At 55.3% G+C, this 70,409-nt stretch overlaps 1 protein-coding gene and 1 long non-coding RNA gene across 3 annotated transcripts; one reads left to right on the top strand and one right to left on the bottom strand.

The window, feature by feature from the left end:
• Positions 1-21,037: 21,037 nt before the first annotated feature.
• Positions 21,038-26,298, bottom strand: MEX3B (mex-3 RNA binding family member B). The gene is made up of 2 exons (XM_004763650.3): positions 24,699-26,298; positions 21,038-23,870 (listed from the first exon to the last, which is right to left on the bottom strand). The coding sequence occupies exons 1-2, from the start codon at positions 24,982-24,984 to the stop codon at positions 22,420-22,422; spliced, it is 1,737 nt and encodes a 578-aa protein (XP_004763707.2). The 5' UTR covers positions 24,985-26,298; the 3' UTR covers positions 21,038-22,419.
• A 437-nt stretch (positions 26,299-26,735) lies between these two features.
• Positions 26,736-35,104, top strand: LOC101684172. 2 transcript variants are annotated; one of them, XR_200285.3, is made up of 4 exons: positions 26,736-27,168; positions 27,571-27,633; positions 30,522-30,679; positions 31,232-35,104. It is a non-coding gene; the product is annotated as an uncharacterized LOC101684172 (long non-coding RNA). The 2 variants fall into 2 exon arrangements; XR_001181316.2 differs by having other exon boundaries at positions 26,736-27,633.
• The last annotated feature ends 35,305 nt before the right edge of the window (positions 35,105-70,409 follow it).

Genomic DNA, 70,409 nt, shown 5'->3' on the forward strand with positions numbered 1-70,409 from the left:
GACTGATACCTGAGCACTAGGGATCGCATTTTTGTTAGGGCTCATAGAGAATGAGTTATAAAATACCTGTTTCCCCTCCTCCATCCCGCGCAAGGCCAGCTCTCTGGATCTGCAAAAGGTCCCAAAACTTCTCTCTAAATGCATCCCCCTGCCGGCTTGCAGGCAGACCTCCTCCCTGCGGGCAGACAGACTGCACTGTGTGGGAGAAGCCAGAGGCCGGCCCCATCATCAAAAACCAGCACTTTCGGAGCAGGAGGCGTCTTCCTGGGACGGCAGCAGGGAGCACGGACGAGAAATAAAGCCAAGTCCAGGGTGACCGCGTCAGTGCCAAGGCAGTGGGGGAAGCAAAGGAGAAGGTCGTGGGATTGAGGGGGCAGCTTGGGGAGGGGGAAAGGGAGGTAAGAGCGAAGGGGAAAGCAGCCACGTGGAGAGAAGCGTTCGAGGAGCGAAGCCGGCCAGGGTGGAGGAGCGCAAGTTCCCCTCCACGCCTGTGTCGGAGCACAGGCTACAGTGCAGGAACAGGGGCTTGGGGAGCTGAATGGACGCTCAGCAACCTGCTTCTGGCTCCCCGTACTCCTTGACACAGAGAGCATCATGCCGTTTTCACCCACCCATCCGTGTCCTGCCCAGAGTAAGACCCATCATTCCGGAATGCGCATTTAACTGAGCAGCTACTATGGGCCACGCCCTGGGCCTGTGTTCTTATTTCATTGCATCCTCATAAGCAGTGTGTTAGGACAGATTATTTACCCTCTTGAGATGGATGGGAACAAGAACCCCGAGGCCGATGAAATCATTTTCTTCATGACCCAATACACAGTCGCATTGGTGCTTCTGGAAGGTCCTTGTCCTTAACAAGAATAAAACAAAAAGACTCGCACGGTGCTCTCACACTGCAGGCCGCCTAACAAATCTTATCTCATTTGTTTTATAAACACTTACCTAGTGAAACGAGCCGGTCGTTTATTCGTGCCCCAGTCAGAAAAATGAACAGACGGGGTGGAAAATTAACTAAAAGTCACAGAGCCCGGGAAGAGCGCCAGAGCTGTGGCCACAGCCGGCCCTCCCGAGTCCCTGACCGACGAGTCTCCAAGCCCCTTTCAGGCTGCGGGGAAGAGCTGGGTCTACTCACCAGTGGAAGGGAGGGTGATTCTCCAAGGAGCAGAGGAGCCACAGTGAATGGGGGCAAACATGCATTTTCCCTTTAATTTTGTATTAGGTCATGTCGCCCTGACTGATGGAACAGATAAACTCCCACATCTCAGCAGAGTAACAAACAGAAAATTATTGCTTGTATATAAAAAATAATTTATATATAATTTTTATATTTGTTTAACATACATCTCTAAGAGACATATATATGTGTGTAAAGATGTGGAGCATACATCGTATGGAGACAATTGTTTTGACAGAGGCCAGCTCTCGGGGAGGAGAAAAGAATGCTCTGGCTAAGGGCTGCTCAGACAATCTCGGTTTCCAACGCAGCCTCTGCCCATCGCAGAAATGCCAGCTCCCACCCCTGTACTTCTGGGCCTTGGAAGTACATCTCCTGCTCGATCTTCAGGGACACCCAGGCATCTCCCTGTCTTTCCTCTGCTCCCATGCAAGCCGTCTCTGGCGTGCCGGAGTTCAAAGTCGCCAGCAGACAGCTGACCGCAGGGGGGCTTCCTCATGCTCGCTCCTCCCAGCCTCCTTTGAAACCAGTGCCTTCCGACATGGTCAGTCTCCCAAAGCCACTTCCCACTCCACTCCCAAGGCCAGGGTCCCTGACAAGGAAAGTTCCAGAGCTGCCTGGGGCATCTGGCAACAATGGCCAGGGTGTTCTTTACCTACCTGCTAGGCAGGCGCCAACCCAAGGGGGTTCATGTCCCTACTCTTTCCTCTAGGTTCCAGCGGGTTCCCTTGCCCCAGCACGCAGCCAACCTCCCCTCTCCCCTGTTCCTTCAGGCACAGCGAGTTTCTTTCTAAACACCTCAGAACTGGTCCAGCCAGCCATCATCCCAATGAAAAGGACAGCCACAGACAGGATCCGCGTCATATCCGAAGCCAGCCAAACCCACAAAATGTGCCCAGTCATCAATAGCCTTTCCTCCCCCAGAAGCGCCTTGGGGTTCCCTGAGGGGTGGTCCATGGCTGACCCCATCGGAGCGGAGTCCCGGGACTGATAAGGTCATCTGAGGAGGCTTCTCCTTTGTCGCTGTCTCCCGGCTTTTGCAGTGACAAGCTGAGCCCATTCATGTGTCTCTGGTACTGGTCTGTAATCTCCTCCCGCTCCGGGGCTCACCTTTGCCTCAGTGCCCACAGGATGATCAGAATTGCAGCTGAAAGCCAAGGACCATGGCCATCAGCCTCCCTCCCAGTCCCTGGTTCCCCGTGTCTGGCACCTGCGGCCTTGGGAAGCCAGAGAGAGAGCCCGGATGGAGCCCAGCAGGAACCTCATGTGCAAAGAGGCATTCACCCTCTAGCTAATTACCTAATTCATCCGATCAGTCTACAAACATATGCTGATGTCTTCTCTCTGCCAGTTCCCTTGCGGGGCGATGGGGACCGCAGGATTCACCCTGTCTCCTCCCGGGCCTCATCCCAGGGGATTTTCCTACGAGGAGTCTCTCGGTCCATCCCCGCACCGTGTCTTCGAGCCGAGAGTCTGGAGGCCCCTTCACAGTGCACTGGGCACCAGTCAGAGACTGAAATGCGGGTGGATCTTCCCCCCAGAGGTATGGGCGGGCGAAGGAGATACAAAACAATCCCCTTCGAGCCAGATGGCCTTGGACTGTGTAAATTCAAATTTCTTCATGAATCACGGGCTCTCCCCAACCCTTTTGCATGGATCTGGAGCCCGGTCCGCGCCCCGCTTGGGGGCTGCAAGGCGGGAAGGGGAGCACGGTGGTCCTGAGACGAAGGCAGGAAAACCCGCATGTCCTGCCCAGAAAAATGTCTCCGTGGCCGGGTGGCAATTCTTGGTCTTCGTAGTGCAGGGAACTGGGTCAAAGGTCAGTCACGCGCGCGCACAGCTGATGGGCCTGAAGCCTCTCCCACCTGCTGCCGTGACCCACAGAAATCTCTCTTCCCCATAACAGTGAGGTTCACGCCAGGCGCTGAGTCCTATTCTCCAGATAAGGCTGTGTCCCACCTCTCTTCTCCTGGGCGCGGGTGTCCCTCTAAGGTCAGCTATTCTGAGCCTCCTGCCAGGCACCTGCTCCTGGGGCCAGTCCCGCTGGGCCATCGGGAGTGGGGGAGGGGGCCAGATTCGAAGGTCTCCAGTGAGAAGCCTCGAGAACGGCCCACTTCACTGGCTTCCCTTGCGGAGGCGAAGAGCCTGACCCTCAGTCTCAGCCCCGGGCCGGAGCCCCCTGCCTTCCTTGCGCGCCCCCTGCTCTCCTGCATCCTGTCCAGCTGTTTTTCCAGCCTGTGCAGCTGCTGTCTCCTCACCCCACTGCTCTCGCAGGACTGGATATGTTGCTCTCTTTGCCTTCTCTTCCCTCGTGGCAGCAGGCCAAGCAACAGAAGCCACCGAGAGTAACCAGCCCCATCCAGCCGGGGCCACCACCCAGGGCCTGTCCTCCTCCGCTACCCGGGGACAAGCTCTGTCGGGGCAGATCCAGTCTCATCTTCAAGGGTCCTCCTGGACCTGCCCTGGGGGGGCGGATCTCGTGTTAATGTTGCCTACTGGAAAGCAAATTCTGATCTGTCTTGCAGAAGCTCAAGGGCTTGGATGGCGACAGGGGGTCTGCAGGAGGGGAAAACATGCTCTCCGCTTCCCAGTCAAGTGCCTCCTCCTTCAGGTTCCCCGCCAGCTTCTCCAGTGTCCCACAGGTCCGGCCGCCCACCGGCCCACACTAGACCCAGTGGGATTCGTCGTTTGAAGGATCCAGCCAAGAATATCTTTCCTCTTCTACTAATGAAAACCATGGAGTCTCTGGACCCCTGCCTTATCCATAACTTAAGGAAGTCTTAGCAGGGAGCCATTTTTACTACACACACGTACACAGACGCCATCACCGCCACCACCAAGGAACATGTGGCAATGTCTGGGAACATTCTTGGTCGTCACATGGTGGTGGAGAGAGGCTCCTGGCATCTGGTGGGCGGAGGCCAAGCCCACCCCTAAGCCCCCCACAGGGCACAGGACGGGGACGACCCCCTGGACAAAGATAGCCTGTCCCAAGATGTCAACAGCGGCTGGTCTGAGAATCCTGGCCCTAAGGGTTTGGTATTAAGGGATCCTGAAAGTTCTCTCCAGCCTAGCAGGCTCCGAAACCCTGACAACTTTGTCCCATTCCTGTCCCAGAGATGTGCCCTTCCCGGTTTCAAGTTCTGAGTCCTAAGTGCCCGTGGTGAGTATCCAGGCAAGCGTGTAGTTTCAAATAGACTAACAACAGTAATGCCTAATGAAAAAACTTGTACTGACCCAAAGAAGAGGTAACTCGTTTGTGTACACTGCGGCATGTTTGGTCTATTTTGTATCTTTAGAATACTTGCCTGCTTATTTTATTTTATTTCATTATTATTTTTTTAGTCTCTCCAATTTCATTAGAGGACATGTTGGGGACATTTTTTTCTCCCAAACATTTCTTTGTTCAAGATTGGGTGAAGACGGGGGCGCCTGGGTGGCTCAGTGGGTTGAGCCGCTGCCTTCGGCTCAGGTCATGATCTCAGGATCCTGGGATCGAGTCCCGCATCGGGTTCTCTGCTCAGCAGGGAGCCTGCTTCCCTCTCTCTCTCTGCCTGCCTCTCCGTCTACTTGTGATTTCTCTCTGTCAAATAAATAAATAAAATCTTTAAAAAAAAAAAAAAAGATTGGGTGAAGACGTCCCAGGAGACTTTGAAAACAGTCTCCACCAGACCTTCACCATGCGGTTTTATCTCAATGGAGGAACATGTGATTTTTCCTCAGTATGATGTAGCCTAAGCAGAGGAAATACTGACCTCGTGAAAGGTAAGGCATTTTACATCAGCAAATGTATTTAAGGAACGAAAATGAATCTTATCTTTCGGTGAAGGCTTCTACAAGATTTCCTGATAGAGAGGTGTTCTCCTCGACCCTGACGACGGCAAGGTGCCTTATCTACAGACTGGAAAATAAGGAAATTGCCTTTCTCTACACATTTTGACTATCTCTCTAGTCAAAATTCTTGAATTCAGGTTAACCTCCAGAGTGAAGTCAAATCATTGACATCTCCTGTGTCTGAAAACTTGGAAGTCGGAAGCCAGTTCCTCAGCCAAACGCAGGGCCCAGAGAATTCAAAGGGAAGAAGAGGTCAGGAACGTGTGCGTGTGTGGCCATGGTGGCCTCGTCCAGGGGTGTGGCTATGTCGGGAGGGCGGGGGGCAGCCGGAAGTGGGGGTCTCCGTGGGGTGGTGGGGAGAGGAAGCCGGAAGGAAGGAAGCCGGAAGGGAAAGACAACAGTGAAACAGGAGCGCTGGGGTAGGTCTTAGGCCAGAAAGACAGATGAGGGCATGGAGAAAGGGAGGAGGGACAGCCCAGCCCAGTGGGGACAAGGGGTCCAGAAAACACCTGTGGAGGACTGTGCTGCCCAAGAAATTCCACATTCTGGACTCCTGCGAAGCAAAATTTCAAATAGGAAAAGTATGAATTTCTTCCTTGAAAATTTCTTGACCCCTGAGTGTGGCATAGATGGGAAAGCCGGAAGGGCAGAGAGGCCTTAAGACGCCTTCCTCCATCTTCGAAGCCAGAGCCTGCATCCCTCCAGCCCCTCCATCCTCGGGCCTCCTTCTCAAGTCTCCGGCCCCTCCATCCTCGGGCCTCCTTCTCAAGTCTCCGGCATTCTTATTGCCCCATAAAGACCCGTGTGACTATATGGGCTCCATCCGGAAAATCTAGAATGATCCCCCCTTTCCGAGGTCCTGAACTTGGTCACACCTGCAAAGTCCCTTCTGCCCCCTGAGGATCACATAGTCAGAGTCTCCGGGGATTACGATGTAACCTTCTCCAAGGAGCCACATTTCTGCATCAGCTCCCAGCATTGAGTCCTTAGCCTGTGGGGCAGGTACAGTCACAGCGAAGAGGACCAGGTGGAACCTTCTGGAACTGTTCTCCTAGTAGCCCATCAGAAACAACCCAGGCCAATGGTGACATCTTCAATGATCTCGGAGATGTAGGGCTGGAGACCTTACCGTATCTCAGTTTAATTTACCAGGATGGGCTCTCCAAAAACCGGATGGGTCCTCGGGAGTAACTGGAGACGCCCGCAGGCTCAATTAGGTAGTAACCTCGGTTGTATTTGTCATTATTGTCATTATTGACTATGTCATTATTGCCCGGGCAGATCAATAAAACTTCAGGGACAACGTTTACTATCACTGATTTGGAAAATTCATTATTTTCTGTTCCAGCCAGAAAAGAAGATGTGAAACAGCGTGCATTCCAAGGATCCGACAGCGGGACTAATTTGCAGTTTTGCCTCGGGGCGATGTTACCTCCCCTGCTCTCTATCATAAGAAGGGTGGAGTGATCTGAAGCCCCTGGACGTCCCACGAAACACCACACAGAGCCACTACATTGACGTCCCTCGGAACACCGCATGGAGCCACTGCGTTGACGACTCTGTGCTGATCAGTCAGGATGGACGGAGCCGGCGAGCACTTCATGTGTCTCTTCATGCAAAGACTCCAGAAAAGCAGGCTAGGGAGGCAGCAGCCACCACAGGATCCCGAGGCACCATAGACAGAGCAGTGGTCCCTGGTTATGTCTCTGAGCTAGCAGACTTGCCCTGAACGGCTCTGGGGCTGTCATGATGTCAGACCACTGTAGGAAGTCTTCTAGGCTGAATCCTGTCCCCCCCAAAAATGTCACATCTCAGAATGTGACCTGATCAGAAGACAGGGGTCTTTGTAGAGGTGATCAAGTGGGTGGGCCCCTGTCCCATACGACTGGGTGTCCTTCTAAAAGGGGGTGATTCGAACACAGAGACACACAGAGAGGGAAGACAATGGGAAGAGACACGGGAGAAGACAACCAGCCGCACACCAAGGACAGACACCTGGAAAGGGTTTTTTTTTCCCTCTCAGCCCTCAGAAGGAACCAGGCCTGCCGACACTTGGATTTCTGCTTTCTTCCCTCCAGAACCCAGAGCCAGTGGATTTCTGTTGTGTAAGCCTCTCAGCGCGGGGTGCTTTGTCAACCCCAGCAAAGCGATACGAGAGGGTTTTCTGTTGTTAAATGGATGTATGTTCCCCTATAATGCAGCCAGGCAGCCTCTGGCTCTTCTCCTCCACGCACCCCACACGTGGCCTCAGCCACCAGCGGCTGTCGTCCAACATTCGGGAAAATCTCCCCACTCGCAATGACTAGCTGGTCGGTCCGCTCTAGGGATAGCCACCAAATTCTACTTAAATGTCAGGAGCCCGCAGGAACCACCAGGGAGCGTCTCGGAGTCTTAGCAAGAGGCTGAGCTTTGCTTTAGATCCTTCCTTTCACGTGGCGGCATCCGGTTCCTCACAGCTCAGCTTGCATAAGGACTGCCCATGGCCATGAACTTCTCAGAACCCGATTCCATAAGCACCACACGGGGAGGTGCTTTTGCGCTCCCTCTATCCTGGGCATCAAACCTTGCAAGACTTCCCTATTTTGAGAAGCTCCTAAGCTTGACTGATTGCCTCTGGAGGTGGGTTTGAATGATATTCTAACCATTAAGGAAGGATTAATTGGGTTGCCCTGGAAGGGACTCCATTCTGGTTTCCAAATTTAATACATGGCCAAGTTCCACCAAGAGCCTGCAAGGCCTGGCTCGCTCGGTCTCCTAGAGCGAGCTGCTTGGCAGCCCCGACCTTACTAAGCAGAGGGCGAGAGATTTAGGCAGTAAATTCAAAATCCCACCCCCTCCACTGCTTGCTCAGTCCCAAACTTCTCATAAATGCTTGAGTGACATTTAAGGTGATTCTTCCCCCTCAAAGGGAAATCTAGGCTGGAGGGTTTCATTCACTTGCATCTCGATTTCGGAGTGGGGTTGCTGGGGTCTGACTGGCACGCACTCCTTGATGCGTATTAATGAAGACTGAGCTCTTGGAATTAAACGTTTATGACAATAACACACTGATATATACATGCTCATACAAGAGAAGATCTAAAATACTGCTGCTAATAATACATGAATCTTAAAAGCTTCCTGGTAACAACTGCTGGTCTTTGATATTTAATTAACACGAAGCCAGAGCCAGCATCAGATATGCTGTTTAGCAAATCCTAACAGTAATAAAATAGTAATTCACTTATTTATTCCTAGATGTCGTTTAGATGGTTAGCAATTCTCTCTTTGTTCTCAGATAGCACATTCAGTGAGTCTGGGGGTCAGATATGCTCCCATTAGGTGTGCCTGCTTACACGTGACGGTGTGAGCGGTTTGTCCCTAAAGCACTTGGAACAGAGTCGAAATCAAGCGTCTCCATCAGGCAGCAGTTTTAGGGTACGGATCAAGTGTTCTCACCGCATTTCAACATGCTGTACTTCAGTGTTCTCCCCGTTAGCACGTGTGTCCGAGGCTTTGCCCTTCCTCGCAATTCTGACCTGTGGATTATCTGCATCTCATACATTTCCACACATAATCTTCCTTCCCATCTTTGGGTTCTCTCCCGAAGGGTTCCGTTGTTTATTCTCTGGCTCCCACAGCTTAGCCCTACTTCAGAGAACCTCTGGGGCGATTTTTAGGAGCTACGCTTCTACACTTCTTTAAAAACGCCAGCCTTTGACTGTGTAAATAAAAACAAGGTTTTTATTTTAAAAACCATCCTGATTCTCTGTAGTAAAGCTTAAAGTAGGTTGATGAATGAATGTTTCACCTGAAATGGTGTCAAATTTCTAAATTTAGTTTCAAGCAAAGAATCAATGAACGGTCAGCAATGTACATCATTCTTAATAAAGAGAATGTAGGTCCCTGTCTCCGACTGGTATCAGTATGTGTATAAATCAACAATGGAGGTTTTCAGATAATCTAACTGTATTTTCGTTGCTCAGAACAGTTTTGTACAAAGCACACTCAGAAGATGGCTGGGAAACATTTTTAAGCTACAGATCACACACACACACACACACACACACACACACACACGACTTGGAGTGAAACAAGCAAGCACATGCACATGGGGCTCTTTGGAGATCTGGGCTTTGCTTCCAAAGACACAGTTTGCGTAAAGATAGAAATGGACCTTGTGAATACATATAACCAAGATGAACCCAACGCAAATTGTTTCAAGTCTACACAAGCCACGTCCCCCTGGTACAGAGCAGTTCTTTCCTTAGTTGAAGTCATGCATGGTGGAGAAGCCCTGCCCCGGGGCTCTCCTGAGCTCTCTGGTGAGCCTGTGGGTAGAGGTGGGGAGGGTCTGATTTCTCAGCAACGTCAGCGTAGGACTCGGCCCACGCACGCACAAGAGTGTTCTTTTTCCCAGACAGGCTATTTTTCCTATCTGTCCTCCCTGGTAGGGAAGGAATTCTGTGATAAATGAAAATATATGTAAAAAGAGGGACATGGCTTAGGACAGCAGAGTTCATAGAGGCAGGAGCACTGAGGTCACCAGAAGCAGGCAAGGGACATAATAAGGAGTTTCCGTCTGGGCCGATGAAAACGCTCGGGGGAGGGATGGCCATGACCACGGCACGACAGTGTGAATGTGCTTAATGCCCCCGAACTGCATTCAAAAATGATTAAAATGGTAAGTTTGGGGGCTATGTATATTTTACCATGTTTTTTTTTGTCAAACATGTAAATAAAGGGTCATATTAGTTAAATCGCACCTAGACATTGTGCCATGCGAAGGTGTCAGTATTGGAAAGATCTGGTTGTCTGGTGGGTGCTCCTCTCCGTGGACTCAGACAGGCTGGCGCGAGGGGAAGGGGGGAGAACTGCTAGGACTTGGCGCCTGTGCACAGCGAAGGACACACCAATAGAAGTGCAGGGCGGCCTGCGGGACGGGAGAAGATATGTGCATGTGGCAGAGCCGATGGAAGGCCAGTATCCGAAATACGTAAAGAACTTACAAAACTTAACACCCAAAAAGCAAGGAATCCAATTAATAAACGGGCAGAAGACACAAACAAACACTTCTCCAAAGAAGACCTCCAGACGGCCAACAGACACATGAAGAGATGCTCAGCCTCACTCATCCTCAGGGAAAGCAAATCAAAGCCACAGTGAGATACCCCCTCGCGCCTGTCTGAAGGGCTAAAATCAACAACACAAGAAACAGCAGTGTTGGTGAGGATGCGGAGAAAGGGGCAGCCTCTCACGATATGGGTGGGAGTGTGAACTGGTGCCGCCCCGTGGAAGAGTATGGAGGGTCCTCGAGAAGTTAAAAATAGAGCTGGGTGGCTCAGTTGGTTGGACGACTGCCTTCGGCTCAGTTCATGATCCTGGAGTCCCGGAATCGAGTCCCACATCGGGCTCCCAGCTCCATGGGGAGTCTGCTTCTCCCTCTGACCTTCTCCTTGCTCATGTTCTCTCTCACTGTCTCTCTCTCAAATAAATGAATGAAACCTTAAAAAAAAAAATAGAGCTACCCTGTGGTCCCAGTAATCGCACGACTAGGTGTGCACCCCAAAATGCCAAAACACTTATGCAAAGGGACACATGCACCCCGATGTTTACAGCAGCATTATTTGTAGCCAAGATTCAGAAGCGGCCTGAGGGTCCACTGACTGACGACCGGATGCAGACGACGTGGTCTGTGCGCACAACGGAACGCTGCGCGGGCGTAGAAAACAACGCGGCTCTGCCTTTGCCCCACCACGGATGGAGCTAGACAGTAGTAAGTCAGTCCGAGAAAGACAAATGCCATTTGATTTCACGCATGTGTGGAATTTAAGAAACAAACAAGCAATGGAAAAAAGAGACAAACCAAGGAACACACAGACACTTAACTCTAGAGAACACACGGCTGGTGACCGGGGTCGGGAGGGAGGGATGGGGACACAGGTGATGGGGATGAAGGGGGCACCTGTCCACCTGTCGTGATGAGCACTGGGTGGGCCATGGATGTGTGAATCCCTACACCGCACACCTCTACCACCCCATGTGAACTCTGCTGGAATTAAAATAAAGAAGCAGAAGTTAATCATTTGAGAAGAGAAAAAGAACCGCTAGGAGAAAGAGCTGGGAAACCGCTACAAAAGAGCTCGGCATCTGTCCTCTAGGACGGAGATGGAACCCTCACGAGAGGACGGCACGAGAGGACTGGGAATGCCAAGAGGACCGCGGCAGAGAAGGAAGAGGGAGGAGGCCAAGCCCGTGGAGGGAGATGGGCACCGCCGTCGGACGCGGCCTCTGTACCGAGGGAAACGTCAGGAAGCGGTGTGCAGCCCTGACACCCCCGCGTCCCTGCGGTCCCCGCGCAACGGTCCAGGTGTGCAGCCACCTCGGCGGGTAAAGAACGCAGTAGCTGTGTACGCAGCGGGACAGTATTCAGCCTTATGAAGGAAGGACATCCTGTCATCTGCCAACAAGATGGACGGGCCCCGGGGAATGTCGTGCTAAGTGACGTGCCAGACCCAGGACGACACACACAGCATGATCTCACGCAGAGGGAGGATCCGAAATGGTCAACGTCATGGAAGCGGAAAGCAGAACAGTGATTCGAAGGGGGAGGGGGAGAGAGAGACGGGGAAGCGGGTGGTCAGAGGGTACGAAAGTTCAGTTACGTAAGACAGACGAGTTCTGGAAGTACCGTACAGCAGAGAGCCGGAGCTAACCGTACTGCCTCGTACACTCCCAACGTTGTACGAGGCTAGAATTCGTACTGTGTTCTTACTGCTGCTGCTGCTGCTGATAGTAACAGTGGAGGCAGGAGGAAACTATGGGAGGTGATGGAGAGGTTTATGGTCTTAATGGTGGTGATGGTTTCACAGGTAGACACTTATCCCCAAACTCACTGAGTTAAATGCATAAATGTATATGTAAAAATGTATACAAATGCATATGTACTGTGTTTTATATCAATCATACCTCAGTGAAGTGGTTTCCTTCTTTTTTTTAACAGAGAAGGAGAGAGTGATTGCAGATGGGGGAGGGGGATGGCGGAGGAGAGGGAGGGAGGGAGAGAGAGGGGTCTCAAGAAGGCTCCACATTGAGTGCAGAGCCTGACGCAGGGATTGAGCTCAGGACCCCGACATCAAAACCTGAGCCAAAATCAAGAGTCAGACGCTTTACCACATGAACCACCCAGGTGCTCCAGAGAAGTGGTTTCCAACAGCCTCTCTGCACTTCCCATTCATTTATGGTTCCTAATCCCTGCCTGACTCCTCCCCAACAAGGCCTGAGCCGTTTGGAAAAACACCGTGCACCACACCAGGCCCTACCACCACCCGTCTCCAGGCCTTCCAGAAAGCAAATGAATGCAAAGAGGTGTCCCCCGCTGAGCCACTGGAGCTAATGGCCAGCAGGCCCGAAGCACAGTGTTTCCTGGAAATCCAAAGCCCTCGAGCTGGGCAGCATGAAAGTGAGAAGATTCAGGGCGTTGTGGTCAGGACCTTCGCATTTCTGATGGGTTTGCAGGCAGGCAAAAGAGAAATCTGACTCAGTGCCTAAAGCGAAACTGCTGGGTGAAGTTTGGGCTATTGCGTCCGGGCAAGGACCCACTTTCCCACAGGTGGACCTGCCCAGAGGCACAAGAGGGGTCACTTCTGTGGCCCCAAAACTCTTCAAGGAAATGGTGTTGGCGGAGGCAGGTCCAGCCCTGGGGGAGGTACTGTCTCCAGGAGACGGTATTTAACTCCCTTCTTGCCCCAGATCTGCTCCGCCCAGAAGCCCCTCATCTCCTTCCCAATCCAGCTGCCGGGAACCCTCACCGCCTCCACTGGGTCCCTGATCTCTCTTTGCCGTCCTGCCTAAGACCAGCACTTTCATCCTCCGACAATGGCATGTTCCTGAAGGAGCGCTCCATGCAAAGACCCATCCCCAACCATATCCCGTGTGATGCTTCTCTGTCCCTTTCAAGCCCCCCGGAAACTCTCCCTGCCGCCAGGAGCGCATAAACCCTCTTCCAGGGGACCGTCCTTGCTCTGCCTCACCAGACCTCCACCTGGATCTTTGGGTTTTTTTGTTTTTTTTTTTTTTAAACTATAACGCATTTCCTAGGCAGAGGGGAAGGTCCAGGCAAAGGCTCAAATATGTAGAAACGCAAGACGTGTCCAGGAAACAGTCAGCAAAAGCATTTGCTGAAAACCCCATGACACTCCATTCGGTCACCCCTGGAACATCCACATTCCTCTACATTGAATGACCGTGACCCAGCCACAGAGACTTCAAGTCTCCCCATCACCCCGTTCCCTCCCCACTCCCCGGGCCCCCTCTGCCACCACACTGTCCACCCCAGCAGGCGGAACCGTACGAAATGGCCATTGTTGGGGCTCCAGAAGTTCAACATCAAGATTTCACACGACTCCGTCGAGCACGTTAGCGAGGCCCCGTCCAATTCTCTGCTCTCCTCTGGTTACCCAGATGCTCTTCGCGGCTCTCCCCCTGAGCCATCTGCCTCCGCCAGGATCAGGGCCGTGGCTCCTCACCAGCGCCCCGGCCTATCCTGGCTCAGCCCCCGGCCATCCGGCTCCTGGTTACCAGAAAGCAACATGAAAACTGTCCCCTGAAGGCCTACAAGACACACCCCCAAACTCTCAGCCAGGCCTTCTGGGCCCTCTACAGTCTGCATGTGACCTGCTTTTGCAAATGTATCTTCTACTGTTCAGCTGGGCTGGAGGTCTCCCTGGAGGGGGCCCTGCACCTCCCCCAGCCCAGCGGTTCCCAAACCTGGCTTCCCCTCAGAATTTCAGGAGCCGTTACTTCAACGGTCTGTCAATCAGTCACCCCAGCTTTACGGTCATTCCCATACGGGCTTACAACACCTAGCACTTCAAAATGTTTCTAAATTTACAGACGATTCCTCTGAGTCATTTTAGGTTCGCAGCAAAGTTTAGCAAGAAGGTACAGGGAGTTGGGGGCACCTGGCCGGCTCAGTCGGTAGAGCACACGATTCTCGATCTCTGGGTTGTGAGTTCGAGCCCCACACTGGGCATAAAGATGACTTAAAAAACAATGTCTGTAGGGGCACCTGGGGGGCTCCATCGGTTAAGCCTCTGCCTTCAGCTCAGGTCATGATCCCGGGGTCGTGGGATCGAGCCCCGCACCGGGCTCCCTGCTTGGTGGCGAGTCTGTTTTTCCCTTTCCCTGCACCGCTCTACCTGCTTGTGCACTCTGTCTCTCTCAAATAAATAAAATCTTTGAAAAATAAAGTCTTTAAGGAAGAAAAGACCTAGAGAGTTTGCACATACCCCTTCGTCACGCGCACACACAGCTTCTGTACCGTCCATATCCCCAGTCGGTGTGTGCATTTCTAACAGTCTGTGAACCGACACAGATACCTCATCAACTAGAGAAAAACAGTTTTGAGTGGGTAACACTTATTGTTTAAAAAGATGCCAGCGTTGCAAGAGGATATACAACAAAACATGAGCCTCTCCCCAGCCCGACGGCCGACCCCAGCCTCCCATGTTGGAGGAGCACTCCTTATTCGCACAACCACACTCGCACGGAGGTCTCCACAGACACGTTAATACAACGGAAGCATACTATACATATGATCATTCGTCTTAATTTTTTTTCTCTTAATAATACATATCAGAGATTGTTTAATATCAGTACAAATTAAAAGGCTTCCTTCTTTTCCGTGGCAACTTGCAGGGTGATCCGAGATTTATACTGACATCTCGAGCTCACCCCCCAACTGGGGGCGTGGGGACTTTGTTCAATGCACACTCCCAGGCCCCTCCCAAAGGTACTGATTTTCAAGGGTTGGATCCGGGAATTTTTATTTTACACCACTTTTCCAGGTTCCTCTCACGCAGGCACCTCAAGGGGCGAGGCAGTTTGCCAAGCAGGAAGTGCGGATGAATGAGCCCATCCGGAGGTCCCCCCAGAGGTGTGGCTGTGACCAGTAACCCCCAGTATCAGAGTCTTGCTTGTAGGGAGCTCCCCAGAGATCGTTTCCTTGCAGGGCCGCGCGCGCTGCTGTCCAAGTGCCTCCTGAGTTACAAAGGAACGTTACGGCAATGCCATCATGGTTTTAATGAGAAATAGGTTTTTTGACGGGGCTCAAACTCCCTGGGTGAGAGGGTGAGGTGTTTTTGGCTAGCGGTGTATTAAACGTACTCCTAACACGCAGGAGCCACTTCGGATATTTTGTAAAGGCAGTTTTCCACCGATCTGCCCCATGCGTGGTGAGGACGATCTTGGTTTCCAGAAATCTCCAGTCTCCACCTCACCACTGACCCCCCATCGGGCAAGGGGGTGCTGTTTCCCGGGCTGTAAAAGGAGGACATAATATCCGCGTTGTCTGCCTCTTTGGGCACTGCCGTGAGGCCATTTAAATAGAAGCGTTTTGAAAAGTTGAATGTCTCCCACACAAAATAAAATAATGGCCCCGCTTTTAGAGATCTAGTGTCCATCCAAAGGTTCCCATATGGAGGATTTGGTCCAGGCAACGTGGACGGATGCCACTCATGCATCCCACTTTGAATTTTTCAAATTATTTTTGACCTATGAAAATAATGGAATTATATGGTAGGAAAAAGACCTAAAGGTCATGAGGATATAAAGTGAAAAAAATCGATTTATGAAACATATGGGTTAATAGATAGTGATAGATAGCCCTTTCATTTGCTACACATTATCCTAAATGCTCCTCAGAGCGACTGTGTTAAGAGTAACAACATTACTATTAAAACCCCCACTTCATAGATGATAAAACTGAGGCCTAGAGAAGTTGAGTAATTTTGCACATTACACAGAGTGGCAGGGCCAGCGCTCTGTCATGACCCCCAAACATCCATCTTACCCTCTGAGGATGATCACTGTTCAACACTTAATTGCATATCTGTACAGTCTGTTTCAGTTCTGTTTCTGTCTAACAACTCGCCCTAAAACTTGGACACTTCCTACAAAATGCGTTTGCTGTCCCGCAGTTTCTGTGGTTCAGGAGTCAGGGTTTGGCGTCACTGGGAATCTCCAACGGGGTCTCCGCTCAGGTGTGGTCGGCGTGTCGTGGCCTGAGTGTGGTCTCATCTCCGGACGCAGCCTGGGGAGTCTTCTGCTTCCAAGCTCATTCTCATGGCTGTAGGCTGGTCCCCGTTCCGGACAGGCTCCTGGGCTGAGAACCTCAGTTCCTCATGGCTAGAGGCTCCCCCTGGGTTTCTCACCCCCTGGACCTCTCTCTCTCTCTCTCTCTCTGAGGGCTGCCTCAGGACATGGCTCTACCTGGAGTGAACCAGCCGAGAGATTGAAACCAACAGAAAAGCCACAGTCTTTTTATAACCTAACTTCAGAAGTCATATCCCATACCTTGGGCCATGATCTGGTCCCTAGAAGCAGGTCGCGAAGTCCAACCATCACCCCAGGGGTGACCATCAGGAGGTGGGGATCACTGAGGGCTGGCTCGAAGGCTGCCTATCATGATGGCCTCGGAAGCTTTTCTATGCACACAAAACTGCGTTTTCCAAAAGCCAACCTTCTGCGTTTCACCTCTACAGATATCAAGGTGGTTTTTCTGTTTATCGGAGCACGTAGAGTTCCACTAATGCACAGGTCATAGAATGAATAAACAAATCCCCTGTTCATGGGCAGGTAGGTTATTTCAAGTGAGACAGCCCCTTCTCACTCATCTTCCAAGAGTGCTCCGGGTACGTTTGTGGGCTCTGGGTCGGGTGTTGGGGGCTCAGAGATGGAAGGACAAGACCCCCGCCCCCGAGGCATACTCAGCCTAGTGGGGCAGAAAGACAAGTCAACACACGACTGTGCTGCTGTGGAAGGAGGTACAAGGTGCCCTAAAGCCCAAAAGAGGGGCTCAGCAGGTCTGATCCTTCCAGAAGGAAGGGAACCATCTGTCCTCCCAGGGAGAAGCAGAGTCACAGAGCTGCTGTTTGTCGCACCCACACCTCCCGTGACGACACAGTCGTCGGACTGTGTCGAATGGGACAGACAGTCCAGACGGACAAGGGGAGCAGCACCTCGCCTCTCAGACCAGCTCAGGCCATGCCAACATTCTAAAGGCCCTGCAAATGCCCTAGAAAAAGGAAGCCAATGCGAGAAAACAAAGACCTTCACATTCTGGAAACCAAAGAGCTGATTACAGTTTACTTCTCAGTCAGGGTTTGGGGTCTTTTTGCCACTGTCTCCATTAGTTCAGGTGACATTTTTATGGAGTTTTGTTTTTTGTTTTTTGTTTTTTGTTTTTTGTTTTTGAGAGTATTCTGTGCTCATTTTATCCTCATGAAATATATATTTTTTGGTGTACCTGGGAAGACTATGTTCCAGAATTAGCTTAATGTTCACTATCGGACTGGTCACAAAACAGCCCAGGGATCACAAGCCGTTAGGAGACACGACACAGAAAGGTCCTTGCGCGCACATGACCCGCTGTTGGTGTCCGTGGTTCCCCGCCGCAGCCTGGACGCGTGGCCTGGAGTCAGGAGAGCCGTGAGGCCCTCGTTGCATCTTTCAAATCGATCACACTTATCAATAAGCAAGAACCACCCTCCCCATGCTTGACGATTGTGGGATGAACCAGTGCTCACTTTTTCGGAAAACACCTCCTGTCAAAGCCATTTTTCTGAAGGGGTCAGGATGGGAACTTTGGATTCAGATGGGCCCAGGATGCAATCCCAGCCCAGTGTTTCTTGAGCCTTAGGTGGGTCATTTAACGTCCCAATGACTCGGTCTCCTTGTCTTTGAAATGGGTTTCCTCGTCCCAATGACTCGGTCTCCTTGTCTTTGAAATGGGTTTCCTCGTACCCACCGTTGGGCTGGGTGTGCACAGTGATGGCTGCCATCACCCAAGGGATGCCTAACTCCCCCGCCCCACTTTCCCTTTCCCGGGAAGTAGGAGGGTTTTACCCTCCTAGGGGTGGGGACAAGGTCAGGTTTTGACTGGATCTGGGCGGGAGAGGGAGGTCAACAGTAGGCAACACTCCGCATTAGAAGGACCCTTGTCCCCAAGCCCACGGGGGAATGACCTTCTGAAGGTGAGGCGGATGGAAGCCCACACAAATTTCACCTCCCCCCAGGCTCCCTTGTCCCCACGAAGCCTTAAGGACAGCTCGTACCAGCGCTGCACCGGCCTGCGGGCTCAGGACCCTCTTGAGACGGGGACAATTTGTCCACACTCCCTGGAAAGATAAGGCTTAAGAGATAAAGGCTCTGGCTGGCCTCATCTCTGAAAGTCACTGACCGTAAGGAAGCGTTTTCCCAAGAGCCAACTGGGGCCGGATAAGGGGGACCCAGGAAATCGGGAAACGGGAGGAGCCAGCGGCAGGTACCCGATCCGTTCCCAGAATGCTCCGCAACGCGATTTCAGCCTGACAAGGCAGCAAGGGCACAGGCTGCAGTGAGAAAACCCAGGTTTCATGCTCCCGGACTGCATTCTGAGTATTTTCATTTCACCGCAAACAGGCCCAGGAAAGTGTCAGTGGTACCTCCCGGAGCACGGGAGACGCCGGGAGAGAAAGTGCTGGGAACGTATCATTACTAGTCGGGTGCACCCTGCCCCTCTTCGGTGACTAGAGGAGTTCTTCATTCATTCTCCTCACCCCCCCACCCCCGGCCACAGGCATCAGCCAGGGCCTCCCCCCATATTTCTGACATCCCTGGAGCTACCCTGGGGAGATCATCCCAGAACAGGGCCGAGGGTCAGTCTTGATGCATTTAAACATCACAAGAACATCACCGATTTCAAGGCAGCGAATCAACAGCAGGGAAGTTAACATTTGTTAACATTTGTCTACATCGGGGGGTTCTCAAACCCTGGACGGCGTAATTCCTCGCTGTGCCTTGTAGGTCTTTTAAGAACATCCCTGGTCACCACCCCCTAGACACCAGAAGCACTAACCCCAGTTGTCATACTCGAAAGTGTCCCCAGAGACTGCCTAAATTGGGGAGTGCCAAATCAGCCCCCAGTTGAGAACTACCAGTGCACATCAATGAGGGCGAGGCTTGGTGGGGGGAGGGAGAGATGCCCGTTGGCCAGCATTTTGTTGCTGCAGAAAGATTGGGGGGGTATAAAAGCAGAGAGGGAAGGGGCTGCCCATTTGGCAGCAGGAATGTTGCATCTCTCACCTGCCCAGCCGGAGGGCTGTCAGCTCCACGGCCAGGCGCCACCCGGACGCTCATCATTTCGGGGGACCTAGGGAATGCGGCAGAAGGTGGGTCTTGGATTTGAAGCTAATGCCATTCAATACCACTAGCATTTTCCACATCCTGTGTGGGTGACAAGGGCCTGCCCTGCGGGGAAAGCCAACAGTTTAAAAGGAGAAAGCTCTTTCTCCTAAGAAACCAACATTTATTAATAATACATCCCCGAACTTCATGTCAACAAAGGGAACCTCTCACCGCAGAGAAATATAGGCCATCCAAGGAGATGTCAGCGGCCTCCAGTTGACTTTTTTTTTTTTTTTTTTTTGTCTTTTTCCCAAAGCAGCATATGGACCACAAAATCTCTCTCTGGGTAAGAGCCCATGAGAAACTCAAGTCAAAGCTTTTCTTCTCTGCTTGCCTTCTCTGTCATCATTCTGCTAAGGCAGAAAAGCGAAGTTACATGGCTAAAGTCGTAAGTGTAAAAAGAATCTTGGTTCTGTTCTAGGCATTTCAGAACAGCTCACAGGAAAGGTGGGATTGGACTAGGATGTCGCTGCTCGCCAGGCCTCGGCCAACCTCCAGTCCTTGAGGGAGAAGAAAGGGGGTAAACACCGCCTGGGAACGTTCCAGAGTTGGAGATGATGCCAGAAATTTCCCAAGCCGGGCCACTCCTTTTTCCCTTCCCGCCCCGAATTCCTGCCTCCTGCCTTCACGCGGCGGCATTTCAACCAAACAAATCAGGGTCTACGACGTGACGGCGCTTCTGGACAAACAAAAATTAATATGGAAGGGAAAGACACGCCACCCACCCATGTAGGTCATGGCCCACTGTTTGGCCTCACCTGCTAAATGGTACCCATGGGCGCAGATTAAAACAAAAGCCTGCCACGTTCCAGGGCAGACACGGCTCTCCGGGGGCAGCTCGGCTGGCAGAGTGAGCTGGAAACTCAGTGGCGTGCTCTGGTCATTTCTAAATACTCTCTAGAAGACAAGAGTTCAGGTCAAGTGAAAGCTGGCGGCGCTGCTGCTTGACAAAACCCAACAGCCAGGGAGCAGGTGTAGCCTGCCAGAAAGCAAACAAAAACTTGTCTCAAACAACAACAAACGGTTAACACCCTCAGCCTGTCAACACCAATTAGCCTACCCTCCCAGCGGAAGCCTCTTAAGAAGGTCCTGAAATCCAGCTAGGCCCTCTGCAAGCAGAGACAGTCACTGCGTGGCTTCCCGGAAGGAAGTGGCCCTCCGTGGAAACTGAGGCGAGCGGGCACAGCCCTGAGGCCCCCTCTACCCTGAAGGGGCCACGTGGGGTGGGATCCTAACGTTGCTGGACCCCAGGCACTTTTGCTTTCGTGGGCCTCTTCCCGCATAATATCGATATTTGAATTGATTTTTGATATCACTTTAAATACTCTAATAATTATTTTATTCTCTTAGTGTTTTAGGCAGATTTTAATGAACAGGTTCTTGTGGACCTGAAAATTAAAACATTTCCTTTGAATAATTTCATTTCCTTTGGGTTTGCTTTCTTCTAATTTTAAAAGAAATCAAACATTTTCCTGGGCCTCCCCATCAAACCCCGGCAGGTATCATGGGCCCCAGGCACCGCGCCCACTGTGTCTCAGGGAGAAGCCAGCCCTGATTCAGTAGGAAACTGCAATTTTTAAAAAATACCATTGCCCGTGGCCTATAGATCCCACTCAATACAACTCCGGCCTATCTGGAAAGCTCATTCCATTGATAAAATACTAACATCATATGCCTGGAACGTATACATTTTCACTAGTCGCTTATGAGTGATTTACACAGGAGGACTCCAAGGGGCGTAAAACAAAACCAACTCACCACACAAGATAGGTTTTCTTCAATATTTTATTTATATAGAAATACTTAAAAAATGAAGTAGCACCATTCCTTAAGTTTTACCTTTATTATGTAGAACTTTAAATGTCAGAAAAATAAAACTCTTGATACAATTTCAAATCTTGTCTCAGCAAATATAATATTAGTATTTGACCATGAGGTTAAAGGCCCTTTATCATAAAATAAAATATACTTTGTTTTTTAAACTTTGCTCAGTAAAGTACATTTAAGCTCAAGTAACATCACCTACATATACATAAACAAGTGGTAAACAAATGTATTAAAATAGAAATACTAAAACTATAGTGGCCCAACAGAATTTTTGTAGCTTGCACTGAATTCTATTTATACAAATGTTAGAAAGCATCAACAGTTCCTTGTGACATGTTTATACATTTCCGTGGTTTTTTTTTGTAATAATATAGAATAAAATATGCTTTATATCACTGAATAGAAAATATGCTGGGTGAAGCATTTCTAGATTTGTCTGAACCTATAAAATCTCCATCCCAACAGAATACTGTTCAAAACATTACACATTTTATGGTTTTGTAATTCCGTCACGATTGTGTGGTTATTAAAATAATACAGTGTTCTTTGCCATAAGGCCATACTAAAATAAAAAGATTTAACCCAGCTACAAAAAGTTCACTGAACTTAAATTAAAATACTTGTAAACATCTTTGCAATATGAAATATAATTTTTCAAGTCAAAAAAGAATAAAATACTTCAATCTGTATTAATGCAATTTCTCTTTAAAACTTTTAAACGTTTTTAATATATAAGAGATATGTTACAGTTTGTTTAACTTTTATAAAGCTGCAGTATCCTGGTTTCACAGGAACTCCTGGCCCTTCCACAACATTCAAAAAGGATCCACTGTGTTCTAGAATAAGCATCGTAGGAACCCAGCCACAAAGGGGAACACACGAAAACAGTCCACACATCCCATAAGCACTATTATTATCCTCTTCGTCATAATAATTATTGTTCGTTTTTTTTCTCCTACTTTAAGAAAATGGAAAACTTGTGGGGTTTTCTTCTTTTGGAAGCTTCCTATGAAGTACAGTGTACAAACTATCATTACTAGAGTGTCGCCGTTCCTATTATTTATAGAGCATGCATTTCAGGTGGTTCGGGGGCTTCCCGGGCTATAGTACTCTTGATGCAGATATCCTGGCAAGTTCCTTTGTTTAAAAATTAAAAATTTTAAAAAACGAGCGGATACTACAGCTTCCCAAGCTCCTCTCGGATCTCAGAGTGTGAGCGGGGGTGGGGGAGGAGGGGGTGGGGCACGGAGGCGGCGGGCGGGCGCGGGCCGGGTGGTGGCGGCGGCGGCGGCGGCGGCGGCGGCGAGGGTCCGGGGGTCTGAGGCTGGAGGGGAGGGGCCCCCCTCGGCCCCCGCGGGGTGCGCGCAGGCGCGCCGCCTTCAGGAGAAGATGCGGATGGCCTGGGTGACCGCGGTGTGGCAGACCGGGCACTCGGGCTCGCTCTTCTCGCAGATGCGGTTGGCGCACTCCATGCAGAAGAGGTTGTGGCCGCAGGGCACGAGCGCGGCGATCACTTCGCTCTCGAAGCACACGGAGCAGTCGCGGCTGCCCTTTCGCCGCAACCCCGACGACGAGGAGGAGGAGCTGGACGAGGAGCTGGACGACGACGAGGAGCCGGAGGTGTCCGACGGCGGCAGGCTGGGCAGCTGCGCGCCCAGCCCGTTGGCATAGGCGGCGTAGGTCAGGCCCCCTCCGCCCGGGTCGCTGCGCACCCGGCGCGCCAGGTGGTGCTCGCCCGCCCCCGGCGCCATGTGCAAGGGCGGGGACAGGCGCGGGCAGCTGGCGCCCGGGTGCAGCCGGCGGTGCACCAGCAGCCCCAGGTTGGCATTGGCGGGCGCGCTGGCGCCGCCCCCGGGAAAGACCACGGAGGACGACGAAGCGGACGAAGACGCGGAGGACGAGCAGGACGACGACACCGGCGCCCCAGGGCCGCCTCCGGGGGAGCGCTCGAACTGAGCCCAGAGCAACGGCGCCCCAGGCGGGGGAGCCGGAGCCGGGTCGAAGGTGGGCTGCAGCTCGGGACAGCCGTCGGGGGAAGGCACGGAAGCTTCCCCCGCCGCGTAGGTGTATCCGTTGCCGTTGTTGTTGTTGTTCCCGTTGTGGGCAAAGCTGAGCGCGGGGCTGGGGGGGCTGTAGTCCGCCAGGCGCGGGGTGGCGGCTGTGCTGCCGCCGGTCCCCCCGCCGAAGTAAGAGTCTGTGGACGCGCTGCCGAGCGAGCTGGAACTGTCGTTGCGGTAGCTAGAGAACGGCTTGCGGCCGGGGGTGGGCGTGATGCTGGGGGTGGGCTTGCTCCAGAGGCTGCCTGGGCCGGACCCGCCGGACCCGTGGTGCAGATCGAAGCCCACGTCCGTGCCGTTGGCGTGGAAGTCGTTCTCATCTGTGAGCTCGATGATGCCGCCGGTGCGCAGGGCGATGTGCGCCTCGATCTCCTCGCGAGCTCGGTCCACGTTCTCAGGCATGCCAGTCACCTCGAACACGGGCTCCTTGTCGCGGCTGGGTGTCACGATGTACGTGTGCGTCTGTTGTTGGATGCGCTTGATCGTGGCGCCCTTGGGCCCCACCACGAGCCCCACCACGCGATAGGGCACCCGCACCTGGATGGTGGTCTGTCCAGGCAGGTTGGGCGGCCCGGGCACTGCGCCGTTGAGCGCCGTGTTCTTATTCCGCGAGGCGCGGATCATGGAGAAGTGCTCCGCGGCAGAGATGATCTCCCTCCGAGCCATGGCCACATCCTCCTTCCTGCCCGTCACAACAAAGACAGGCTCCTCCCCGCGAACCGGGGTCTTGATGTAAGTATTGGTCTTCGCCCGCAGCGCTTTGATTTTACAACCTGGGAGCCAGGGTGCAGGGGAGGGAGTGGGAGAGAGAGACAGACACGCCCATTATCCCGGGGTAACCGCGGAGACCTGGGACCGCCCGCGTCCTGGGCTGCGGGGCTGCAGGACACGCTTCGGGCGGAAAGGGGGCGGCTCCCTCACTGACCCTGGGCCACGCCACGGGCTGGGAAGCGGGTTCCACCCGCGAGGCGCTCGAGGAACAGCCCATTGGCTGCCCAGTCCTCCCCCAGTGACTGCAGTCGTCCCGAGCAAACCCGAGAATCCCAGGGAAAAGTCAGCTGGGGAGATGCCGCTAGGATCCAGCGGGGCGCGCCGTCCGCCCTGAAGGCGCGGCGAAAGGGTTCAAGGAACAGGGCCGGGGCCGTGAACCCTCCCAGAACTGGGGTACTGATGAGAAGAGGGGGCAGTCCCGGGACCCATTGTTCCTCCTCTGGGCTCCATTCCGCTTTGCAGAAATCCAGAATCCTCCTCCCATCCGATGCTCACTCCTCCTCCTCCCCCTCCCAAAGGACCGATCAAAGGCCCCCTCCCCCAAGCATCTTATATTTAAATTCTATTTCCCGGGGTGGGCTGGGTGGGGGGCGCTAGGGGAGAAGGCAGTGATTTTAGCAGGATAAAGTGCATCCCGCCGTGGCAGCGGCGCGGCTCCGGGAGACAGCCTGCCTGCACTTTCTTTGTCTGGGGCGCCGGCCCATCGCGCGGCTCTTCCTCTCTTCTCCAGGCTCGCGGGCGCCCCGGATCCCGAACCCTCTCGCGCCCTCCCCGCGGGGCGGTGGCCCGAGACCCTCTCCCTTCCAGCTCCCCATCTCCACCGGACCCACCTTGCCGCCCCACGATCTCGGCGACATGCTCGGAACTGGGCACCGGCACGCACTCGGTCATGTTCACGCTCTTCTTGCGCGGCTCACTGTCGTACAGAGAGGCGCCCTCGTCACTGTCCAGCCCCAGCAGGGAGAGCTGATCGAGCGCGAGCTGCAGGGCTCTTTGGTCATCCAGGGTCTCTCCCCCGCCGCCGCCGCCGCCGCCGCCACCACCGCCGCCGCCGCCGCCTCCCCCTCCGCCGCCGCTGCCGTTGCGCTCCAGGTCTGCAAACAGGGAGCTGGGCATCGCTCGGCCGTGCGCGCCGCGCCCCCGCCGGCCCTCGGCTCGGCGGCGAGAAGCTGCGGCCACAAAGGCAGCCGGGAAGCGAGTGGTCAGGGGCGGGGAGGCCGGCCGGCTGCAGAGGGCTCCGTTGCTCCTTTCTCGGCGCCGGGAGGAGTGGGTCGCTCAGTGCGATCGGCGCCGGGCAGTGGCCGCAGGAGCCCCCGCCTGGGTCCCCACCCCAGATCTGCCGGCGGGTGGGGTGGGGGCAAAGCTCGAGCGGCAGCCGCGCGTGCCCCCCGAGTGCCCGGCTGGCTGGCCACAATGCCGAGCGAGAAGCGAGCAGGCGAGCGACAGCAGCGTTTCTTTAAGGAGCCCCTCCCCGGCTCCTCCACTCCCTCCCTCCCGCCCGCCCGCCCTCACTCAGCGCTTTTTCCTCCTCTCCTCCCCGCCTCTTGACTGAGCCTCTGCAGCCAGACGGCTCCGGAGGGGGACGAGGGAGGCGCAACGTCACCGGCGGGAGCTGACACTACAATGCTACTGACACTATCGCTGGGGGAGGCGATTGGCGCGCGCCGGGCCGGGGGCGGGCGGAGGCCGCGGTCAGGGCGAGCCGAGAGCGAGCGCCCCCCACCCCCGCGCTCGCCGCAGCCCGCCCCGTCCTCCTCCCGGCCGCGCCCCTCCCCCGCCGCCGCTAACGCCTCTCTTTGTTGTCTAATGCGGGACCGGCAGGCTCGGGACACTCGCGCGTACCTATCGGCCGAGGACAGTCTGTCCCCAGCTCTCCCCCCTCGCCTGATGGAGAAAAGAAAACGCGCCCAACTCGGATGCCCGCGGCCGGGCTCTAAGAGAGCGGTCCTGAGAAAGTCCCGTTAGCGTCCCCAAATAAACCACCCCTAGAGCCCACGGTGCCACTGGGAGAAGGGTCTATTGTCTGCCGCAAAGGGCGGCCCGAGCCCTCGGGCCCGGAAAGCGGGACTCGAGGTCCGGGTGCGCACGGGCCAAGTGGCTCCTGGCGCGGGTTGCCCACCTGCGCGGGAGCGCAGGAGACACAAAGGCAGAGGCCCGCCCGCATCGCTTCTCGCGCGCCCGCGCGCCCGCAGCTTTGTGCCCCTTGGGCAGCACTTCGTCCAACTGGCCCTCAAACTGCGGCCGGGCCAGCCAGACACCCGCCGCAGCGCGGGCCCGGCCCGCCCTGCGGCCCGCGACCTCCGGAATGTGCGGCGCGGGGGTCCTGCGCCCGCCCCGCGCGCCGACCGAGCCCCCGCGGGCGCTGACCCGTGCACGAGCGCCGCGCCGCCTCCGCGGGGACGCCGGCCATGGCTCCGGCGAGCGGTGCGGGCGTGCGCGCGCCGCCGTCCCGTCCCTCCCCGCCCCGCGGTCGGGCATGCGCGGTGCGCGCCGGGAGCGGGCGGGCCCTTTAAGGCGGGCGCGGCGGAGCGCGCGCCGGCCCCTCCCGCGGCCCCGCCCCGACGGGAGGTGTGCGCCCGCCCGCCCGCCGCTCTTTGTGCGCTTCTCGGGGTGGGGTTGGCGGCGGAGGGAGGGCGCGCCCGGACCGGCCGGCGAGAACGGCGAGCTGCGCCCCCTCCCGGATCTCCCGGAGCCGCCTCGCTGCGCGCGAGAAGAAAGGAGGCTTTGAGGGCCGGGCGGGGGCACGCCGCCTGCTCGCCGGCCGCCGCCCCGTCCCCCTGCGCTCGGGCCGGCCGCGCCGCCCCCCGGGCCGGTGCCCCCTGGGGTCCCGCGCGCGCTCCTCTCCTTTGTTGCCGGCGCTCCCAGGCTCGCCGCGTCCCCGCGCCCGGCCGGCGGGGTCGCTCCGCGAGCGGCCGGGACTGCGGTTTGCTGTGAACGCCCGCGTCCGCGCGGCGGGACGCCCGCCCGGGACAATGAGGCCATGTGGCCGCCGCCGCGGACGGGCTCACTCGGGGGACCTGACGGTGCCGCGGGGCGAGCTCGGGGCGCGCAGGCAGAGGCTCCGGGTGCTTGCTCTCTGGGTGACCCCGCGAGGAGAGCGGGCGCCCGGGCCTCGGTGTGCCCTGCGTCGATTGGCGGCATGGGGTGGGGGGGTCGTACCTGCCCCGGCCACCTCGTGGGTTCGGAGGACTGTGACAGTAGAAGCGAGGGCGCTGGGCGATCAGGCGGTCAGGCAACGCCTTCCCGCCGGAGACAGGAAGGTGTTCCTTCCCGCTCACCTGGAGCTGTCTTGGGCAAGAGGTGCTGATTATTTCCTTGGGGAAATGAGGCTTAGAAGCCACTTAGAGTGGTGATTTCCTCAGGATGTTTCTGTCCGCGTCCCTGAGCCTGGGCTGTGTGTCTTCAAAGGGAGTGATGGATGGGTCGGGGGAGGGTGCGCAGCCCTCCCAGAGCCACCACCTCCAACTCCGGTGGAGAATTCTTTGACCTGGTTTATGGACTCAAGTACCAGAAATCTGTGAACGAGGAGGGGGTGCCTTGAGGATGGAGGTTCTGGGAGGAGAGGGTCCTGGCTGGTCCAGGCGCCGCACCCGGGGCCTGTAAACACCAGAGCAGACAGAAAAAGCGCTCCAAAGGCCTCGCCATTATATCTTGCCCACACAACAGGCTCCCCATCAGGCCAGCTGAGGTTTCTTTTTTCAGATAACACAATGGATGGAAGTAAAGTTGCTGCCGGAGTCCACTGCTGGTGAGGCCTGTACATAGGTAAATGGGCCCTCCTCCTCCCCAGGGCTTGCTTGTGTGGGAAACAGGCCTGCACACAGCGTCCCCCTCCTGTCTGCAGTGCTGGGATTTCAGATGGGTTAAATCAGAAATTTGCTTAGAGGGCTGCATGCTTCAGAGTCCCTGGGGCCCTTGGGTCAGTCCCAGGAAGGTGAACATGACACCTTGCATAGGGGACAGGTGCCTTTCTCCCCTACGGGATCATGAAGGCATGTCCGGTGAAAGCACACATCATAGCGCACAAGAGGATGAGGCTGGGAATTCATGGAAAGCTGCTAACGCCCAGGTGCCCATGACATTCCTTGTAGCCTGGGTCACGCTCCGTAGACCAGAATGCTCTGGGAAGACCAATGCAAAGATGGGACCGTTTTTCTGAAGATACCCACAAGATACAGGCCCTCCAGAGATCCTGGGAGGGTGATGGTCATGGTAGCGGACCATTCCAGTCTGATGTGTGACAGCTCGGATTCCCAGTGGAGCCTTGCTTCGGTGTCCCGTCCTATGCAAAGAGGCTAGCATCCGGCTTCCCACCTGCCTCAGGGGGTTGTTTTAGCAGAGGGATAATGACAGTGCAAGCTGCCTCATTGTAAATTACCAAGTGCTGAGCAAACGTGTGGGAGACGGTGCTTCACCTGCCGCCTTTTACTTTCCCAACCTGTCTCGAGGACTGACTGGTCACGGTATTTTCTGACACTTGAATGCTATTATGAAGTAACAATCTGGAAAAATTAATTCTCAATGAATGGATTTAATAAGCCAAGATGTGACAAAACTTGCCAAGTCCAGTTCTGTTTTTATATAGATAATACAACCCAACTCCATAGTTTCTGGCTAGACTTTCCCAGGCTCCTTTAGGACCCCAGTGCTTAACTACTTTTCCTGATACAGGACATGTTCCCTAAGGACCTCCCCAATGTGGCCATACTATTTTTTTTTTTTTAATTAGCAAAAGAGAGGGGCTTGAAGAGTGTGATCTGGTAACATAATAGAGAATTTCAGTTGTTATAAGACAAAGTAGTCACTCACAACAACCGAGACTGACTGAGCCCACCTCGTACGTGTTTCCAGAGGACTCAAACTGTCCGGCACACATCTGGCTTGCTTCGGCAATCGGAGAGCTGGCGAAGGCAGCTACCATCCTCATGGGAAAACAAGCGCACTTTCAGTCAACTCCACATTACTGAGCATCTACTTATTTTATTATACACAGCCCGGAAAGCACTGATGATACAGAAATGAACATGGTGGGTGGGTGGGGAGGGGTCCTTTCCCCTGGAACCCCATTCGTATCCAAAGTCAGTTACGCAGCAGGGCAGTAGTGAGTCCGCCTGGAGTCCTAGGAAGGCTTCCCAGAGGCGGGGACGTTTGTGTTGTGCTTTCAGAAGAGAGGTGGGAGAATGGAGACCAGGGTCTCCTGTGGCGTGTGGTATCTGGCAGGAACTCGGTCGGTGCTCATTAAATGAACAAGTGAGGTAGGCTGGAGAGGCTGCAGGTGTAATTTTCTTAAGTATGGATGTGAGTAAGCCTCTCTGGGAAGCAGCTCCAATGACACCGGCCACAGCTGCCGGACTCTGAGGAGTCAGGACAGGCCATATTTATCGAGCCCTCGCTGTGCGCCAGGCAGCTTACCGAATGCTTTGCAGCGCACCATCTTGTGTGAGCCTCCAAACCCCAAAGTCGGTCTTCTCTTGGCCCCATTTACAGATGAAGGGAAGTCAAGTCACTTGCCCAAGCGAGGACAGATTGTCTTCAGGCAAGTAAATACAGCTCAAGCTTCTGGGCCTTTCCATGGCTTGCGGCAGGAGGTCAGAGCAATCTAGGTACAAGATTGCACGTTTTAATAACATTTTCAAGAGTCACATTTTTATTCTTTTCCTTGAGGACACCAACACTGATGTGATAGGCCTGAGGAATCCCAGTCGCTGTTGCGCTCAAGGTGGCACAGCTGATAAATGACACCCAAGCCTGTGATCGTAAGCACCCCAGGCTCCTTCCCCACCCCTGGGCGGTGGGATTCCCCAGCTGGAAGCTGGCGGTGTTTCCGCCCCCCCAACCACCACCACGGGGCTGTAATGATCACATGACTGAGGGCCCTGCGAAGCATCTTGATTTTTGATGTCCTGTTCAGTCTTTGTATTGTTAACATATACGTCACATGGAACACATGAAACACACACGTTTTTAAGAATATTTTACTATAGGAAATGCTCTCTTTATGTTGGATGAACAAAAAAGCAGCTGAGAGGTGCTTGTGTTACTAAACACTCAGGAAGCATTAAGAGAAGCAAATGAATTCGGCTGGAAAGCAATACATCAAAATCTTCCAGATAGTTACTTACTTAAGTCGTGGGTCCACATTTTATTTTCAAGGTTCCCGTGTTTCAAGCTCTGAACATCTTTATCCAATTAGTTTTTAAAAGTAATACATGCTTAGCTTAAAAGTTAAATAGTGCTAAAAGGGCTTAATAAAAGCACTTGATAGAAGTAGAAGGAGGAGAAAAAAAAACCTAATGCAAATCCTAGCACATATGTATATTTATTAAATCTTTTGGAATTATGAGAGTAGAGAGGAAGTTTCATAAATTTAGTAAAATGGGCCTTTAAGTCGCTTGACTTCTAAAATTCAAACATCATTTGGTTAACAACCAGTAGTAGCCAGTCTGCAGTATCAGAGAGGAAGAAGGGGGTGCCTGGGTGGCTCAGTGGGTTAAGCCTCTGCCTTCGGCTCAGGTCATGATCCCAGGGTCCTGGGATTGAGCCCCGCATCTGGCTCTCTGCTCAGCAGTGAGTCTGCTTCCCTCTCTCTCTCTCTCTCTGCCTGCCTCTCTGCCTGTTTGTGATCTCTCTCTCTCTCTCTCTCTCTCTGTCAGATAAATAAATAAGAGAGGAAGAAGAAGAGGCGATTTAGAATCGCTCACACACAAGAATTCAAGGAGCCTGGAAGCTCACTGATCTTCGGGAAGGAAGCAACTTTTTTCTTCCTACGCAGACATGAAAAAAATCAGTGGAATCGGGGCATTTTCTGCAGGTGAGTCGCCCATTTTGCCCAGACTGTCAGTGGAGCCCCATCTATGAACTGACAAAAGCCTCAGGGGGGCTAGCACCTCAGGGTCCGGGTCGTCAGCACAGGTGTTGTCCCAAACCTCCGTCTGGCAGGGAGCACGCTGAGGGGCCAGCATGTGGCTGAGCAGATGGCAGATACTCCTTGACGGTGGGTGGGGGCTTGGGACCCAAAGTCTCAACTCCCAAGGTGAAGTGCTGTAAGGGCATGGCACTGCCCCGAACGAGCCTCTGTGTCACGTGTCAGCCGCCCCCAAGTCTAGGTAGTGGGGAATAAGGAAAAGGCAGTCGCACAAGAGGGTCTAAAGGAGGGTGGTCTCACTCCCCAGGCTCCCGGCTTCCTCTCCCTGAACGGAACGGTGCCTTGTGCCACTTACAAAGGGATGGAAGTTGAGCAGGAGAAGTATTCAAAGCTCTGATCTCTCTCAACACCTTGTATGACAGCACTTACTCTGTTCCCGTAACTTTTTCTAAAAAGTAAAAAATAACTTCATCACCTACAGAATTTGTGTATTTTCAGCATCAGCCCTGAAAGTCCAGATGCTAATTAATGAAATACAGCCGGGATGTCGTCACGACCAACTCCGAACTACCCACCTGCGTGACTTCACGATCAAAATGATTTCTTCCCTATGCGCTTCAGTTAAAAAGAATAAAAATCGTGTCGACCAAGCTACTAACATGGTAGCTAATAATAGGATCACTTTTTTATGCTAATAAAACAGACCTACAATTTTATTAAACTTCTGCAGTGATCACTGTAGTGACGTGTGTGTGCATCTATACAGAGAAGACGCACAGCCTCTGACAAGCAAAGAAATACAAGCGCAAGGGTGCCTTTGAGGAGGCGCGATCACCACGCTGGGTAACTCAAACAGAGGCCAGGATGGGAATTCCCTATCTCAGAAAAAAGAAAGATGTAGTCTCCAGCAGGAAAATGTGAAGGCACACTCTTAAGTGGAAAGCGTAAGACCAAACACAAAGCAGCAGAGGAGAGTCTAAAACCGGCACCTACAGTAACAGATGCCACAGGTTGGAAGGCCAAGGATGAGGCGGTGGCGCACCCGCCCTAGGTACGGGGGGTTTTCAGGTAGGATGGCACCTTACAGAGGGTCCCGCTGTGGGCTCTGCCCCATCTGAGAGCTTCCGGCCCTGCATAGTATTTTGGAGACCTGGAGCGTGTGTGTGTCTTTGCTCTTGGTCCTCAGCTTCCTCATCTGTAAAATGTGCATCTGACGTCCTGAGTGATGCGCGGCGCTTACGTCACCTGTGCTGCCGCACAACTGGCAGGAAGGTCTCCAGAAAAGAAGACAAGGGAGCAGCCCTTGCCCTCGGCTGTGGTCAGCCGCGCCAGGCAGCCAGGAGACATGAGAACCACATACCTTGGCGTCAGAGGGGAGCTAGACCACTGGAACGATCCTACAGGTTTAGGAACAGACCCAAAGGCAGGAGTCTTGACTCTGTGGCAAAAGTAGAAATGCCAATGAACGGAGCTGGAAATCACCCCCGAGAGGAGCTGAGAGAACCAGTTGTTTCGAAACACCGTATTAAGTTGGACCTTTTCCTGCCTCATAGCATAGACTCCAGTAAGTTCCAAGGGGGTTATGGAGTTCAGCTTGAAAAATGAAATCATAAAAGAACTAAACGGAAACAGGTGGCTGTTCCTGTCATTTCAAGGAGGAGAAGGGCTTTCGGAGCATGACCCTCACAGTGGAAATCATTTAGGGAAAGCCATAAAACAGAGAAACCATGCTGCGGGACACAATCCTACACAAGAGGCCTCACCAGATGTGAGGCAGCAGTGGTGAGCTTGGGGCGTTCCTAGATAAGCCCCCGATATGTTTACTGTAAATAAAACATACTTAAATCATATTATAAAATTGCATTCGTATATCAAACCTTGGAATTCACGGACATCGATGCAAGGAAGAACCCAGAGTTGGCGTGTAGTGTCCTAAAAGTCAGAGTGAACAACGTGAGGTGAAGACCACTAGGGCTGGCTCCCGCCTACGGTGAAATGTGCCAAGCAGGTGTGTCAGTGAGGGGTGACTGAGACGGGAACTACGATGAGATGTTCTGACTAAGGCTAATTCTTTAACGATTAATTTGTAATTAGAACTTTGTACTATCTAATCAAAACACGAGTCATGATGGGGAGCGGGGCTGCGGAATCTTTCACAAGTTCATCTGGAAGATCACAGAAAGCGTGGGGCCTCCGTGCAATGGAGGGGAGGCTGAGAAGAGACGCAAGATGCTGGAGGTCTGTGCGCCGACACCCGTCCCTGGGCAGGTACGCAGCGCGCCTGTCCTGCCGGCGCTGGGCTGGGGGATGGGAAGGCCACGGTGACCCAGGGCGGGACGCGGGCAGTGCCGGGCACCGCCTGCCGTCTGGAAGGGAAGACAGCTCTTACGGAGCGGACGGGCATTTGTGTAAAATGACAACCGTCACAAAGCGCTGCGGAGGACAGGGCCATGGCGCGTGGAGTGTGTGATGGGGAAAATCTGGCAGTTCTTATTACGTAGCAGACTTGATCTCTGGCCTGAGAACACATGATTGATCAGGAATCTGTTCATGCATGAGCTGAAAAAAAAGGAGAGGAGCACTTGTCAGCCTGTAACAGCGTCCGCGCGCGGACAATACACGAGGCTTATGCGCGGCGGCCACATCTCCGTCCTCCAGCGAAAGGGGCACCATCGTTACTTCTGTTTTTGCCCAGAGGAAACCGAGCCTGAGCTAGCACGTGGCAGGCAGACCCAGGCTGTCCAAGCCGGAGCTCTCCCTCACTCTTTTTTGTTTTTTAAACACCTCTGTTGAGACATAACCGAGATAGAAAACCCCGAGCACACTGTGTACGATTTGATGGGTTTGCACACAGGTCCGCACCTGCAAGCCCATGAGCACAAGGCAGTGGGCGTATCCATCGCCCCCAGAAGTTTCCTGGTGTCCCTTTTTTTTCGTGATAAGAATGCCAACATGACATCTAGTCTCTCACGTTTCTGAGTCCACAATTCAGTGGTATTAACAACAGGTGTTCTGTGGTACGGCGGACATCGGAACTTACTCATCGTGTGTAACTGACGCTTGAGGCCAAATGAGCACCACCCCCCGCCCCACCAATGTCTCTTCCTCCCCGACCCCGTAACCAGCACTCCACTCTCTGCTTCTGGGTCTGACCACGCGACGTAGCTCCAGGTAGTGGAGCCACCGGGTACGGTGCTGCACTGACTTCCCTCCGCACGGTGTCCTCCACCTTGTGACAAGTGGCCGGAGCCCCTCCCTGCCAGAAGCCTGGCTCCCTGGCTTACGTGTGGACCACCTTTCCTCTCTCCAGTCATCTGTCTGTGGACATTAGGTTGTTTCTGCCTCTCAGCAATGGTGAACGATGCTCAGTGAACATGGGGGTACAGCCTTGTCTCCCAGATCGGGACTATGGGTTCCACCCAAAAAGGGGACGGCTGGACCCCGTGGCAGCTCCACCCTGGGGCGGGCAAGCCTACAGACTGCTTCCCAGAAGAGCCGTACCTCTCCTGTATCCAACGGCGTACAAGGCTTCCGATCTCTCCAGAGACCTGCTAATACCTTCCTCTGCTTTGTTTCGTCGCCTTTCCTGTCAGTCGCCATCCTGACGGCGCGAGGTGAGACCTCCCTGCGCTTTGGATTTGCACCTCCCTAATGAGGAGGGCTGGCGGCCATCTTTTCATGTGTCCCTTGGCCTTGTGGATTCTTCTGTGGAGAACTGTCTCTTCAAGTCATCTGTCCATTTTTTCACCTGGTCTTGGCAATGAAATCACAGCAAGAACACCAAAGGCAGAGTTGCCAAAAGCAGGAGCAAACAAGTGGGACTCATCAAACCCGAAGCCTTCCACAACATGAAAAGACCACCTACCCAGGGGGAGACGCTGTTCATTGGCCACATATCTGACTACAGATTACTGTCCAAAATATTAAGAAGTCATACAGCTCAACCCAAAAATAAATAAATAAATAAAACCAACAAAACCACACATAGTAACTCCGTTAAAAAATGGGCAAAGAACTTAAAAAACCATCTCTCCCTCCTGACCATCATGCTCCGGTGGCGGCAGGATTCTAGAATCACACACACACAAACATTTGCTCAAATACCGTGTATCTAAATACTTCCGCGTTATAAATCAAGTACCAAGTGTTGCAGAAAATACGTTCTGTCCTCCTAACGAGACACACAGACCTTCACAAGGAGCTAGAAGGCCAGGTTAGAACTCAGAACTCTCAGCCGCCACGGGGTTGGGCCCTGGACCTCGGGCACACAGGGAGCGGCGGCCTCGGGCAGGATCCCTGCCTCCCACCACGCTCGGGGCTCCATCCCACACCACCATGGGTGTCGAGCACACGTGTGTAGATGCCCCAGCCCCATCACACCCTACGCTGTGAACAGTCACTCCCTTAGACCCACCTTGGGCCTAAAGGTGCACACATTGTCAGTTGGGGGACCTAAGGGGCTGTTAGGGGAGTGGCCCACCCAGACCCTGGGAATGGGCTGGTCCCACTGTGACCTCGTGTTCTGGGGCAAGGCACAGCCAGGGGGCAGCGAGAGTGGGACTCTCAAGAGCATGGGGCCCAGGGCAGGAGCCTCTCTCATGGGACACATAAAATGAGTTGAAAAACTAGATACGTGAAGCTACGTGGGTCTCCCGGCGGCCTCTCTCCTCCTCGCTCCCCGCCGCCTGCCTTCCTCTCTCGCTTCCTCCCTCCTTTCCTCCCTGCCCTGCGCGAGCATTCAGAGAACGCCCTGGGTACCAGGCACCGCCTGGGCCCGAGGGTTCAAGGCTAATCGGGACAGATGCTCTCAGCAGCATACAAGGTAATGAGGAGACTAGCATCGATCCCACACAAGTACACGTCTAATTACAGACTGGGACAAGGGCACTGACAGATAAGCATGTGCTGATTTGTTGGCGGCCTTTGATTTAAGGTTTCCTGCTGAGACAGGGAGGAATGTAAATCTGTTTTTCCCTTAAAGCCAGGGGCCTTACATAGTTTCACAAACCTTCGGAATGGATGCATTTCAGACAGCAACCCAGAACTGGGTGTGCTCCCGACGCGCACACCAGCTCATTAGATCCACTCTACTCCTTCGTGGCTAGAGCAGAACTTTACCCCAAATGTCACAGGCATGCATTCCTGCAGGGTTACAAAGCCCAATTATAGAAAGTGGGGGTTTTCTTTGGGGCCCCCATGCCAAACTGTCACGGAGACGCAGAAGGTCGGGTGGAAGAGGGTCTCGGAGCTCTTGGAATCCCATTCTCCCTCCTGATGTCCATGTACCACGCACTCGAAGAGCTGCGACGGGCTGATGCCTGTGCTCCCAACGACGGACTCTCGATGATTCTAGAAAGGGAACCCTCATGGCAAGGGGGACGGGCAGTGGTCACCTGAAAACCAGACAGAAGCTTGGTCGGTGGAAAGCAGGAGGACTGTGCTAGCTTTTCCTTTCATGCGACTGTGACTATTCTCCATGAAGACTTAGGCTCAGAAGACGGAGAAGGATGTCACCTTTATACAGCTCTTGTAACGAGGGGCAGAATCCTGGAAGGGAGAGCCACTGTGCCACTGCACTGCTGGCTGGCTTTCTGACTGCCTGTTGATCTGTCTTTTCACCCATGGTGTTCTGGTTTCCAGTGAGGAATAAATAAATCCCCATGAAGTTTGCCTTGGGAAAGGAACCACTGTCTCTCTACCATACTTAAGGATCAGTTAGACAAATATTCCCCAAGAAGCAAAAGCAGCTTATCTTCCCCTCGCCTTCTCCCTCACCCCAGACTGAACACTGCAGCTTTTTAAAATGTTCATCTCCTACAGAGGAAAACCTTATTTTTGAAATTGGTTTTACACACACACACACACACACACACACACACACGTATGCACACACTTCCCTGCATTTACTTATCCTTTCTTGGGTCTGGGGCAGGTGCGCCAGGCTATAGGGCATCTTTGGGAACTGACATACACTGAGGTGGGCTTCCTGCCCCCCACTAGAGTGTCTTCTGTGGCCCGACAGTCTCTCTGGGTGCACGAGAGACCAAGCTGGATCCTGAATGAGCTCATCCCTCCCAAGTGGCCCCCAAGGATAGCTGTGTCCTGCCCTGGGATTCCCAGCTGGGACACATTTCCTCTAAGTTACTCACAAACTTCAAGGCATCTATAGGTTTGTGGAGGTTGTTCTGCCCGGGGCTTGGCAGAATTTGGGAAAACGTCCAATCCCAGAATCAGAGCTCAGAAAGGAATGCGGACCCGGCAGAGGAAGGGAGACTGTCTTGTCTGCAGAGCATCCCGAGCAGGGAGTGAGCGCCCGGCTCATTCCAGGCTAAGACAGAGCGGGACAGGAACCCAACTGCGAGTGAGGCTCTGGAGTGTCCTAGGACTTGGCCCCAAACCACGGGCATCGCCGGCAGCACCAGCACCCCCGCCCCCTCCGGCCCCCCCCGCCCCCCCCGTCGTCCTCGCTCCCCGCCTCCCCCATCACTGCCGGCCCCTTCGCTCTCATGACGACTCTCTTGTCCAGCTCGTGGGCTTTGTTGCCGCACGAGCTGCGGACGACCTCCCGCCGCGCCTCCATGTACCTGCCCTGGGACCCCGGGGTACCCAGGCCCCTTCACGGCCTCGCACACAGGCAGCGCTCGGGCGGGGCTGGCTGCCTCCCTCCCCCTCCCACCCCGGGCTCCAGCGGCCCGGCTCTCCGCAGCTCTGTCTCCGGAACCATCTTTCACAACGTTCTTCTCCGCACATAACCCTTCTCCTCCTGTTAGGCCCCCACAGACGCCAACCCCCAGGGAAGCCCCCAAGCCCCCCCTTCTCAGCCTCCGGCCAGGAGTGAGGCTCTCCCAGGCGCACCCTCTCCTTCAGCCCACGGTTGGCGTTCTTGGTGGTGCTCTTCGCCTCCCTGCTGAGCTGCGCGTTTGGGAAGTCCCGGTGGCACTCTTTCCTGTGTTAGGTCAGACAGGACGTCACCTCTGTGTCTCAGTGTCCACCTCCAAAGAATGGGGCCATACCCACTTATCGCAGTACGTGCATGGAGGCAGCACAGGGATTGTAGAAAACGCTACACACGGGGACGCCTGTGTAGCGCCAGTCAGTTAAGCGTCTGCCTTCGGCTCAGGTCATGATCTCGGGGTCTTGGGATCAAGCTCTGCATGGGGCTCTCTGGTCCGTGGGGAGTCCGCTTCCCCCTCCGCCTCTCCTCCTGCTTGTGCTGTCTCTGTCTCTCAAATAAAATTAAACTGAATTAAAATGCAACCGCAAACACACAGCGCAGTCCCTCACACCAAGGCTGTGGTGTCCAGGGCAGGTGCTCAGAGCGTCCGTGGGGCGCTGGAAGGCAGCCGAGGCAGCGCAGGGCTGAGGTGAGAGGGTCTGCGGTGGCGGGCGCCCGGCATCGCAGCCATGAATGGAGCCGCAGATGTGAGGGCCACAGAGAGCCGTGACTGTCCCCACTGATGGCAGGCGAGCGCGCACCACACAGACACTACTGTGCACACAGCCCTGCGACCCAGCGAGGGGGGCGCAGCATCTGCGGCCGGAGCCCCCCCACCGTCTGTGCGGCCGCCCCAGCGCGTGTCGGGGGCCTGCTCGAGGCACAGGCGCCGCTCTGTGCAGCCTCGGCCACATCTGCAGGGGCCCAGTCGCCTCCCCAGCACCAGGCCAGCTGAGCTCGAGACAGATGCAAGACACACACAGAGGGAAGGACAAGCGGCCTGGCCAGTCAGTCCCGAGGCGCTCCCGTCCTCACAGGGGCCGCTCACAGCGCCCCCCCCACTTGGCTCACCCCGCCTTCTCTGGGGGCTTCATCTGTTCCAAGCTCGGCGGCCGTCTTTTTTGTTAGCTTCTCCTGATCTCAGACTCGCAGGAAGAGTCGAAAGAACAGGCATCTGTTCTCTACCAGATCCTCTACTGTTTATCCCTTTGCTTCGCCAGTCTCTGCCTCTCTCTCCCCGTATGTTTGTGTCACACACACACACACACACACACACACACTCATTTTCCTAAACCGCCGCCAGTCAGCAAGCACACCACGGCCCTCCGGGCAGGAACCCCTCACGCCGCGTCTCCCAGGACTGGGATCCGGCCTCACACGCCCTCCTGCGGTGACCCACTGGACATGTCCCACGCAGACAATGCCTTCGTCAGGCCCACTGTCCTACTCCGAGGCCGCCCATCACGGCCAGCACCTTCTCCGTTCAGGAAGATGAAAGACTCAAAAAGGTGAAAATCTCAGAGATTGAGTAGAGTTACATGTACTTTAAAATTGCCAGCTTTTGGAGTAAATCTTCAAGCGCACACGTGCACACGCAGCCTGCCGTGGCGCGCGTTATGCCACGAGCCCGCTGTCTCAGGGAAGCCCTCCCGTGAGCCCTGCGTCTGCCCGGGGGGCCGGCGTCTGTTCTCCGAAGGGAGCCTCGGGAACGAGGCGCACAAGGCAAGGGGACTGGGCTTCATCCCTCGAGCAGAGAGCCTTCGAGCCGTCCCCTGGGCTGGGCATCTCAGGCACTAACAGGAAAGCTGACTTTGCTCCCCTCTGGTGTTACTTTGCAGGGAGGAGCTCAGACTTAGAGGTGGGATGAGCCTGGGTTCTATTTGCTGGACAAGAGAGGATTCCTGAGCCCCAAGCCTCAGTGTCTTGAGCCGTGCAGTGGGGGCACTGGCGGAAGCTGGGAACAGCTGTCCTGCATGGGCACCGTGTCCGTGCGTGGAAGCACTCAGTAGGAGCCGACCTATTGCTGTCGGGGGAAAGCAGGGAGAAATCCCCAGCCTGCTCCAACGGTCAGCGAGGGCCCAGAAGGATCCCCAAGAAGGAGGCCGCCTTTCAGGTTCAGTCAGACGTGTCTTCAGAGGAGGCATTTGAACCCAGAATGGGTAGGTGGCTTTTCCTCTGATGGGAGGGAATCTGGAGACGGCAGGAGCAGGAGGGTGTGGGGAGGGGAGGCCGTCCATACTCCCCACAGAGGACACCGTACATGCAAGGCATCGGGGACCAAGAGGTGACAGATCCCTTCCCGGTGCTGGCCTCGGAGCCAGGGGGCTGGGCCGGGAGGAGAGGAGACCGGACGGTCCCGCAGATGCATCGGCACAAGCGATTTACAGGGAGGCTCCCTCCGAACCGCTGCCCGCTGACAGAGTCCCCACACCACGTCCTCCTCTGCTCACTGGGGCACCAGCAGGTGCAGGCCAGTGGACGAGGCGGCGAGCACAGAGCTAGTGAAGCTGCGGCCTCCAGGCCAGCCCGGCCCTCCCTTTAAGAGTTCAAGGTAGCAAGACTCCGACTATAAAATTAATAATGCTCATCACTGATGATTTCGAAAACATTTTTTAAGTCTCTTTTCGCACTTGCAATTAAAAAAAACTTCCCCTCCGCGATAGCTTTGTTATCTGGCATGTCAAGTTAATTAAATCACTGGTTGGCTGAGTATTCGGTCACTGGGCGTCAGGCCCCCCCTTTCCTCCCATTACCTGTAAGTACCAGAAGCCACTGTGAGGTCAGGTCGCAGCACCCCGTCTCGCCCTAGGGGAGACACATCCTGGTGTGGAATGCTGCGTGCTGGCTTCCCTAAAGGTGGTCCATTTTGAAAGCAACGGATTTTGCTGAATGCACAACCCCGAGCTTTGAAATAAGACCCCATTTGCTGTGGTTCTTAAGTGGAAGCCGGAGGCTGTGGAGTCACCAGGAACCACCTTCTCCCCTCCCCATCTGGCTCCGGGCCAGGGGTGGGGGAGGGGGGTGCTGTGTTTGGGCCTCCGGGTTCCCAGGTGGTGTCAGTCAAGAACCTCTCTGTCAGAGGGTGTTTGTTTCCTCGCCTCAGACTCAGTGGGAAGGAACCCGGGGGGAGCTGGTTAAGCGAAGCCCCCTGGGTTCCCCTCCTCAGAGCCCCGCTCGCCCAGTGTGCCTTTCAGCAGCACCGTCCTCCGGAGCTGTTCCAACACCGCGGGCTCGCAGAAAGCAAGTGCTCGCGCCTTCTCTTCCAGGAGCAGACCTGGGAAGGGAAATGTGGCTCTCTAACCCGGCCTGACCCGTGGCTCCGGCTCCCTAACACGGCCCGGCCCATGGCTCAGGCTCCCTAACACGGCCTGACCCGTGGCTCCGGCTCTCTAACACTGCCCGGCCCATGGCTCCGGCTCTCTAACACGGCCCGGCCCGTGGCTCAGGCTCTCTAACAGGGCCCGGCCCATGGCTCCGGCTCTCTAACCCAGCCCGTCTAACCTGCCCCACCCCTTGGCTCAGGCAGCAACACAGGGAACCAGCCCTGAGCGGACATTTGGTTCGTCCACGTTACGTGTCCTGTTCACTTGGCCTCTTTAACAAAATCATGCTTCTGTTTTTCTGGCTTCAGAAACGTTCTCTTCCGCAAACGCTGGCGAAGGGGTTGTGTTTCACCGCGCAAACGGATTTCTTCTGAGAGTACTTAAGAGCCGAAGTGTAGGTTCCCCCCAAGCACAGGAAATGTGGTTCCATTTATAACAGCAGGTTTTATCGAAACTCTGGGAGCACACAGGTTACGCAAGAGAGAGAGGCAGCTGCCGCAGATGTGGCCCGAGGGCCCCCAACAGCACACCTTGGTCAGGGCAGGGGTGCGGATAATGAGCCGAGCACAGCCCTTCCTGGGGGTTCTGGCAGCACATGCTCCTCCCAACGCCTAGAACACTCGAACACGGCCAGGCCTTGCTGGTGTGTGTGTACAGTTTGCTGCCCTTTCTCCCGAAGCACCTGCCTGCTGACGTGCAGGTAGAGGGAAAGCCATCATTCTTTTCCAACCTGCGTGTTTTTATTGTGTGTTGTTGTGTGTGCTTTGTGGAACGGCACACTATTCAGTCCAGCTCAAAAACACACCCACACCCACTGCAGGAAAGCGTGTTGGAAGGACCCAGGAAGCTCTGCCCGGGCAGAGACAAGTGCAGCCTTGTCTCATGGGGACCACTGGCTGCAGGGACAGACGCTGGCTCAGTCTGTCTGTCTGTCTCTCTGGGGCCGCCAGGTCCCTGGCCTTCTCTGCATTTCTGCCTCTTTCTCTCACAGACCACCTCTCTCTGCTTCTGTCCATGGAGCTTCTCAGGCCAAATCCCCGAGGGAAGCTTTCAGAGTCTCTGAGTTTATTATAGGGACAATCTGATTGGTTCAGCGTGAGTCCCCTTAGCTACCACGGGTCCTGGGGTGGGCCCTCCATACGCATCCCCCACCGTGTCTCTGTCTTCCATAAACAGGCACATGTCCCTGCCACCTCTGACTTCTTGGTCCACATGGCAAGCATCGCCAGACAAATCCGCTGTTTTTGCCCCCCGCCCCCCCCCATCACTGACTGCTCCTTCTTCCAGCTTCAGAACCCCGATTTGCCTTTTGGAAATAACCCTCACCCCACACCGTCCACCTGGGTCAGACAAGGCTGCCATGTCCCACTCCGCCCACCTGTCTGGGCAGCACATCACTGCAGGTCAGGTTCAGGGGACAAGCATAGGAGCCAGGGAGCAGGGCCGAGGACAGTCTCATCTAGAACGTTCTGCTGGACCTGTCAGGAAAGCAGTTTCCTCCTCCTGCTAAAGCTGCCAGAGTAGGCCCGGAGCTGCCCGTGGCCACCTTGGCTCGCCCCCAGAATGAAGACAGCACAGATCAAAAGCAGAGCCGAGAAACAGGAAGAAATGATGGACAACATGGTCAGAGCAACTCAGTCGGAACGCACCTGTAGCACAAGGACCCCCAAATCTCTTTTCAGCTTAAACCAATTTTGGGTGGCGCTAAAGTCCACTATCCCGGGAGTGACCCTTGCTGGACACAGGGGGCCCAGCAGACCCTCCCGAGGGCTGGGTTCCTCGCAGGACCGCAGCGTGCTGACTCCCTCCCTCTGAACGCACTCTGTGCGGCCGGCGCACGTCCGCGACACAAGTCTGGGCTCCGCGCTGAAAGTTCTGGCACCGTGGCTCTTTTCAAGACTCAGAATTCGGGGATTATGAAAATAGGTCAGTGGTGGGAACAGGAGTTTGGAAAGAAAACGGGCAGAGCGCCAAGGACCGGTGGGACTCAACGAGCGCGAAGAGTGTTTCAAGGTCCCCCTGGGGTCAGGGTCTGCCCTGGGACAGGCACCCGTCCCTCCCCCACCACGCGAGCGGGTCAAAAGCTTCTCGAGGGTGAGCACGGCCGCCGCAGCCCCTACAGAGGACCCATGCATCTATCCTGTTGCCCGTGGTGGCGGGGGGGAGGAGGGCGACCAGTTCATCCAGCCAGTTTGCCGCGCACCCCGCCCCGGACCAGCAGGTCCCAGGGCTCCGCCACCCACCGCATGCCAACAAACCTCCCTTCCAAGTGCTGGGGTGAGGAAAGCGCTGGCGCACGCATAGATCATTCAAGGGCCCCTGCTCCTCCTAAGTCCCAGCTCTGCTACATCCTGTAATCTGACCCATCCGGCATGCCCCTGGGGGGACCCTGGGGACATGACCCCAAGCTTCTCTGGCTCAGCAACCTCTCTTGTGAATGGCCCCCTAGCAACCTGTTTAATTTGGGAAGTTGAAAAGGACCAAATTAACATCAAAGATGAACTACACAAAGATAAGCCTAAGGAAATGAGCTCCAGCCCCCCCTTTGTCAGGGCTGCGAGGGCCCAGGCAGCGTTCTTAGCCTGTTATAACCATGCAGGGTCAGGAGAGACCTAAACCATTCCTGCTGTTTGAGGACTCCAGTGTATTCTTTGATACAGGAAGAACATCTACATTAAATGTTTACATCAACCCAAATACTGTTATTGGGAACCAGCATGATCTATGACAAAAACATCATCGTAGCTGGGACGCCTGGGGGGTTCAGCTGATGAAGCTTCTGCCTTCGGCTTAGGTCACGATCCCAGAGTCCTGGGATCGAGTCCCGCACCAGGCTCCTTGCTCAGCGGGGAGCCTGCTTCTCCCTCTGCTGCTCCTCCTGCTTGTGCTCTCTGTCTCTCTCTCTCTAATAAGTAAATAAATAAAATCTTTAAAAAAGCATCCTGGTACATCAGAAGCAACGCAGGCCAGTCCTGACACACAGCACAGAAACGCGAGATGTACTTCTCCCATCCTTGTGCTGCGGTTCTGTGATGTCTCCGTAGCCTCATTTGGAGAGAAACCGAAGTCTCTATCTGAAGCTCCTCCTGAGTGGGAGGCAGGTCACTTCGCCCTCTCTCTCAGTCCCAGGCCTCCGTCCTGGTCTCAGATCCCTACTGATCCTGGATGTGGGGATGCCAGCTTCTGCAGGCCCACGCGCTCCCCCCAGCGGACTTCATCCCCCGTGGTCCGCAGGTACCGGGAGTCCTCTCAGCTCGGTGAACTCTCTCCTGCCCCACTCTGCAGGCTACAGGGATCGCTCTGGACATTTATTGACTGTCCCTGCCCCTACTGTTCCTGCTCTTCTGCCAAACCCACAGGATACACTCTTTGCTTCGAAACCGCAGAGGAGTGAGCACCGGCTAGCTAACACAGACACAGTGCAAAGGAGCCGAGCAGCTCCCGGGGACACCCCACCCCACGAAGGGGACACACACGGAAGGAGATCACATCACATAGTTCGATGGGGGGATGGAGGGCTTCTCTTCAGTTTCCTGTTCACTTACTCCCACTGTTCGTCTCCCCACCAGACTCGAAGCTCTGAGAAAGCAGACGGTGTTCGTTTTGTTCTGTCCCCTCCTCCCCAGCACACAGTAGGCGCTCAATATTTGCTGACGAGAAGACACCTGGCATGCTTTCCCGGCCTGTTACTGCACGGGACACTTCCGGTGCTGTCAAGCATCTCTCAGTACGACCGCATTATCTCTGTACACATCGGCTTCCGCGACACCGTGGCGCATCTCATTTTATTTCCTCTGTCAGTGTTTTCCCAAATTTGGCGGAAGATCAGAATCACCTGAGTGTCTTTCTGAAACACCGATACCTGGGCACCATCCCAGCCCGCCGGAATCACAGTGTCCCAGGGAGAGGGACGCACTTGGCACTGGTGGGTGAGCTCTCGTTACCATCGGGGATTGGGAAACTTCCGAATCCTAACCAGCTTACCAGGGGCTCCTCCACCTGCTTCCAGTTAGGAGGTTTCTAGCAAGTCTGCTCTTGGGTGGGTGCTGTGACTTCCCTTGTGTGCAGGGGAATAATGGGGCCACAGGTGTATAATGGGGCCAAACGCAGCGCATGGCTTCCCACCTGGCCTGCCGGCTCCGGTGGGGAGGGCACCTGCTGCCCTCGCCACCCCTGGGACTTCGCCCGTCTCATACCTGACTCTGAATCTCCTCGCTCTATTTCGCGCTGGTCTGACTCCTCCTGAGGCTGAACGTTTCCCTGTTTGTAAACTAACCACATTTTCTCTTTGGGGAATTTTCTGACCCTGCTCTTTGCCTATTTAATTTTTGGTCCCTTCATGCTTCCTAGTTAGTTTCTACGAACTCTTTATATCTGAGATAGCAACTGTGTGTCTTCCACATTTACTGCAAACACTTTTCCCCTCGATGGCGTTTGCTTCCGACTTTTGGAGTTCCTTCGAACACAGGAGGTACACGTGCAAATGGACACACACATGCCCTCACTCTCTTGGGGAAACATTTACATGTCTGTGGGCTGGGAGTCACACACATGGTGGTGGGACTTGGCAGCAGTCGTGGCACTATAGACCGGAGCCTCGATGACCACACAGGAAGAAAGTATGAAAGAGAAGAAGTAAAACGACCCAAGGTCCCTACCATGCCAAAGTCGGGACAGAGGGAGAGACAGCATGGGAGGCAGTCGGGGAGGCAGGAGTGAGGCCCATGGCCTTAGGGGGTCATGGACGGGGTTCCGGGAACAGTTCACGTCCTAGGCCGGGCGGCCTTCGCTTTTCCTTCTCGCTGTTGCGTGGTCTGCTTGGTGGGTTTCACACTGAACTGCTTGATCCGTCTGGGATGTCCGTAAAGAAGCCGCACAAGGTGCACCCCTGCGGCCTTCCTCTGGAGGCTCCGCCCACCTTCTCCAGCCTCGCAGACCAAGGGGTACAGGAGGAAAATAGAACGGAAGTTGTTTCCCCATGTGGTCTCCAGGACAGGCCCAGCTGTCTCTATCTCCCCCATCTGGATTAGAAGTTTGAGATTTACTTGGATGCTTCAAATTAAGGCTGAATTAGATGAACCTTGCCTGACCACAAGAAACTATTTTGAAATCACTTTCCATTACTTGTGATGCAAAGTTACAGCTTTGTAGTTACGGTTAAGGAAACTGAGTCAGAGTATCCCATGAGTTGCCTGGAAATGTCATGACTAAAAAGGAGGGGACTGGGGAGGAAACCCCACAGCCGGCCATTCTGCAGCACCCCAGGCCACCCAGAAGCCACAGGTGTAAGACTGAGGGACCCTGACACATCTTTCTTGCTCGAAGGGACATCTCTGATCGCGCATTGTCTCAGGGAGACACAGATCAAAGAGAGAAGTTCTGACTGGCATTTCGCTCGCTAGGGTGCTCTCACGGCTTTCTGGAATAAGAAAGGGACTCCTCCAGGGGCAGACCCTCCCCTGGGGCAAGAGTAGGGCTCCGTTCCTTCCAGCCCGGCCAGCAGCTTGTACACCATCATCTGTGCCCTGCCCTTGGGACTCAGCAAGGCTGGCCAACTTTAGCCAGTATCGGGGCGCAGTGCCCCCCAAGGTAGAGCAAAGCGGGGGCAAGAAGAGGTGCTTAGACAACAATTTGATACTTTAGAATGACAAGGCATGGCCATGGAGGTAGTCAGCCCTGATGAACTCATGTGTTCTGATTTTAGCATTTGGTATGGTTTCGTATTTTCAATTACACGGCAGTGTGAGGTGGGGTGGGCACGCGGTAGCCTTTCCAGCATTCAAAGCCTATAAACAGACTCTTTCCGCCTTGGTTAGGACTCGGGTCTGAAGAGGCCATGCTCTGCTTCCCTGCTGCGTGTGAAGGCAAGAATTTGAATTGAAGGCTTCACCTGATTATCCCAGCCCTGCCCAGGGAATCCATCCGGTGACATCATGGGAGCTGAGTAAAGCTTACCATCTGGCATGAGAAGCTGCACAAAAAGGTGACAGCTTTTGACTTCAGCGGCTGCTGAACAGCTAGTCCTGTGGTCTTCATGTCTGGGACAGCTTCAGTCTCCTCGTAAAGGACCAGGTGCTATTTTCGGCTTCTCAGGTCATAGAGTCTCTGTTACAACTACTCAGCTCTGGCTGGGGTAGTGCAAGAGCAGCCGCGGGAAATGTATACGAATGGCTGTAGTCCCAATAAAGCTTTATTTAAAGATCGGCCCCCGGCAGAGCCCACACTCCCTCTCCTGTGAGGGCGGCGAGGACTCCGGTACCCGGCACATGATAAACATCCAGGAGGCACAGTGAACAGTGCCATGAGAAGGCACAACCAGCACAGCACACAGGGTTTCCGGTGTGGGCTGGCCCTGGGAGAAGGCGCGGAGTGGAAGAGGGCTCACGGACCTCTCCAAACTGGCAGAGCAGGCAGGACTGCCTGAAGTGCTATCTCGGTTCCACGGGGCAGGCAGCAGGTCCATGGGTCTTAGCTGTTATGAGCAGAGTGTGCAAATGCACTGGGGCAGCGAGCCTGCTCTTACCCGCCATGACCCTGTCTCTCCCCAGACACAGGAAAGAGACAGCCTGGGGAGGAAAAGCTCTGCATGGGACCCACCCGTGGGCGGCTGTTATTTCTGCAGATGGTCTCCCAGGCTTCCCTGGTGTCCGCAGATGTTGACACAGCTGTGGGCTTCACTGAAGGTTCTACAACTGTACGTGACCCCATGTGGCCATACGCTTGTCATACTGGCCAGTGGAGGCGGTGCTAACAGACTGTGTCTCTGAACAGCTTCACCATCTCTGTCTTAATACATCCTCCTTTGGGGCATCGGGTTCGGTCTGTTGTTTTTGTCCGATGTCCTCTATAATGCAGACCCCATAGCTCTTTTATGCTGAACTCTCCCCCTTGATTTTCTTCAGAGAGATTCTAAGGAGAGGATCAAAGCAGAGCTGTCCTCCGACCGGGCCACAGGGGCTCCTCCAGCGCCTGGAAGGGCCAAGCCCAGGACCAGGACAGGTGAGATATGTGTCGTGGACGGAGGACAGGTGAGGGTTCGTAACCTGACTCAGCGCTCCCAGCTCCTGATGCACAGGGGAGGTGAGGCTCCAGTCCTGATCTTCCTGGGCGCCCCGGGGGTCATCAGGAGTCCCGGGCTGGGGGCTGTGACCACGCTGACAGTCTCCCGCTACGTCTGCTAGGCCGCGCTGCCTTTCCCAGCGAGCGTACTGGTTTGCAAGCAGAGCGCGTGCGGGCTTCATGGTGGCCACTCACCGCGCTCGCCCGGGCAGTCGGCCGCAGTCCCAGGGGCTCCGGTGTCGACGTGTGGGAGTGGAACGATCTGCCCACGTTGTTTTGCTCTGCGCTCTCTGATCGCCTGCATGAGCAATGATTAAAACCACCGTGCACTGAGTCCTCGCCATACGCGGGGCCCTGAGATAAAACACGCTGCCCGCACTTTCTCATTTATCCCTCCGTGCAGTCCTTGGACCTTTAGGGACACTACAGGCCGGAGGAACAAAGGAGCTTGTCCAGCCCTGCGGGTAGTAATCGGGACGGAGAGCCTGTCCACACAGCTTCTGCTCCCGGCCCAGGTCCTCCTTCCTGCCTTTGCCGGCGCAGGTTCGACCCCCATCCCCGCCGGCCACCGCTCTACTCCGGTCTCTCCAGACATACTGCCACGGACACTTCCCAGAAGCGGAACCCTTCAGTCTGCCCCTCTGTGCCCGGCTCTTCCCACATCGCCTCCCGTGCCCAGGCTGCTCCGTGCTGCAGCAGGTGGCAACATCGCGTTCCCGTCCGTGCCGGTCACCAGTGCACACTCGCACCACGCCTGCTGCCGTCCCGACGGCCCAAACTCGTCCTCCTTCCTAAGTCACGATGCTTCTGATGAGCTTCTAAGTGAGCAAGGGCAGAGAACTCTCCAGGTGAGAGCCAGCCTCCGTCTGTGAGAGGGGACCAGGTCTGCCTTCTCACCGAAACCACTGTCCGCCCTGACGTCTGCGCTCTCGGCGATGGGCGCCCCGCCAGGCTAGCAGAGGCCCGTCTGCAGTGAAGACACGTTTCCTACCCGCCTGAGCTGCTCTGTTCGCGGGCTGGTGGGTGGCACCAAAACAGAGAGAAGTGTTTTTATGGTTTTAGGAGTTGATGAAAAGCCCCAAAGGGGGCAAAAGGGATGCTTGGCTAGAGCCGGAGTGTCCGGGTTCCTACTAAAAATGAGCCCAAGACCCAGGATTCCCGAAATAACCACCGCGCGCGCATTAGGGGACACCACGTCTTAGGTGAGGCGTCTCCAAAAGCCCCTCACACACCGAGCTCCGCACAGCTGTCCGGGCCGGCCTCATGCACACCTTCCACATGCACCACACCCGTCCCCGTACTGGTCCTTGGGCCCCAAGAGACCGCACGCTCTCTGCACGGGGGCCGGCTGTGACCTCTGCTGCCCTCCAGTCCTGCCCCCGGCCAGTAGAGGTGGCTCCGAGAACGGCTCCTGAGTCACAAGTGACAGAGAGTGAGTGGGAGAGCCCAGGGAGCGAGACCACAGCTCTGCGGTGCAGGGCCACGCCGGCCAGCCCCACTGCTGCTGGCCACAAGCGGCTACTTAGGTTCACGTTCATCAACATGAAACGCAATCACAGACCCAGCGCCTGAGCAGGGCACCCAGATACACAGGGAGAGAGAGCAGCTTCTGGAGAGAGGCACAGGGCATGCCTTTGCTCCTGGATACCTTGCACTCCCTCCTTGGAGCCCTGCTGGAGATGGAAGCGCCGGAGGAGAGCCCGCGGCCGTGACGTCAGACCGTTTCCCGCCTTCCCCAGACAAGCAGCCTTTCGCTACGTCCCATTATTCTGCACTTTCCATCTGGGAGGCGAAGTCCTACGTCTCACGTGATAAATCATCTTTATTTATTTAGGGCTGGGAAGGGGCCAAAAGCAGGCGGTCAGCAAGCAGAAAGCAGTAACCACAGACGCCGGCCTGGAGAGCCCGCGCGGGGCACACGCATTCCCTGCTGACTCCTAAACATCCTCTGTCGGGCAGTGTTTGCACAGACGTTTTCAAGTGCACTGTGTTCCTGTCCCTGGGGCTCGATCTCAAGCCCATCTCATCCATTACCTGCGGACGGTCCCCTCCTTTTGCGGGGAGATGTCTGACTCCAGCCCTTCGATCCAGGGAGTGCTGTGCTCAGACCCCCCCCCCCATTCCCTTTTTGGAAACAGTAAGCAATGGTTGCTGTGTGGGACAGGGAAATCCCTGGGGCAATACCTGATTCTTCACAAAAACTTGCGCAGCCCATGGTCTCCCCGGTTGCTGCTTCTCTGAATGGAAGAGTTCACAGAAAAACCTTGGAATTCCACGGAACACAGATACCCGAGAAGCCAAGAATGGCCACGACCTTGGGCAGGACCCATATGCTTTGGCACTGGGAAGAGCACACAGCAGGGGTCGGGGAACACGTTCGGGGGCCTCTGCGGGCCTCCAGTCCTGAGGAGCAGAGATGGTGAAGAACATTGTCTTGGCTGAGATTTCTCTGGACAGAAGAAGGAGGGTTCAAAATAGGCCGTCGAGCTGAGAGTGTAGAGGTAGAGCTCACCTGATACGGATGAAATCAGGCAACAAAAAATGCATCCGGTACTGAAAAATGTATTTGTCCTAGTCAATGCCCAAGAGCTTCTGATGTCCATGACCTCATTATAAGGTAAGCGGAGTGACTGGAGTATTGGGAATAAGACTGTAAACACACAGGAAGGAGAAGGGGAGAGCGGGAGGGACTAACCGCTCTCCGCCGTTAGTGGCACCCGGACAACGCTGGACACTGGTGCTGCCCCCCCCCAAGGACCCCCCTCAGTAGGGGCTCAGAGCGTGATGCAGGCGTTACGCGCTGGGCATGCCACGTCCGGGGGAAGCGTGCCGGCAGTACCCACGTGTCTCTACAAATCGCTAAAGGGTCCCTCCTCGGAGGGAGAGCAGATAAACAGCTTTCCTTACGTGTTACTGCTCCGAACAGGGAGCTGAGCAGAGAAAAGAGACGTTCCCACTCTCTTCCCACTGTCTGCGGGACTGAGCAGGGGATGGAAGCTGCTTATCACATATCAAGCTCAAGGTACACAGCTCGGAAGTGGCAGCACTGGTGACTTAAACCTGCACCTGCCGGACACCCCAGTGCCCTGCCTCCTGGGAAGTTCCCCTGATGATACCGGAGCCCCTGACCTCTGACCTCTCTCTCAGATGTCGCCTTTCCTCTCAGGTCCCTCCCCGAGACCTCTTCTCCCCGCTGTCCATAGAACCCACACGCCACGTGGTTCCAACAATCCTCTCTCCCCACGGACGAGGCCCACCGACACCCACCGACCCACCTGCCCAGCCCCGCGCCGCCCCTTGATCCCACATGCCTCTGTGCGACCCCTTTCCCCTCTTGCTCTGGAGAACGACTGAACAAATCAACCAGTTACGGCCTGGACGCCTACTAGGCTCCGGGTGGGCTGGGGTGTTCAGAAACCACCGACAGGAACCAGAAATCACCACCTGATTGTTCAGCAGTGGACTCCAAGCACAACAGGCTAGCATGAGGGTTGGTGGGTGGGCCGTGGGGGGTGGCGGGGGCTGGCGGGGGTTGGCGGGCGTGTCGACGACGGTGCTCAGGAGGAGCCTGAGTGGCAGCGACATGGGGTGGGCATTCCGGGCACGGTCCCCTCGGGCACAGAGGTCGCGGAACTTCAGGCACGCGGCCTAAGCGGCTCAGACATGTCAACATGCGTGGGTGGCTCTGGGTGCTGATGGCAAAGGTCACCCTGTCAGCTCACAGTGAGCACAGGGGACAGAGAGGGGATGGCCAGGGGAGGGCAGTCAGCACACGGCACAGGCCCTCAGTCTTGTTCGTGGTTACGTGTGCTTATTAGAGCAAGAGCACGGACCCTCTGGGGAGGGAACCTGGACAGGAGCTGTCGATCAGAGGCAGACAGGATGCCCGCCGACCCGGCAGTCCTACTCCAGGACGGTGCCCTACAGAAGCCCGCCCTCCATCTCACTCATCCCACGGCCCAGCAGGTTGTTAATTTGTTTTTTTAATAGTGGGACCCTGGAGACCATGCTAATGCTTTTTGATAAGGAATTACTAGACAAGTTATCCAACATCCATACAATGCGCTGAGATAGACGGGACAAAAGGAATGAGTTAAACATACATGCATCAATGTGGAGAGAGAACCACGAGAGCCCGCAGTTTCTTTAGTCGTGGACTAGGCATATACGGGACCATCCATGCTGCCCGTGTGTGTCTGTGTGTGTCCGCCCAGGGAAGGGCCAGAAAGCATACGCCTGGTTGTACTCAAGGGTCGCCTCCCTAAGCCGCTGTCACTCACCTCCCTGCGCAAGAGCCCCTAGAACCCCGAGCTGTAGCTCTCGTGTTCACACCCTTTTAGAGCTCGCTCTGCAGCAAGCTGGCGTGTTTAAAATGTGGCCCAGGGTGGAAGTGAGTACGAAGGCTTCCGAGCAGCCCAAATGAAACCCCGTTCACCCATGGAAGCGGCAGCCTCTCCATCTCGCTCAGACCCGTGTGCTCTCACTCAGCACGCAATTCCAACAGCGCTAGATGTGGGGCTTCCAAACTAACAGCAGATCAGAGGTAACAAACCAGAAGCAGATAGTGGAATGTACCAGAACAACAGAAAGTGACACCTGACAGGGTGGAGGGTCCTACTGAGGAAGACAATAAGCAAGGAGGGGGTGCAAAATCTGGGCCATGACACTGGAAGGCAAATAGCTTTGCATTCCACAAGGTCTGGAGGCTTATTGCCAAGCCCATACTCTACGCCAGGCTCTGAGCTAGCATATGAGCTAGCTACTGCTTTTTGGCCACTAGCTACTGGGACTCAAAATAAAACTGGTTGAACCAAGCCGGAGAGCGTGTTTTTCTTCCACATACCAAGAAACCCAGAGGTAGGGAGTCAAAGACTGAGATGGCTCCTGATTTCCTTAGTAACCTTCACCATTCCCAGCACGTGGGTTCCAGCCTCAGAGTCACCTCATGATCGCAAGATGACTTCCGCAGTTCCAGCCATCACATCTACATTCCAGTCAACGGGGAGGGAAAAGACACACTTTGCATCTGAACCGACTTCTCTGAAGCACCGTTCATGTAAGCTTTACTTGACTTTGCTTCTATCTCACTGACGATCCCAGTGTGCAAGAAGATGGGAAGTGAAGTTTCCCACCATGGCCCCTGACAACACAGAGCTTCCGGCAGTAAGAACGAAATGAGAGGGACGTGCTGGGCAGACAAATGTCACAGCCGGCACTGGAGCCACACAGATATTCCGATACAACTCCGCCTTCGAGGAGCTCCGGCTTCAGGGAGAATCCTTTCCTTCCACAGTGGTTAAAATAATAATTATGTCTTGAGACATAAACTTTCATCTTGATAAACAGACTCCGTAATTTAGGGCAACACCTTCCCAGAAGATTCTAGACTGCAGAGAAATTTGCTGAGATTGTTTGTTTGCTTTCGTTCCATAAGAATTCCATTTCTGCCTGTGAATGCACATGGGCCCTGCTCTCGTCCGCCACCTGTATTCCTCATAACTCCGCGGCAGGAAACGGGACTGGCTTTTGCTTGTAGCAAGTGGCCACAGTGTTGCTCAGGCAGGTAGACCAGAAGGCCCTGCGCTCCTGTCTGTCCTTCCCTTTCCCCGATCCCGGGATAATCCCGGTTGCCTGCGGTTCTTCAATCCTGGCACCTCTGTCGGGAGGCAAATCTGCCTCTGCCACAAGAATCTGACCATGCATCACTGCGGCAGCGACTCCAGGCATAGGACGGTGCACTTTCAGATTTCACTCCGAGCCAATTCGATGTTTTCTTAGATACAGTGAGTACGCTAACCTGCGGTGCTTTTCTGCCTGGAGGGAGCAGGTGAGTTTGAAGCTGGTTTCTCTGATTGCTTCGCTGGCCAGGGATGGGGATTCCCCTGACTCTGTGGGGAACCGGAGAGCCAGCTCCGCCTCCTCCCTGAGCCAGGTCCGCCTCCTGGGGGGCAAGCCCTGCACTCCCCTCGCCTCCCACTTCTACCGTTCAGGGGCGCCACCTGTCCTCTCACTGCGTCGGGACCTTAGACTCAGCGACAGGTGGGAGTCTCAGGGTGGGGTGCCCTGAGAGAGAAGGTGGAGCACCACGGACGGCCTTGGGGAGCACAGAGCAGTGGGGGCTCGGGGCTCAGGAGCAGGGTCCACCCAGATGCTCAACCTCACACAACAATGTCACACAACAATGCAGGCCCGCCCGACCCCGTTGTCACTCACTCTGCAGTGAGCTGAGAGCATTGGTGCAAACCAGGCACCATGACCTGTCCCTACCCAGTCCCTGCCCCCGCGGAGTGAAGTAGGGGGACAAGGGGGACCCTCGGGGAATCCAAGGACAGGCTCCCCCAAGCAGAGCGGATGGGCACAGAAGTTTTTCTGGAGGAGGTTTACCCAAACCGAGTTCCGAGGGAGGAACGGGGCAAGCAAAGTGGGGAGCAGGGCTGGTGGGGGCCCCATGACCTGGCCCAGGGCAGGTGACAGTATGGGGGAGGCAGGACTGGCTGGGGAAGGCGACAGGCCTGGATGAAGGGGCTGCCCTCAAAGGGGCGGGATGCTTGGGCCCCCCCATGCACCCCCAGGGCCTGTAAGCAAAGAAGGGCAAGGATCTACACGGCTGGGTGGGGGTCGGCCTGAGCAGGCGTTCCTGGCGGTCAGACGGTGGGCCCGGCAGGGGCAGGGGCAGGGGCTGCCGGAGATAAATCCAGAACCGCTGAGGAGGGACGGAGCCCGAGGGAAGTGAGGGTAGAGGAGGAGGACGGTCTGCTTTGGGGACTGGGTGGCCTCTTCCAGCCTCACGCCCTGTCGGGACTGACGGGTAGTGGGAGGTCTGGCGGGTCAGGCGAGGGGCCTCCCCCTGATCGGCTCGAGGCTCCAGCCTCCAGCCTCCAGCCTCGAGCCAGGCTGTCCCTGTGATGATACGTATACAGTTTGCCTCAAGAGCACCAAGTGCCCCAAGGAGGGACGGGGACACTCACAGGGAGCGGGCCTTTTGTACGGAGGCTCTGTCACCACTGGCAACAGGGACGCGTCATTTCAATACCTTCAGAACCCCTGACATTAAGTGCCAGGTAGAATCAGGGATCAGAGACGGAGACAGGCTCAGCCGAGCTGCCCAGGCCCGGCGGTGAGACCCGTGCTCGCCGGCCTCCCCGGGCCTCTGCTCTGGCATCTGTGAACTGAGGATAAGCGAGTCCACCTTCTCACGGGGACACGGCGAGGCTCGGGTGGGATCACGCAGACTGTGCCTGGTGCACCGAGCCGCTCGGTGACTCCGTTTACTTAATAATAAAGTGACCGGCAGGCCCCGCCTTGTAGTGAATCTGAGAGCACGACCGGAGCCAGTCAGTGGAACGTGGATTTCCACGGAGTGTTTTGCTTCCCCCTGCACCTCCCAGCATCCAAAGAGCTGAATTCATCTGGACTCCAGAGCTACATGCAAGCCAGGCTCTGGGCCAGCACCGGAGCGAGGGGAGAATGTACAGCAGGTCCTCCTACTGGACCCGAATTTCACCAGGGCCCACAAAGGCGAGCCAGGCTCCTCCATGGACCCGCTGGGCTCAGTCACATGTGGTCACACTTCCAGCCACGCTCCCTAGACACGCTCTGCTGCCTTCGGCACCGCCCCCTCCAGGAGTCAGACCCTGTGCCGTCGGCTTCCCGGACCACAGCCTTGGCCCCAGGTGGGGGCACAGGCCGGGCAGGTGGGAGGGGCCTGGGGACGGCTGGGCTGGCGTTTCTGTGGCCTCTGCCTTCTGCAGAGCCAGCGCCCAGGCGGCCAGAAGATCTGACTCAGCTCGGCCTCATCTGTGTCCTCAGTCACATGTTTGTGGTCAGGACCACAGGCCCCAGTGACAATGACGTTCGACCATGAGCAACACAGACCCCAACCGCGCCGTTCCAGTTCTGGGAGGGTCCCACGGCAGTGCCTGAAATCGGGCTCATGTGGTTGCTACGGACCAGACACTCTCACTTCTCAAGTTCGAATGCAGCCTTTTATTGAACCAAACAAACAAGAAAAACCTGCCACAATTCAAAGTGAACTTCGTTTCTATAAAAAGGAAAATAAATAGTACTTTTTCAAAAAACCATAGCCCCAACTGGAACATTTAACTATGAGACTGACACATAAATGCGCATGCCCTCTCGTAAACACAGACCGGTTTAGGATGGTGTTATTTTTTTTCCCATTGTTGAATGTCATTGAAAACCCACCACAAGTCACCCTGCGGTGAGTAAAGTCGGCTCCGCACTGGTCACACATTGCCCCGCTCACAGCAGACAATTCTGTCGGGGGAGCAGAGCTCAGAGCCGCGTCCTGGGCCACAGTGGGTTGTCGCGGAAGTCACCCACAGTCATGCACGCCCATGACGTGGCAGGAGGTGCATTTCCAACCCCCACGCACGCAGAGCTGGGGGCTGGGTGGTGGCCTGTCGGTTAGGGCGCACAGCAGCGTCTCTCCATGGGAAGCCAAGGGTGGGGGTCTGTGTCTGCTCAGGGGTGCTCTGGGCAGAGGGTGGGGGGCTGCACCACGTGGGGGAAGCCTTGGGCTCCCATCTCGCACCCGTCTGCCCCCCACACTTCACCTGTCCAGGTCAGCCTGCAGGGACCAGGAGCATGGCCACGGTGGGAGAGGGGGCAAGTGTAGGAGTAACTGAATGAATGAACACATGCCCACCCCCCAGCCAGGAAGGGGCGGTGCATTCACGGCCACCTGTGGGACAAGGCTGGATGCTGGATGTGTGGCCCCAGGGCAGCTGAGGCTTTTTTTTTTTTAAGAAGAGAGCGTCTCCTTGTCACAAAGACAGTGACAGTGCGCCCACAGACAGGGTTTGTCAAAGGGCCGGGAGCCCAGTGGCAGCAGCCAGCATCGCCGTGGCTGGGGCACTCAGGGCGACAGAATCAAGAAAGGAGCACTGGATCGTACACCAAAGTAAAACAAAGCCACTTGAGTCCATGCTGGTGGAAGTAAACGATCAGATGGATTAATAGAGACCCGAGACAAGTCTCCCACGCAGAGGAATTCCGAGTCATCTATGCCAGCGGTCTGCCCTCGGGCAGGTGACTCTGCGTCCCAGGAGTGTGGGCTGTGCCCTCGCTTCCTTCCAAGACCAAGGGTGGGATGAGGGGCAAGGGGGAGCGACTTCTTGGGTCGGAAGGAACCGGACCCCCTCTCCTTGGCCAGGAGATCCGGACCCACGTCAGCAGCCGGACGTCCCGCTGACCATGAGAGCTGCTGCTGCTGGGATCTGAGGACAGTGGGGCTTCACCCCGGGATGCTTCCTCCCAAAACCTGGAGCCCTCCTCCAACCATGAGCAACACAGCACAGGCGGTCCCCCCCCCCCCCACCAGCACAGACCCACCTCCCCAGAATGGCCACGCTCATCGAAAACAAGGAGAGTCTGAGACACCAGCCGAGAGGAGCCCGGAGAGCCATACGGCGTCCCATGCAGCGTGGTGGCCCACGTGGGATCTTAAGCCCTAAGTAAAAACCTAGGAAGTCCGAACCCACTGCGGACCTCGGTTTCTAAAAGTGCACCGATACTGCTCCCCTAATCCTGACAAACAGCTCCTACTGGCCAGGTGAGATGATGACAGCACTGGAGAAATTTCGCACAGGGACTGGAACCGTATGTGGGAGCTCTCCATACGCACTCGATTTTTCTGTAAATATACAACTGTTCTGTTAAAAAAAAGTCCACTGATTTAACAAAGGAAGAGGAGGAGAAAAGAGAATTCTTAGTGCCTGCCTGCATACAGGGCTGAGCCAGCATGGGGCAGACTCAGGTGAGGGCCCGGGGCAGCCTCGCGTGCCCAGGTGTGTGGGGAGGTGCGCACGCTTCCAAGGGCAGTCAGGGGACGGGGTCCCCATCAGTGACCAGGCTGTCCACGTGTCTGGAATTCAGCATCAGCACAAAAGGTGGGGGATTCTGGGTTCGTTAAACCTGATTCTGTAAAGGAAGGCCCTTTCTGTGCTATTTATAAGCACGACAGCCTTGAAAGGAAAAGGCACCCTGTCCTAGGAAGACCCTTCGTTCCGCCAAACACTTCTACGGCTTTAGCGATGCCAGAGGTGAGTTCAGAAGGGGCGGAAGGGAGAGAGGGCGCGGATAGAGAGCAGAGTCAGCTCCAGGGCAGAGGCCAGGGGCTACGTCGGGTGAAGCGGGGGCTGGCCCAAAGGACTTCTCTCACAGGAATGTGGTCTGCACGCACCTCTGTGGTGGGAACTCCTGGTGACCCCCACCCGGCCTGCAGAAGTTCTGCTCAAGCAATGGCCAGGGACATCCTGGGCTGCTTCCCTGGCAGAGAAACAAGGCTGGGCGTCTGTCGGGGTATTGCTCAAGTGGGACAAGGAAGCACCTGCAAGGCACGGAGCAGGAGGCAAAAACGCAGACAGTGTGGGCAGCTGGCCGTGGGAACAACTCCTCCCCCTTCCTCCCCAGAGATCTCAGAGAGTGGAGATCTCCATGCGTCCCTCCCAGGAAGGTCTGCGTGGACCAGGGATGTGAGCCAGCATCTCCTCGGGGATGCCAAGAGCCGGGAGATACCAGCTGACATGGGAGCTGCTGAACTCCAGCTCCGCCCTAGAGAACCTTCGAGGTGGCCTGGTCCCTGTGACCGGCAGGGCCGGCGCGTCGCATCCGAGCGAGTGTCCCAGGGCCTTCCTGGGGGAGGCAGGGGCCCAGAGCTTGCAGACGGCAAGTTCTCAACACGGGACTGCACCTCCCAGGTCCACCGCACACACCGGTTCCTGTCCCAGGACAGCTGGTCCTGACATGAGGGCCAAGCACAGTGACAGAACACGGGGCGGGCCGCTACCTCCCTCTGGGTGCATCTCTGCTCCACTGCGAACAACCATTCTCGCGGGTAACCATGAGCGCACCATTCACTCATTAGCACCCCCCGGGGAACATCTGTTTTTCTTCTTTCTGGGGGATATTTGGAAACAGAAATCCCTGTAGAGCTAAACTGAGACTGAGCCCGTGTGTCGGCAGGCTGGGCAGTGGCGCAGCCAAGAGCGGCTTGATTTCAAATCTCCCCGCCACCCGCATCTCCCCGCACGGGCCCCGGGCAGCTAGTGCTGCAGCGGCTCCTGTCATTGGGAGCCAGGGTGGGAGGTGGAGGGGCCTGCTGAGGGCTCCGGGAAGGAAGGCGCGGCCGAGCATCGCAGGCAGAACCGGTGGGGCCGGGAGCAGGACAAGGAGGCCGAGGAGGATCTGGAACCATCTGGGTAGAGCCAGCCCTCAAGGTACAGTGGGAATGAAAGCAGGCAGGATGAGGGGAGAGGGTCCCCAGGGGCTTGAGGAAGGGGGCATTCGGGGAGCTCGGAGCCAAGCACAAACCCAAGTGGGGTCTCACGGCCCCACCATGCCCCGCGGGCCAGGATCTGGGTCCTGAGTAGCGCTCAGGCCCTTCCTCCTCTGCGGGAGCACAGCCCCCTCCCCACCAACCCCCACTCATACGTGCGCAGGACGCCTGGCCAGGACCCAGTGCTGGCGGCCACGCAGGGTTCAGCAGGTCAGCAGGAGGGCCACACTCAGCCCCACTGAGATTTTCCTGGACTCGAGCTGTCACCTCCTGTCTCATCCAGCCCTCAGGGAAACTGAACTCTCCCCACTGGCCGTCAGAGAGAATCCGCACCACTAGGGTGGGCGCTAACAACTCCGACTCCCGAGCCCCCGGGCTGGCGCGCTGCCGCGATGGCAGGGGCTGGCGGCCTGGCCCACGGCTCCTGGCAGGTCTCCGCAAGGCCGCTCCCAGCCCTGTTTCCGACTGTCCCCTGCGTGCACAGCACCAGGCCCAGCCCTGACCTGGGGGTCCTCCACCAACCCAATCCCTCGATGTCATCACTAGTCTCTCCGGACCCTGGGACGGACTACTTTCTTGCCTTTCCCATCCTGAAAGGGATCACAAAACCCTAATGGATCACCGGAAATTGACGGCTAGAGCTCGGGCGCCATCGCCACTCACCCTCTTCCCCCCAAAACCCAACCACTCAACGTCTGGGTGTGGGTTGGCAAGAAGGGAAGCTCAGGCACTAGGAGTCCAGGCCCTTCGTGTCTCCCAGCCCAGCGTGTTATAAATAAGAGGTAAAACATAACACGGAGCATGTAACACAGGCTACATGACACGTAACAGAAAACACACTACACGTATGTGCCCCGACACAGCAATGGGCATTAGCATTATTACTATTATTTTAATGCAATCAAGTCTATAATACCACTTGTGCTCGCAATACAAATCTTTCTATAACAAGAAAAATTCCAGCTTCCTATCAGGTCGATTATGTTGTGCTTTATTCATGGTGGGCAAATTCTAAAGTTCTCATCCTGGCGGCGGGGGGTGCATTCTACCTCTGCGAGAGAAGGAAACTCCCTTAGGTTTTCCCAACCCTTATCTCGGTGATGTTGCTAGATCGGGTTTGCACGCATGAGCCACGGATGGCAGGCCAGAGGAAGGGGAGAGACGCACATAGATCAGAGACCCCAGGCCCACCGAGCTGTGCTTTCTCATGGCCCGGCCTGCGGGAGGGATGCAAGGTCGGGGAGCCCGCAGCCCAGGGCACCAGTCCTACTCTGCTCGAAGCACGTCTCCCTCCCTCCAGCCCCCGAAGCTCCATGTGTCTCCGAAAGTCTCCAACACTGAGTAGCAAGGGTGCTAGGCATTGCTGATTTCCTTCCTTTTCAAAAGAAAATTTCAAGACATCCTCAGAAACAAAAGAAAAAAAAACAAGAGGGGTTTTAGACATGGTCCCAATCCCATGGTTAGGAAAAGTATTGAAGAGACAAGAACATAAGGATAAAATTCTGACGGTTGAGTCCTAGCGAGAGGAGAAAAAGCAGGTGTGCCCATGGAGATCAGCAGATAGGCTGCCAGGAGTGCTCACGATGGGGTCGGGCCCGACATCCATTCCTAGATGCTGCTACTGAGCCTAAAGCCTCCAGTCTCTCCCTGCCCAGGCCCCACACGTCCACATGGACGTAGCCACAGAGAGTCCATGTGAGTGCTGGGAATGACTAGGGAGTTCCCCAAAAATCCAGGGAAAGGGAGCCAAAGGGAGCCGAGGAGAAAGATACCCAGCCATCACTCATCCCTCGTGGAGGTCGGTCCAGCCCAGGGAGGCAGTGCAAAGACCCAGCGGGAGCCCCGCTACTGACCTTGACTCAGTCAATGGGAGCCCAGAGCTGAGGGCAGCAAGAGAATCTTTACCCTACGGAGCCTCACTCACTGTTCCGCAAACAGCCTTCTGTAACACACACTCTCGAGAGACCATCTCTGTCCGTAAACACACTTCTACGATAGCATGCTGAAGGGCACACTGCGGTACGATGAGTCATATTTTAGGGGATCTCATCGATCCCCTAATCCCAGAACTTAGGGATTTTTCTCTAGTTTTTCACTACAAGACACAGCACTGCGCAGAGTCTCATGAAGACCCCTTTGTCCACTGGTCTGTTTCCTTAGGACAAACTCCAGATGGAAATGCTCGATAGGCACACCGGTGTTAATTTTAAATCAATGGTTAATTTTAAAGACTGCTAAATGGCTACATTCCTTTCCAGAAAAGGTGCAGCATCTTTCAGTCCTACCGGGAATACAGGAGAAAGTCTGTTTCTCCCTATTCTCGCCAAACAGGACTTGGCATTACAGAATGCTTGGTGGAACCTTTCAGGAATTAGTAGGCACGTATCTTTGATCCATTAATCCCTCCTCTCAGAAACTACCCGCAGGAAACATTCCCTCGGGAACAGTTCTATGAACGAAGACACACGACAAAGGGCAGAACTGCAAGCGGGGCAGGCTACGGGACCTTTGAGCTGAGGCTAAGTGGTATCCCCGCTCGGTCTCACGGGCCTGTCCGTCTGTTCCCTGGCATCAGTATCTTAGGACCATCACTCATAGGACAGACATCCTAACACCCTCCCCGCCCCAAATAGCTGTGTTTCCCTGGAATCCCCCAGAAACTCCTTGCCCACAGCTGCTTTCCAGGGACAACCACGCTTGGCTCTTTGGACCCCACTATCCCTTAACCCGCTCAGTAGACCTGATCGCTGGAGACTGGCCTTTCTGAAAAGCAACTTTGAACAGCTCATACCATGGCTCAAAGCCAAAAGAGATTCTGAAGTCACGTTGCAGGCCACCCGGCATGGGGCTCTCCTGTCCCCTAACTCTTACCCTGGTCCTCTGTCCTCTGTCCTCGAGGCCAACATCTCACAAGGGGGCCTCTGGCTTGTGCACGAAACCATACCTGTGAACGACCTCTGCCCGGCTCTGTCCCCTGCTGCCTCCCTCTGTCTGGGGAAAGACTTGGGATACTCAGAGAACACAAGGATCTGACAGGGAGAGGAAAGGGGAGGCATGATGAAACCATAGATCCAGCTCTGGGTGGAACTGGCCTCTCTTCCTTTGGTTCCAAAAGTGATCTTTGTCTGCTCAGCCCCATTTCAGATTTCACCTCCTCATTCTGTCCAGTATTCCAACAACTAGGAACCCCTGTAGAATGGCTCACAGAGGTGCTACTTCCCAGGGGGATAAGGTCCCCAAGAATGAAGTCAATGGTTCCATCAGCTTTCTCTCGCTCAAACCCTCGGCTGCTAACACGTCCACTGGGGACCACGTGTGTGCTGGGAGAAGGTGAAGAGCTACTGTGTGGCCTGGGGGAGGCCCAGGTAGGTACCATGCGGGGCAGAGGCGGGGTAAGGATAAGCCTCAGGGACAGAGAGAAGGAGCCCCAGAAACAAAAAAGTGCATAGCCAGGACCCTGGGGCTGCCAGACTCCAGAGTCCGTGGTCCTAGTGCTGCCACAGCCCGGAAGGACCTCAGAGCCGTGCTGACAATGGGGGCCCTGGGACTCTGCTGTCACTGTCCCCAGCGTTAGCCTCAGACCAGAAGAGCCCACATCGCAGGAAGCTAAAGCAACTAAGCTTGCAGGGACCCCAAGGTTCTGCACTGGGAATGTGTAAATGCGTGTTTTCCCAAAGAGGATCCCCTCAAGTATGAGCTTCACACCCCACAAAACTTGACCCACCTCAACTGAACAAAGGCATCTCCATTCCATCTTCAAAACCAGCTCTGATGGGACTGTCTTTGCGACGAGGGACAGAGGAGCCTGAGCAAATATGGACAGGGCTTTGGAGACAGGGTGCCCCAGGGAGGCACCCCGGGTGCCTGACCTCTGAGCGGCCAGTGTGCAAACACAGCCTAAAAGGCTTCCGTCGTAAACCCCTTCCTTCCTAACGGGGGTGCGGCCGGGACGGCTTCCCACCTTCCTTCAGGACTTCCAACAGGCTCAGCAGCCCATCTGTAGAACCCGTGCCGCCGATGACCTCCCTCCAAGCCACGCGCCCACAGGACCAGAAGCTTCGGAAGAGTCAACCAGGCCACGGGAAGAGGGCCAGGGGACGCGGAGGGATAGATCGGAAGACACATCTAACGAGCGGGAGGCTGGAGTCGCCTCCATGTCGCAGACACGGGGACGGATCGCTGGTGACTGAAGCTTCATCCAAAAATAAGGTGGAAAGAGTGACTGGTTTGGGGAAAATATTCAGGAACGGACTAGACTAGACATGGGGGCATGTGGGAGGACGGACCCGGGTGGAAGGTGGTACCGTGCACTGACGCGGGAAGTGCTGGAGGAGGACCCGGTTTGGGGGGTGCTGGGAGGAGGGGAAGGTGGAGTCAGCGCTGGACATTTTGACTGTGTGGGACTTCGGTGTGCACTGGGAGGAAGAGCCTGCTGGGTGAGGGGCCCAGCGCAGCGCAAGGCTGGGGACAGCAGCCAAGGTGGGGAAGCCCCCTTCAAGGCCTTCTGAAGAGCTCAAATAGGGACACGCAGGGTGGGAGCAGCCCTGGGGCTCCAGCTACCAGAGGGGCGAGGGGTCCCAGGCCACAGGGGAATTGCAGCAGACCAGGTGAGCAAAAGCATGATGCTCCTTTCCCCCCGCCTTCTGTCCTGTCCTGACCCTGGAGACCAGAAGAAAAGGCGGCCCCCTCCCAGCCCCACCTCCTTCAGGCCAAGGCCAGGCCAGTGTCAGGACAAGGGATGGGCTTGCAGGTGGAGAGGGGGAGAGACGTCTTAATCCGGGCCAGAGGTTTTTTCACATTTACAGGTGACTGGAAGGTTTCCCGATCTTCCCGAGAGGACATCAATGACCTGAGAGGAACGCACAGCCAAAGCTGGGATTTTCGTCTTTTTTTTTTTTTTTAATTTTTTATTTTTTATAAACATATATTTTTATCCCCAGGGGTACAGGTCTGTGAATCACCAGGTTTACACACTTCACAGCACTCACCAAATCACATACCCTCCCCAATGTCCATAATCTTTTTAAGGCGGTTTCAGGAACCCGCTGAGTTCAGACCACACAATGAACCAGTTACGCCATTATAAATGTTTACGGCAGACAATTTTAGAAAACAACTTGTCTGAAGAAAGATGGAAATAAAAATCAGGCAGGATCCCACCACCAAAAAAGAGTATTATTGATGTTTTGGGGAATAACACTCCAGTCTCTAACGTAGCTCTTGTTACCTGTAATCCTGACGTCATTCGAACTCACAGAAAAGTCGCGACGAGGGTGTGAGGCGCTCCCACAGGCTCTCACCGTCTTCCGCCTCCACGCGATGCAGACAGGTGTAGGCAGAATTGCTGTTATAATGCTAAATGTATCCGTGTGATGGTGAAAGGTAAAATACTGATTGTTAACAACATACTTCTGCATTACAGACAGATGTTGATTTTCTGAACAATTTGCAGTAAGCTGGAGGCTCCCTTACCCTGGAGCATTTCCATGTCTGTTTCCCGAGAGAACCACAGTACAACCCCAACGCCAATATCTACCGAAATCCAGCGCACAGTCCATATTCGGTGACATCAACTGTCCCAATGCTGTTCCTCACAGCACTCGCTTTCCCGACTCAGCAGCCCGGCCAGTGGCCTAGGCACTTTTGAAGAAGGCCAGGCTGTCCTGCAGCGGGGGGTAGGTGATGCTTCCTGCTGGTTCAGCGTATGGATACCCCAGGCGGAATGTGTGTTCCCAGTACATCCTACCAGGATGCAAAGGAATTGGGCACATCCCACTCTCCATGATGTTAACACCCCGAGGGTCAGGTGTTGTTTAGGAAAACTGGAATTACACTGGATATGCTGTTTTATAAAGTGCTTTTTCACCGAACAACCTATTACAAATGTTTGCTATGTTTTCAATCTTCTTAGACAGCACCCTTGTAATAGGTACATAGTTTCCCATTCTATCGTATTTACTTATTATAATTCCTACTTTGTGCTAAATTTCAACACTTTTCCAATTTTTTGCTAATTTTGTTGCCATTTTAATAATTCTTTATATACATCAAAGATTATCTCCTGAAGACAAATCCCTAGAACTGAAAATAACAGTCAAGGGTCATAAATATTTTTAAGGCTAAAAGATGCCATTAAAAAGGCCTTGTTCTTGGGCGCCTGGGTGGCTCAGTGGGTTGGGCGGCTGACTTCATGATCCTGGGGTCCTGGGATCGAGCCCCAAATCAGGCTTTCTGCTCAACAGGGAGCCTCCTTCCCCCTCTCTCTGTCTGCCTCTCTGCCTACTTGTGCTTTCTGTTTGTCAAATAAAAACATAAAATCTTAAAAGAAAGGGGGGGTCCTTGTCCTCAGAAGCATTTACACTCCCCATCAAAGCACAGCAAAGTGTCCTCCTCACCATCCCTCTCCCTACAGCATTTCCAACAGAGGGCTTCGTCATTTTCCAAAACCCTTTCTTGCTCTAGTTTCTCTTTCTTTAGTTAGAAAATCTGAACCTTTTCCCGTTTATTTTGGGCCATTTGTGCAACTTTCTTCGGCTTCCTAATCACACCCTTTGCTAGTTTTTCTGCTGAGTTTTCATCTTTTGTCATAATACATAGTTCTCGTTGTTACTGTGTATGAATGATTTGTAAATTCGATTTTGGGTTCTGGTTTTTTTTTTTCCCCTTAGCATGTGTTTTTCTAAACTTCCAAACAGCATTTCCATTACTCTATTTGCAAACAGAGTACATTTGTACTTGTATTCATAATTTCTTTTACACATGTGTAAACGTAGTCGTAAGTCACCGTTCTGCTGGGGATGAGTGTGTGGTGTATGTCTTCTGGGTAAAAAGCAGGGCCTGGAAGCATTATGGTCCGTGGTTAAGATCATCCACTTCGGGGGCAGGCCAACCTGGTGTTGCAGAGTCCCGTCTACTCGGGGTGACTCTGGATGGGTCTCTCATTTTCTCACGTATAAACGAGGAGGTAACAGCAGGGCTTGGGTGAAGATGACAGAGACAGTGTGTGAAATTTCTGGTCCCTGGCGCTCAGAGAATGTGGGGCTTTGTGGTTACGGGTTTGTTGTAACCCAGCCTCCCGAGAACCGACCCCAAGGCTCGGACTGTCCAGGACAGTGTAGGAAGACAGTGAGCTGCTTCTGGGACGAGGAACAGGGCTCAGAGAGAGGTTCAAGGGAGGGCGAGCTCAGAGCCTGTTCTACCTCTGACCTTGGCCGCCCCGAACCCTTCCAGGCTCAAGGTCAGAGCATCGGACAGGACAAGCAGCTGTCTCTCAGGGCTCACTTTTCTATGCTGCACAGAGGTCTGTCCCTTGGTGACGGTCCGTGGGTGTACATCCCCCGGCCACTGGCTTGGCGTCTTAACCTGAGTCAGTAAGACCTTGTGTGCCCCCGAGGGAATGACGGACTAGGAAAACACGGAGCCCAGCGCCCGCACATAGTAGAGGTACACAGCCCACGCAAGCCGCTTCCTTTCCTCCTCCCCCTCCTCCTCCTCCCCGCCCTCCTCAGAAGCACGAGCTGGCAGCCCAGTGCCCACTGTGGTTCTGCTCATTCCTTCTCTCTCCTCCTCTACAAAATGATGGTTTGGGGGATAACTTGCCCTCAAAGGGCCTTTTCCCAACTCAAACATTCTGGAATTCTATCATATGGGATTTTGCATAATTGCCTACCCCTGAAAGCTCACACTCTTGACATATCCGTACACCTACAGGAACCAACACAGGAGACAGCAGGTGCCCAAGGAAGGAATGTGCCAGGGTGTTCGGAAGGGACTCCGACCCTCTACCTCTCGGCACCTGACTTGCTTCCCAGGCTAAGCTCCCCACTGGCTAGGTGCCCCGGCCGAAGCTCCAATCCCTCCCTGCCCCCTGCACACCCCGCTTCTCGCTTGGCTCCACGAGTGAACTCCTCGGCAGACCCCAGCAGCGCGTTATCGGAAGAGGGGCTGAAGTGTTTGCAGCCTCACGAGGCAGATTAAAGGAAACAACATGAGACCTTCACGGACAATGGCACATTCACCACCACCAACAGTGCCATCGCCAAGACAAATACGGAACGTGTCAGAACTTGGGAAACAGCCCAGGAACGGCCCACGCTCAGAATGGGAGCAATTCAGTCCCGTGGTCCAGCAGAGGAAAAAACCCCAAGTTTCTAATTACCTAGCCACAATCCTGTCTTCTGATGTAAAAGAGAGGAAATAGCCAAGCTCTCTCCTAGTCAGAGACATGCTCAAGAGTCAGGAGCAAAACCTTGTGCCCAGACCATGGGGGCCGCCGGCCGGGGCAGCCCCAGCCCCTTTCGCAGGGTTGTCGGCAGCAGTGCCCTCCTCAAGACTAGGCCCCCCACCCCCTGGGATTCCTTTCCCACACGGATCTGTTACGGGAGGGAGGAGTTCAAGAAGATCAAGTCACAATCCCTGCCCATGTGGCAATAAACGAACTCGCCGCCCAGCCACCGCCGGGCATCTCCTACCTGCTCACCCGTTCCTCCGCCGCTCCGTGCCTCCAGCAGCTCTGACCCGTCCTGACGTCCTCCAAGTGTCCCCTGTGGCCTCGAGATCAGCGAAGAGCTCGTCCGCTACTGGGCTGCAATAGCAGAAATCAAGCTTCGGTCCTGAGATTTTTAAGGACCCGCTAATGTCCCATCGTTAGAATTTGTCAGAAGCCTCAACATGGACAGTGTGGCCCGAAAGGACGCTTCCTTCCTGAGAATGGCATTTCTGCCCGGGGACGCGGTTTCCCTTAGCCTTGCTCTGCAGGTGTGCCCCGCTGAGCGGAAGGATTTGCCCCACTGCCCGGAAGGGACAAAACTCCGGTATTTCCTGTCCACATCCTCCTCACCCCCTGACCACACTCACACAAACGCACGTGCCCTGCTCCCAGGCTGCCCGCGGTTTACTCGCCGCTCCTTTTATTTTCAGGACATGTAGGCGAGAGTGTGGGACAGAGACCGTGGGGCACGGGCAAGAGCCCAGGAGAAGAAATCTGGGAATGGGAGTGAGGGATCGTCTCCTGCTGGGGCGGCCTGCCTCTCAGTAATGCCACTGACACTTGATGGGAGCGTTCATTTGACTTTGGTCCTGTCTCGACAATGACAAATTCTAAATAAATAGATAAAAATAACAAGCTGATCAGAAAGCGTAAAAAGAAAAAAAAAAAAGTATTGCCAGATGTGGCTGTGCTATCTCCCCCTCCCACAGCCTAACCACACAAGCCCCATCCCTGGCCCGGTCCCCTCCCCTCTGCTGGGCCATCCCGGCGCTGCTCTCTAGTGGCTCCTTAGTGTCTCGCCTGACAAAACACCATCTGATCTTGCAGAGGGGAAACTGATCGCCTGAACTGAGGTGGAAAATGACGGAGAGTCTGTGTGCAAAGAAAAGAGGACACTTGAAAGAGGGGGTGAGGGGGTTGGGGGTCCAGAGCTGGATCTAGAGCCGGAGGAACCCACGGACACACGGGTACTCCAGGATGAGCGGGGCATGGGAGAGCCAGGAAGAGCAGAGCTCATGGGAGAGGGGATGAAGGGCTGTGGGGTGCTCCTCTGACCACCCGTGAAGGGCCCCAGTAACGACCTGGACAGAGATGTCGAAGCGTGATCCCTGTCCTCCAAGATCCTTGTCTCTTGTTCACGCCCCCCATCACCAGCCAGGGGATGTCAACCCCTCGAGGTCCTGGTGAGCTGCACATCTGAGCTCCTGCCCCATCTCAGCACCCCGGGGCCATCGTCTCTCCAGAGTGACCCCGAGTTGGGTGGGCTGGGGCTGACGGAGGTCTTGTGAACCCCCACGGGCTGCTGGAACTCGATGCCACAGACAGGGCAGGGCGGGTTGGCGGCACAGCGAGCCCCGCGGGACTCCAGCGTCCAGGTGTCTGGGACCCCACATGGGGACCCTCCCCACGAGCTCCCTGGGGTCTCTGTTAGAAGTGCGCTAACCCCATCCCCGGGGCCTCCACCTTGGGGACCCCATCTCCGCCCAAGGGCATCCAGCTGGGACAGGAACTCGGTTTCGACCTCGGAATCCGGGCTCCACGGCCCGCTGACCACTGCCCACAGGCGGGCCAGCCTCGGGTCCCCCCAGGCGCGTGCAGGCGGGAGCAACAGCGACGGCAGCAGGAAGACGGGCGCTGGCCTAACGGCTCTGCGCGCCCCGCGGTCCCGCGCTGCCCGCCCCGCGCACCGGGCACGACGCCCCTTCTCCAGATGGGTTGCGCCCGGCCCAGGCAGCTCGAGGGCCCCAAGCCCCGCCAGCCCGCAAGGGGCCACGTCAGGATCCGGCCGCGGAACGCTCACCCCAGCAGCCAGGTCTAGTCATTCCCGCAACCGCGCCCCGCGGCGACAGCGGAGGGAGCCCAGGTTCCCCGCCGTGCAAGCCGCCGTTGCAGCCCGAGCTTACGCCACCGCTGATTGGTGGAGCTGGAACAAGAGTCCCTGCTTCTTGGCTTCCCATTGGCTGGTTTGTCGCCGCACCCGCATCTTTCGGACCCTTCCCGATAGGCTGGCCCAAGGCTTAAGAGCTCTGGTTGGATAGGCAGGGGGCGGGGCTGTGGTGCCAAACACGCCCACCCGTGGGAGCCGCGGCACCCGGGAACCCTGGCAGCAGCACGCTGGGAGGTTTGTCCCGGACTTTTCCAGGGGCTGCGCTCGAAGTCCTGCGTCCCGGGAGACGTCTCGGCCCATTGGTCACCCAAGCGGGGCCTGAACTTGAGCCGTCCGTGCTCTTACCTGGGGCCACTTGGTGAGAAACCAAGGGGCGGCGCAGCCTGCTCTGCAGCTGTCCATCTCGGAGCACGCGGCCTGGTCCCTCCCAGGCTGGCCAGCAGGTGTTTGCACCCATCCGTGGGCACGTGGAGTCCCTGGAGGCTTGTGGGGTGCGCCAATCCCCAGGCCCCACCCAGCTCACTGAATCAGGAACCCTGGGGCTGGGCCCGCTCTGCGTCTTACCAAGTCCTCAGGCTGATTCTGGAGATTTAAGAATCTCCAGCACCGAACCTTTCTTCCCAGGTCCAGCATGCGGCCGGCAGTCGCTGGAATGACCTATCCTGCCCAAGCTCTGAGCGTCCAGAGAGCGTGGCCCAGCTGGAGAGCATGGAGGTGGGGAGCTCATTTTCCAAAGGACAAGTGTCCGTAATGGTCACCCTCTAGGTAGAGTGGAGAGCATTGGGGCAACCCTGCAAAGGTGTAGGGGAAGTGGTTGACACCAGATGGAGAGGAGGGAGGAGAAGCAGGCAGAGGGCGGAGACTGTTGCAGCCCAGTCAGGCGGGCCCCTGCCTGGTTCACTCG

Source organism: Mustela putorius, unplaced genomic scaffold (genome assembly GCF_011764305.1).
Source record: "Mustela putorius furo isolate JIRA1106 unplaced genomic scaffold, ASM1176430v1.1 tig00003875_pilon_pilon_pilon, whole genome shotgun sequence".
NCBI classification, from domain to species: domain Eukaryota; kingdom Metazoa; phylum Chordata; class Mammalia; order Carnivora; family Mustelidae; genus Mustela; species Mustela putorius.

Bases quoted from the DNA above. Each gene is read 5' to 3' on its own strand.
- MEX3B (XM_004763650.3), bottom strand. From the start codon at position 24,984: ATGCCCAGCTCCCTGTTTGCAGACCTGGAGCGCAACGGCAGCGGCGGC. The intron at 23,871-24,698 runs GTGGGTCCGGTG...CCTGGCTCCCAG, and splicing joins CGAGATCGTGGGGCGGCAAG to GTTGTAAAATCAAAGCGCTG.